The sequence below is a fragment of the Ovis canadensis genome, chromosome 12 (assembly GCF_042477335.2).
Source record: "Ovis canadensis isolate MfBH-ARS-UI-01 breed Bighorn chromosome 12, ARS-UI_OviCan_v2, whole genome shotgun sequence".
NCBI lineage: Eukaryota > Metazoa > Chordata > Mammalia > Artiodactyla > Bovidae > Ovis > Ovis canadensis.
Genome location: NC_091256.1, coordinates 54,987,301 through 55,059,027, shown reverse-complemented (window position 1 = coordinate 55,059,027; position 71,727 = coordinate 54,987,301). Strand labels below are relative to the sequence as shown.

General features: G+C 47.7%; 1 protein-coding gene across 2 annotated transcripts; it reads right to left on the bottom strand.

The window, feature by feature from the left end:
* Nucleotides 1-35,353: 35,353 nt before the first annotated feature.
* LOC138416074 (solute carrier family 2, facilitated glucose transporter member 5) lies at nucleotides 35,354-62,029 on the bottom strand. Of its 2 annotated transcripts, XM_069544776.1 has the most exons (12): nucleotides 61,777-62,029; nucleotides 53,976-54,074; nucleotides 53,184-53,344; nucleotides 46,078-46,202; nucleotides 41,611-41,763; nucleotides 38,451-38,576; nucleotides 38,147-38,334; nucleotides 37,920-38,030; nucleotides 37,176-37,277; nucleotides 36,804-36,879; nucleotides 36,211-36,338; nucleotides 35,354-36,119 (listed from the first exon to the last, which is right to left on the bottom strand). In XM_069544776.1, exons 1-12 carry the CDS (start codon nucleotides 61,807-61,809, stop codon nucleotides 35,880-35,882), a joined length of 1,542 nt encoding a protein of 513 aa, XP_069400877.1. In that variant the 5' UTR covers nucleotides 61,810-62,029; the 3' UTR covers nucleotides 35,354-35,879. The 2 variants fall into 2 exon arrangements, with proteins under 2 accessions (XP_069400877.1, XP_069400878.1); XM_069544777.1 differs by lacking the exon at nucleotides 36,804-36,879 and having other exon boundaries at nucleotides 61,777-62,017.
* Nucleotides 62,030-71,727: the final 9,698 nt, after the last annotated feature.

Here is a 71,727-nt window from a genome sequence, read left to right as displayed (position 1 = left end):
CATCTTGAACCTCCTGAACATTCCATCACTGCCACAGGGCGTTGAACACATCCTTGTAAAGAGAATGAGGCCTGGGGAGGTAGTGGGGAGGGGTTCTGTGATGAGCATGCTGGGGGACTCCGCTAGCAGATAGACTATAATAGTAATGATAAATATAACCTCTGGGCTTCCCTGGTGGCCCAGTGGTTGAGAGCCTGCCTTCCAGTTCAGGGCACACTGGTTCGATCCCTGGTCCAGGAAGATCCCACATGCCTCAGAACAGCTAGGCCCTTGTGCCATGGCTGCTGACCTTGCTCACCTAGAGCTCTGCAGCAAGAGAAGCCACCACAATGAGAAGCCTGCACACCTCAACTGGAGAGTAGCCCCCGCTCTTAGCAACTAGAGAAAGCCCTTGAGCAGCCACGAAGACCCAGCACAGCCAATAAATAAATAAAGTTTTAAAAATTACTTATGCTTAAAAAAAAAAAAAATGGCCCCTGACATTGGTAAAATGCTTCTTAACTTACCTAGCATTTCCACCTGGTTTATATGAGGCAAGAATGATCAGCCTTAACTCAGAGATGCACAGACTGTAGCCAAACAAGATTAACTTACCTGATTAAGGACCAGAATGGGTAAAAATGTTGCCCCCCCCTCCGCCCCCCACAAAGGTCCTAAGGTGGTTTTAAATAATTTCAGCACATTTTTTGTCATGCCTCTGTTCAAAAGTTGCAGTCTGAGTCCACCCACCCTCAGGGTGGCCTGGAATTAGTGATGAGTTTCTAAAGAACAGAATGTGGCAGAACTGATGCTATCTACATCAGAAGCCAAGGGTGTGAGTGTGCCTGCAATTTTGTTTCTCCCCTTCTCCCACCCACAGGAATCCAGTTACCAAATATGAGGAAGCCAAGATTATGCATCAGTTTCAGCCAGCATCAACCACCAGAAATGCAAGTGCGCGAATCCTGCAGTATGTAATGCTGACCCGGGTTAGCTGCATGACCCACAGCCACCCAGAGAGAGGAAGCCACCCAAGAAAGGCAATGGAATCCAGGGCCTTGCACCTGGTTCCTCGATTCTCCCACTGACTGAATTTGGAGGAATTCCCTAAATTCTGACTGAATTCTCTAAATTTTTAAAATTTTGATCAGGATTTAGACATCCATATCAAACACTGAAGTTGAAAACTTCAAAACTTAAAAAAGTGCGTCTAGGACTTCCCTTGTTGGCTCAGTGGATGGGAATCTGCCTGCCAGTGAGGACATGAGTTCTATCCCTGGTCCAGCAGGATTCCACATGTTGCAGGAACAACTGAAACCATGCACCACAACTACAGAGCCCGAGCTCTAGAGCCTGTGCTCTGAAACAGGAGAGGCCACCACTCACAGTAACAAGGAGCAGCCCCCACTCACCACCACCACCACCACAAAAAAACCACACAAAGTGATGAAGACCCAGCGCAGCCAAAAAGAAAAAAAAAAACATCCATCTATCACTTAAAAAAATTTATTTGTTAATATATATTTATTTGGCTGCACTGGATCTTAGGTTCAACATTCGGGGTCTTTAGGTGAGGCATGTGAACTCTTAGCTGCAGTATGTGGAGTCCAGTCCCCTGTCCAGGGCTTGAACCCGGGCCTCCATCATTTGAGATGTGATGCTGATGTAGAATCAGTGAGTCTGTTCTTGCTGATTAGTACTTACATACCTGCCTGTCCTTCCAGGTCATTCCTCCCCAGGTGAGCATTGGAAGCTAAGTGCTTCTCAACTAAATCAGGGACCAAACTTTCCAAAATCTTCTAGCCACCACTAGGGGCTCAGAAATTCCTCAGTGGTTCCCCTCTCTTGAGGCCTGGGGCAGGGAGTCCCTTCCTCAAAGAAGGAAGTCTTGAATTTAGCCCCTGGGGATGTGCACAGCCACAAAAGGAAGTCTCCGTGGCCGACAGAGGTGGTACATGAGGCTCAGCATCTGCGATTTCTTCTTCCTCCTCTGGAACCTCCGCTCTGTTTCTCTTGGCAAAAATTCTGTTTATCTCCACAAATATTCGGCCCTTGGTCTCAGGAATGACCACATAGATGTAAACAGCAGTGAGGAGGCAGATTTCTGCAGAGATAATGAGACAGTAGGCACCAGCGACTTCCTGGGCCAAAGACAAGAAAACAGGCGGGGCTGGAGGAAGAAAGACATTCCAGGGCCAGCGCCAGGTGAGGCCTATGTGAGTCGCACAGAGGTCTCTCGGTGGCCCGTTTTACTTTACTCCCCGGGAGTGAAATAGCTAGAAAATTAGATCCTGCCTCATGTCAGAAAGGACTCAGCCTTGTGACAACGGGGACAGCATGAACAGTATGACCTCTAGATTGGACTGCACACTCTCAGAATTGGGGGTGGGGGTGGGGAGGTGGGGGATGCCCCCTGGCTCTAGCTTGCTTGAACTTGGCAGACCAGAGCCCCTACATCCTTAACCCTTCATGGTCTGCGTGCCTAAGCTCCTTCAGTAGGTGGGAAACGAGTAGGTTTGACTGAGATGGCACCACCTTTGTTTTATGGACCTTGGAGAGCTGCCCCCTCTCTTGTCAAATTAACAGATGTTCTTAGTAGAAGGGGGACCCCCTGCCTATTTCCTGGAGTCCCATCTGCCTAGAGGCAGGGGCCAGGTGGAGCAGGGAGTCGGGGCAAGGGGCTGTGCCCCCCACCCCCGTGCTCCCCGCAAGATGCTTCCACTCACCTGGACGGACTGGAACACAAAGCCCACAATGAAGGTGGTGAGCCCCTGCAGCCCCCCATCCACTATGAAGGTAGGAGGCCGGCGAGGGCTACAGGAAGAGCTCGGAGGGGGCGGCACCTCAGGGAGCTGGACCAGTGGAGCAGAGGGGTGCGGAGGGCCCTCGAGGGATGCACAGTGTTCTGGATGGCCGAGGGAGGGAGCTCCCGTCTCTCAGCCCCCTGCTTCTATTCGCCAGCACCTCCCCACTCCCTGCCACCGCCCCCCACCCCGCCCTGCCCGACTTCTGGGTACACTCACCACTGAGCTCCAAACTGAGCCTCTGAGGGCATCAAGGTCACACCAATGCCATTCTCTCCCGTGTTGGAATCATTTTGAAATTCGCCAACAGAGGAGGGGGAATGTGAAAGTCAAAGTCGCACAGTCGTGTCCGACTCTTTGCGAACCCATGGACTATACAGTCCATGAAACTCTCCAGGCCAGAACACTGTAGTGGGTTGCCATTCCCTTCTTCAGGGGATCTTCCCAACCCAGAGACTGAACCCAGATCTCCTGCATTGCAGGCAGATTCTTTACCTTCTGAACCACTAGGGAAACTCAAAATCCCAATTGGATATCCTTGGACTCGACTCTGTCGGTCTGGGTCACAGCTGCCTGGCGCAGTGCAGACTAAGCAGGCGTTCCATCTGAGCGTTCTGTGGATCAGTACCTTGATTTTGGTTTATGGACAGCTCTTTCAGAACTAAGATTCTGCAGGGAATATTTTAATCTTAGGAATCAGAGGGGACGAGAACTGTATCTGATTCTCAGGAGGACACACAGAGAGGAGGGGGTTTCTAGAGTCTGCCCACAAGGTAGGTGGAGGTGAAGGCCCAAGGCTGCCAGCTTATGGACCCAGGGCTGAATCAACGAGGAACTGTAACTGGAGGCCACAAAGACAACTGAGCCTTGTGTGGGCAGAGGCGAATATGAACGTGTAGACTGTTTGGATGTGAACCGAGGGTCCCCCAGTGGCATCTGGCTGGCAAAAGCTCCCTCTTTGCAGAGGTTCACCTCCTTGTTGGGCACTGGACCTGAAGCTCGGCACCATGGGAGTCACAGGAGATGGGGCGGCTCCAGTCTGGTCATGGTACTGGCTGACACTTGGGAAACATTTGTTGAATGAGTGAATGTGAGCTGGAATGTCCTTTCAAGAAAAAGGTAAACAGAACTGAGAATTCCAGTGAGGGTGGGGCTCGTATAGGAACAGGGGAGAAGGTGGAGAGGATATAATAGTATCACCAGTCATGAGCATTCATTCACTCAGCAAATACCAGACACCTCCTCTGTGCTGGGCCCTGGAGGGCTGCGGGGCCCTGGAGGGCTGCAGGGCAGCAGGTCCTCACTGGGCCTGATGCCCCCATGCAATGCCCAGATGTAGGTGAAGATGCAGATGACACCGAGATAAGACAGCTTTGCGGGGAGAGGAAGGGCTGTCTGTGCCTGAGAGGCCCAGGCCTGGGACCTCTGAGAGCTTGAGGCTAAGAGCCCCATGTTCAGAAGACACTTGTGCACTTGCAGGCCCCACCTTCCTGCTGCAGGAAGGAGCCACACGTGGATTTCTGAGCACCTGCGTGGGCCTCCAGGGCTCTGAGAGCAACAGTGTGAGTGATACCTAGCATTCTAGTCAACAGGGACCTCCAGGAGCCATACCTGTTTGAGAGAACAGGAGGAATGACGACCATTTTATTCTCGGCCCTTCACAAACATCGGGGCTGCCTAGGTGGCACTCGTAGTAAAGAATCTGCCTGCACATGAAGGAGATGCAAGAGACACGGGTTCGATGCCTGGGTGGGGAAGATGCCCTGGAGCAGGAAGTAGCACCTGCTCCAGTATTCTTGCCTGGGGAATCCCATGGACAGAAGACCTGAAGGGCTACAGTCAGGTCTACCTCCTTACAGGGTCGCAAAGAGTCAGACGTGACTGAGCGACTAAGCACACAGACATCAACGTGTTCTCGGTCCCCCCTGAGTGAGGGTATTATTGTGAGGTATTATTGCAGTCGTGAAATCAGAGCACAGAGAGCCTGAACACAGACCAAGAGGACACTGGATCCCTCAGGGGGTCAAGCAATGGCTCAAGTCAGACGATCAGCAGGCACGGAGCTGGGACCGGGACTCTGCCCTATCTGACAGGATCCTTCTAGAAGCCATTGGACCAGGAGAGAGACCCCCATCTCTTCCAGCTCCCCACTACTAGGGCAACAGATGGCACTAACTCAGGGTGAATAGACTGCAACCCAACTAACCAAGCAGGTAACTCTTTTACTACAAGTATGAAAAAGGCTGCAAGGGTGGGGTTGGCACAGAGCTGGCAATGGAGGTGGACTGGGAACAGCTCCTTTCATGAAGCTGTCTCTGAGCTGCAATGTGGCGGTGAGCTGAGGAGGGGCAGCTTCCTGGAATGGATGACCTGGGGATGAAGAGCCAGCAGGGCTGCTGAGCAGAGGCTCTGATTCAACAGACACAAATCTTGGGCGGAAGCAGGAGAAAGCAGGTGGGCAGGATGGCATCCATTTCAAGACTTGAAGCAAAAGAGGAGTTGGCTGAGACTGGAGGGCCATACTGGGTCTGGTGCCATTTGGACAGCTGCTGGGTATGTTTTCAGGCAGAACCAACAGAACTGGATGATGAGTTGGAGAGAGTGAGAGAAAAGAAGACTCAGGGGACGCCACCGAGGGTTCCAAAAGCAGCTGGCAATTATCTCTGTAGATAATGTCCCATTTTATTTACTTCTTTTCACTTGTCTAAAGTCCCTAAATGTTTTACTAGGAACTTAGACTCGTTTTAAAATGAGAAAAAAAAGTCTTTAAAAAGGATGCTTTGGGACTTCCCTGCTGGTCCAGTGGTGAGGACTCCAAACTTCCAGGGCAGGGGACACAGCTTCAATCCCTGGCGGGGGAATATCCCACAGGCCATAAGATGTGCCCCACCCCCCACCAAGAGGGAAACACTGATTAAACCGAAGCAGGACTGTAACTAGTATATTCCTTGCCAGCTTCATCTTCACCTTCCACCTCACCTGTTCCTCCACAGGCCCTGCTGTTCAGTGAACACAAACAGGCTTCGTCTACCTGAAGGTCTTTGCATACACCCAGGAATCAAGGAGGAAGTCATGATGGAGAGGACGGCTTGGAAAAAAGGCAAAGCATGTAGCATTGTCTCTGAATTACGGGAATAATCCCTTGACACATTCTCACCCTACACGTTGATAGTTTATGGTGAACGGAGTCAGATTCATGATCTCTGAAGAGAAAGATTTAGCTTTGGGACCAGGGACCAGGCTTGATCGCTCAAGAGCTTTTGCATAGCAGAGCTTTATTAAAGTACAAAAAGGGTCCGACACATGTGGTCGCTGGTACAGCCGCTATGGAGAGCAGTGCGGAGATGCCTAAAAACTGGAAATAGAACTGCCATATGACCCAGCAATCCCACTTCTGGGCGCACACACCGAGGAAACCAGAATTGAAGGAGACACGTGTACCCCAGTGTTCATGGCAGCACTGTTTACAATAGCCAGGACATGGAAGCAACCTAGATGTCCATCAGCAGACGAATGGATAAGAAAGCTGCGGTACATAGACACAATGGAGTATTGCTGCTAAGTCGCTTCAGCCGTGTCTGACTCTGAGCGACCCCATGAATCGCAGCATGCCAGGCCTCCCTGTCCATCACCATCTCCCGGAATTCACTCAGACTCATGTCCATTGAGTCCGTGATGCCATCCAGCCATCTCATCCTCTGGCGTTCCCTTCTCCTCCTGCCCTCAATCCCTCCCAGCATCAGAGTCTTTTCTAATGAGTCAACTCTTCGCATGAGGTGGCCAAAGTACTGGAGTTTCAGCTTTAGCATCATTCCTTCCAAAGAAATCCCAGGGCTGATCTCCTTTAGAATGGACTGGTTGGATCTCCTTGCAGTCCAAGGGACTCTCAAGAGTCTTCTCCAACACCACAGTTCAAAAGCATCAATTCTTCGGCACTCAGCCTTCTTCACAGTCCAACTCACATCCATACATGACCACTGGAAAAGCCATAGCCTTGACTAGAGGGACGTTCGTTGGCAAAGTAATGTCTCTGCTTTTCAATATGCTATCTAGGTTGGTCATAACTTCCAAGGAGTAAGCGTCTTTTAATTTCATGGCTGCAGTCACCATCTGCAGTGATTTTGGAGCTCCAAAAAATAAAGTCTGACACTGTTTCCACTGTTTCCCCATCTATTTTCCATGAAGTGATGGGACCAGATGCCATGATCTTCGTTTTCTGAATGTTGACTGGTCCACTGGAGAAGGGAATGGCAAGCCACTTCAGTATTCTTGCCTTGAGAACCCCATGAACAGTATGAAAAGGCAAAATGATAGGATACTGAAAGAGGGACTCCCCAGGTCAGTAGGTGCCCAATATGCTACTGGAGATCAGTGGAGAAATAACTCCAGAAAGAATGAAGGGATGGAGCCAAAGCAAAAACAATACCCAGTTGTGGATGTGACTGGTGATAGAAGCAAGATCCGATGCTGTAAAGAGCAAATTTGCATAGGAACCTGGAATGTCAGGTCCATGAATCAAGGCAAATTGGAAGTGGTCAAACAAGAGATGGCAAGGGTGAACGTCGATATTCTAGGAATCAGCGAACTAAAATGAACTGGAATGGGTGAATTTAACTCAGATGACCATTATATCTACTACTGCGGGCAGGAATCCCTCAGAAGAAATGGAGTAGCCATCATGGTCAACAAGAGTCCGAAATTCAGTACTTGGATGCAATCTCAAATATGACAGAATGATCTCTCTTCGTCTCCAAGGCAAACCATTCAATATCACAGTTATCCAAGTCTATGCCCCAACCAGTAACGCTGAAGAAACTGAAATTGAATGGTTTTATGAAGACCTACAAGACCTTTTAGAACTAACACCCAAAAAAGATGTCCTTTTCATTATAGGGGACTGGAATGCAAAAGTAGGAAGTCAAGAAACACCTGGAGTAACAGGCAAATTTGGCCTTGGAATGTGGAATGAAGCAGGGCAAAGGGTAATAGAGCTTTGCTAAGAAAATGCACTGGTCATAGAACTGCCATATGACCCAGCAATCCCACTGCTGGGCACACACACCAAGGAAACCAGAATTGAAAGAGACATGTCTACCCCAGTGTTCATGGCAGCACTGTTTACAATAGCCAGGACATGGAAGCAACCTAGATGTCCATCAGCAGATGAATGGATAAGAAAGCTGTAGTACATATACACAATGGAGTGTTGCTGCTAAGTCGCTTAGTCGTGTCCAACTCTGTGTGACCCCATAGGCGGCAGCCTACCAGGCTCCCCCGTCCCTGGGATTCTCAAGGCAGGAACACTGGAGTGGGTTGCCATTTCCTTCTCCAATGCATGAAAGTGAAAAGTGAAAGTGAAGTCGCTCAGTCGTGTCCGGCTCTTAGCGACCCCATGGACTGTAGCCCACCAGCCTCCTCCATCCATGAGATTTTCCAGGCAAGAGTACTGGAGTGGGGTGCCATTGCCTTCTCCGAATGGAATATTACTCAGCCATTAAAAAGGATACATTTGAATCAGTTCTAATGAGGTGGATGATACTGGAGACTATTATACAACGTGAAGTAAGTCAGAAAGAAAAACACCAATACAGTATACTAATGCATATATATGGAATTTGGAAAGATGGTAACGACCCTATATGCAAGACAGCAAAAGAGACACAGATGTATAGAAGAGACTTTTGGACTCTGTGGGAGAAGGCGAGTGTGGGATGATTTGAGAGAATAGCATTGAAACATGTATATTATCACATGTGAAACAGATCACCAGTCCAGGTTCGATGCATGAGACAGGGTGCTCAGAGCTTGTGCACTGGGATGACCCAGGGGGATGGGATGAGGAGGGAGGGTCAGGATGGGGAACATGTGTACACCCATGGCTGATTCATGTTAATGTATGGCAAAACCCACTACAATATTGTAAAGTAATTAGCCTCCAATTAAAATTTTTTTTAAAGAGAATAAAATATGATGAAAAGACAAAAAAAAATAAAGTATAAAAAGGGACAGAGAAAGCTTCTGACATAGACATCAGAAGGGGGACAGAGAGTGCTCCCACTCACTAGTCTTAGCAAGGGAATTATGTACTTTTTCAATTGATTATTACAGTCAATCAAAAGAAAGTCTCAAGGTTGTAAAAGTCTTACCAAACCCACTCCCTTGACACATACTTTAAGATGACCAGATTAGTCAGAAGATTCTTAAGGAGAAACATGTCTTCAGGCAGGATACGTTTTTGTTATATAGTCATTGGTACAGAGCTTAAGGAAAAACATATCCCTGAGCAAGAGGAGTTGTTTAGCTCTGGGCTTAAAGAAGAGAAACATTTTATGTGACTAAAATGAAGGAATGTAGAAAAAGAGTTTGTCCTTTTCTCCTCCTGAAGATCTCCATACCCATTTCTCCTCCTGGGGGACCCCAGACTTCTTATCAACCTACCTAAGAATTGACTCTCTCAATAAGATTGTGTTTTCAAATAGAGTTCCCTGACTTGAGCAGGTTCGACTTGCAATTTTTCGACTTTACAATGGTGTGAAATGATACACATTCACTAGAAACTGTACTTTGAATTTTGATCTTTTCCCCGGTCTATCGACAAGCAGTACGATCCTCTCTTGTGATACTAGGCAGCTCCTGGCAGCCACGTGCTCACCAGGGTCAGTGACAATCACTCTATTTTTCACTTCACAGACAATATTCAACACCTTACATGGGATAATCAACACTTCATTATAAAATAGGCTTTACGTTAAGTGATTTTGCCCTACTGTAGATGAATGTGTTTTCTGACCACATTAAAAGTAGGTTGGGCTAAGCGATGATGTTTAGTAAGTCGGGATGTTAAATGTATTTTTGATTTCCAATATTATCAACTTATGATGGGTTTCTCCAATACTTTGGCCACCTGATGTGAAGAGCCAACTCACGGGAAAAGACCCTGATGCTGGGAAAGATTGAAGGCAGGAGGAGAAGGGGGTGGCAGAGGATGAGATGGTTGGATGGCATCACTGAGTCAATGGACATGAATTTGAGCAAACTCTAGGAGATAGTGAAGGACAGGGGAGCCTGGTGAGCTGCAGTCCATGGGATCCCAAAGAGTCAGATATGACTTAGCAACTGAACAACAACAAATGATGGGTTTATTGGGATGTAACCCTATTGTAAGTCAAGGAGGAACTGTATATAGTTTTTAAAAACAAAAAACAAACTCACTCCATCTGTGCACAGTTTTCAAGAGGGTTTTTAGGTTTTTATTTATCTATTTTTTTTTATTTTTGGCAGTGCTGGGTCTTCATTGCTTTGCTTGGGCTTGTCTCTAGTTGTGGTGAGCAGGGGCTACTCTCTGTTTGCCATGGGTGGGTTTCTTCTTGCAACGGCTTCTCTTGTTGTGGGGCATGGGCTCTAGGGTGGAAGCTTCGGTGGTTGTGGCATGTGGGCTCAACAGTTGTGGCTCCCAGGCTCTAGGGCACAGGTTCAATAGTTGCGCTGCACAGGCTTCATTGTTCCACGGCATGTGGGATCTTCCCAGACCAGGCATCAAACCCATGTCTCCTCCATTGGCAGTGGACCTCCACTTACCCCTGGACCACGAGGGAAGCCCTGTGTGTAGTTTTCCTTGTAAAGGCTCAATTACTGCAAAAGCAATGACAGGGAGAAGCAGCCAAGGATCTATAAAATGCCGTTTTCAGAATATTTCATGCAATGGCCATCCTGTGTATCTTCAAAACTTTTGTAGAACACGGGTAATAAACATATGCTAAGAAAATGATAAAGTGATATATTTCTTGCTTGGAAGCCCTTCTCCAGGGGAACTTCCTGACCCAGGGATTGAACCGGCATCTCTTACATTTCCCGAGTTGGCAGGTGGGTTCTTTACCACTAGTGTCACCTGAGAAGCTCCATTTTATTCTGACTCTGATACTATTCCCAGTTACTCCATAGTTTCTCACTGTTTCTTTCCCCACTTCTTTCTGATCTGGGCTCCAAGATATTTATATATTAGAGACTGACATACATCTTGACACGTGGTAGAATTTCACATAAGAGCTCTGCCCCGTTTATAACTGGGGTTTATTTGTTTATTATATTTATTGACTGCACTGCTTGCAGGATCTTAGTTCCCTGACCAGGGATCAAACCCAGGCTCTGGTGGTGAGAGTGCCGAGCTGTAATCACTGGACCGCCCGGGAATTTCCCCTTAATTTTTTTTTTAATTTTAATTTCTTTTTTAACCTGGGGGGTTATGTTATCTTTTAATCTTTGGCTGTGTCGAGTCTTAGTTGTGGAGTGTGGGCTATAGGTTGTGCCACGCTGCACATGCCGTGGCCGACCAGCAGGAGGCGCCGCCGCTCTGGTCGCTCGCCAGTGCCGGTTTGCAAGGGAAGAGAGGGCGGTGATGGCACCGGGTGGGGGCGGAGGGCGCCCCGAATTATTGGGCCCTCCATTCCCTCCTCAGCCCTTCCTTAAGTGCCCTCTCTCCCCTGCTGCTTGCTCGGTGGGACAGAGGTCCACGTGAACTTGACGTCGGTGGCATAGACTCGGCACCTTCCCTGTCTCTGGCATCCACAGACCCCGGATCTCAGCTCCGTGCCCCGCCCCACCGTAATTACTAAGTTTTCTAGTTTCCGCGTCTGAAGCTTTGGCGTCTGAGGGCCTTGCTGACGCTGGAGGGACTGCCCTCCTACCGTTAGCCAGTTTCTAGAGACAGCAAACAACTCAACCTGTGTGTGCACCTTTCACGTGACACCAACCCAGAGCACCCCCCTCCGCTCCATCAGGCTCTCGCCGCCACTCCCAGCCCCAGCCCGTGCCCTCTGCCTGATCACCCAGGGCAGGTACCAGACAACCAGGAACAGCCCAGCACTGATGCCTTGGAAATCTCTGAAGTAGTAGCCAGTCCTAAACCTGCTTATCCTACCTTGCCTGTTCCTTCCCACGGAAACCACCATAAAGGCTCTTGCCCAGGTGCCAACCCACTACCTCCTGACCCCCGACCCCAGGTGCTTCTCCATGGGGCCCTGTGTGCCCCTCTCTCCCTCAGAAGCAGTGAGCAACAAACTGTCTTTTCAGTGGCAACCATCTCACAACCCCCCCAAATAATAAGACCTACATTTTAAACTAGCCCCCTCCTATAATCTGCAGCTTCAGTTCACACCAAAACGACCCAGAACCTGGCCGTCCAGCATAAGGGTCTTATTCACTCCATACGCTTCCTTTTGCACCGACACGTACCTCCTGCTCAGCCTATTCCTTCTCGAATATTCTGAGCTTGCACCAAGCTCCAGCCTGGCAGCCTGCCTCACTTCCTTCTTGTTCTAATGCTGTTATCATCCCACTCCATCCCCACCAGCAGCAGCCACGTCAGCGCCGTCATCCAGGCATCACCATCTCCATCACCATCATCATGCCAGGCACTGTACTGTCACTTTGCACGTGTCCCTTCCATCCTCCCCAGAACCCTGCATGCAGGGATTATCACTGCCATTCACCGATGGCCCAACAAGAGCGAAACAGCAATCCTGGAGGAAAACTGCATAAGCGAGTTACAGGTAAGACCAACCTCACCTATGCCTAGTACCCAGTACCTACTCCTAGTACCTAGTACCCAGTACTACTTCTCAGGGAGAGAGAGGGAGGTGCCCTTTCTTTCTTTCTAATTGCTTTTATTTTGTTAACGTACTTACTTTGGCCTTGCCTGAGGCACGTGGGATCCTAGTTCACCTGACAGGGATTGAATCGGCACCCCTTGCACTGGAAGCTGGGAGTCTGAAACACTGGACCACCAGGTAAGTACCATGCACCCTGTCTTTCTGGCTTGGGTCTCTCCAGGTAGGATGATGGGGAAGAGGGTCCTAGTCATGATGTACCCTGGAGGAAGGGGGCTGTGAGGGCAGAGGGTGGACCCTGCCCTAAAGGCAGGAGGAGGAAGGGGTGGACAGACTCCAAGAAGGGTGGAGAACTGGGCCTGGAGGTCTCCCACCTCCTCCAGTAATCCTCCCATTTCCTGCTCTTTTCCTTCACTTGGTCCTCCCCATCATGCTAAATACTCTGAAAGTTGATTGGGGCTTAAAAACTGCCTCTGGGGAAACCATAGATAAGTATCGAATAATTTGCTAAAACACCTCCAAGGTAACTCAAGAAACAGGAACCAAAATCATAGTGAGATAACACAGAAAAGTTCTAGAGAAAGGGCCGTCATGGTCACTTGACCTTGTAAATGAGCACACCTCTGTCAATTCACTTTGTTAGTACAAGCAAAAGTAGTTCAGATTTTAAATATACAACTCTGAAATAGTAGTTTTATACCAACAATAAATAACGGCTACATCAGTATGCTAGGTATTATAATCACCATAACCATTGCACAAAGGAAGAAACATGAATTTCAAGGTATTTAAGTGGGCTTGTTGGGCTTCCCCTGTGGCTCAGATGGTAAAGAATCTGCCTGCAATGTGGGAGACCCAGGCTCAATCCCTGGATCAGGAAGATCCCCTGGAGAAGAGAATGGCAACCCACTCCAGTATTCTTGCCTGGAGAATTCCATGGACAGAGAAGCCTGGCAGGCTATAGTCCATGGGGTTGCAGAGAGTCGGACACAACTGAGCGACTGTCACTTCACTTCAAGTGGCCTGGTCAAGGTCAGACAAGCGCTAAGTATGTGCACATCTGAAAGTCTATGGCCCCCCAATAACCCCAGGACGAGCAGCTCTCAATGGACTCCGGGGGGCTCTTGTCTGCCTGGGGGTGACTGGCTCAGAGATGCCCGTTGGGAAGGACACTTTGGGGTTTCTCACCGAGATGCTGGTAATCACTATGACGGCCACACCAGCACCCACTGTTACACACTGGGAGTGAGTGGCCTCGACACCAGTGGATGCACAGAACACGTCCATATAGTAGTTGACCTAAAACAAAAGCACGAGGGCTGTAAAGAGGCTCAAAGGCCCAGGCCATTTCCTGACTGAAATACACAGTCCTAAAAGCCCAGGGGGCCCCTTGAGCAGGAAGGAGGCAGCAGTTGGGAGCACAGAGCTGGGACCTGAGGTCAGGAGACCAGGGTGGAGCCTGGCTCTGCTGGAGCGCAGGTTACAGCCCCTCCCCTCCTGGACATCGGGTTCTGCATCTGTGAAATGGAGCTGGACTAGCCGACCCTGAGAGGTTTCCCTCTGTTGCTCTGTTAGTCTACCATCTCAGGCCCCATCCTTGATTCTGGGCCTCGCCAACCCCAACTTCAGCTTCTTTTCTGGCCCAGCACTGAGGATGTGGCAGGGCAGCACTTCCGAAAGCAACACAAGCCGTGGTTCCTGCCTGTGCTGGGCGTCACTCAGTGTCTCCTGCTTTGCGTCCCTGAGTCCCTGAGGGCTGGATGCCACCTCTTTCTGACACCTTCCTTGAGCACCATCTGGGTTACCTATACAGCCTTGGATGTTTCTGGAAGCTGCCCCTTATCTCTGTTTCGGGAGATCTCCACTCATCCTCCCACACCATTGACAGATGCAGTCATAGCAAAAGAACCACATTCACTGAGAGTGATGCCATCAATGGTCAAGCCTGAGTGAGCCTGGCAGGCTCCTGACCTGAGCTGTGTCCATCGGCTGCCTTCCCTGGGAACTGGAAATTTGTCCAGAGATCTTCAGCTCATCTCAGAGGAGAAAGGACTAGTGGTACCTTCTTCCATGGATGACCCTGAGAATGGGCCTAGGGCTTTAGCCATCACTGGAGGTACCTGCACAGACTCTCAGCACTGCTCGAGAAAGATGATCAGCTTGAAATCTCTGGTCACTTTGCTGACTCCCATCAGGATGGCAGGGATGATGGTGAAGACACTGTTGATCTGCAGGGTCCCTGTCTGCAAGGACAGCAGAACCCAGAGGGCAGGGGGCTGGGGTGGCAGAAGCTCTTCTGACACCAACTCCTGTTCTCCAGGGCAGCTATTACACAATAGATGTGTCGAGAATGTGCCGGAGAAGGGCTGACATCTGGGAAGGACAGAAAGCAAAGACGTTGGGCAGAGGTCCTAGAGAGAGAGGTTTGGGGTCAGCAGGAGTTGGGTGAGGAGTGGGAGCATGCTAACAGTTGGAGCTGACGGAAAATTGTAGGGAAGGAAAGAGAATGGGCTGTCTGTACAGGCAGGGAGTTTCCTGTCACTGGTGGTAATCAAGCAGAGATAAGACTAGACAAGGAAGATTGCCAAGAATGTTGAACAGGGGAGCCCCACGACAGGTAGGAGACAGAGTTGGATTAGATGATGTCTATGATTCCTCCCAAGCCTGAAGACTCGTGGGTCTATGAAGGAAAGGAGGGAGTGTCTGAAAAATAGAACGATGCTGGATGTCCCCTGCTGGCCCCCCAGGATCCACCCCAATCTTCCCCACTGTGTTCTGTGCCCTCTGCTGACTTGGGTCAGTGGCTCCCTTGCCCCCTCACACCCACATTTGGCTTTGGTTTTGCCAAGGGAGAAAACAGCAGTGGATCAAGAAGGAAGATGGTGCCCCCCTATTGGGGTGGCCTACGGGCTGCACCGCCCTTGGCGATGTCTGCACACACTGCCCACCTCTGAGGACCATCAGGACCCTGACACAGGTGCATCAGCCAGGGGGGTGGGGCTCTGATGCCAGGAGTAAGGGAGCAGAAATCTCTAAACAGAGCCCCAGACACCCCTTCTGGGGTGGTGGTGGGGTTAGCCTTAAGAGTTCCACCAAAGTCCCCTGCCAGGCAACACTGATGACTCATCAGATACACAGGCTGGTTTTCTCAGGCCCCTTTTCTCCTCTTGGGGCGGCTGTACCCCTGAGACAGCTGCCACTAGAGCTCTAATTCAGAGCAGAGGATCAGCTGGCCCAGAGACCTGAGGCCCAGAGAGACAAAAAGAGCCCACACGAGCCCCTTCCTGATGACAGGAGGCTTAGCTTAGCTTGGGGCTTGTCCACACCCCACTAGGACGAGGCCAGCTCCATCACACCAGCTGGTCTCAGGGTTGTCATCTGCAGAACAAGGGCAATGGTAAAGACATCTCTGAAGTCCCAAGTTCTGGGACACTGGGTTCAGACAAGCAGGAGGGGGCCAAGCTTCTAGAACAATCCGGTCACTCCTGGTATAGCTGAGAACAGCACATTCTGAATTCCAAAAAGTCTGGATTATGGCATAACTGCAATATAGTGAATGTTTCCTGCATTCAAGTATACAACAAATGGCAAATTAGTCAGGTCTTGTTTTGTTTTATTGCTGTTTTGTTTGTTGTTTTGGCTGTATCACGTGGCATGTGGGATCTTCATTCCCCCACCATGGATTGAACCCATATCCCCTGTAATGGAGTCTTAACCACTGGACTGTTAGGGAAGTCCCAAAAATTAATTGTTAATCAAGTAACTCTAAGAAGAGGTGATATGAATCCTCTTTCAATAAATGACTTTCAATTGCTAATATTTTCTCTTTTTTGTTTTTGGCCACGCCTTGTCGCTTGTGGGATCTTAGGTCCCCAACCAGGGATTGAACCCTGGTCACCCGGCAGTGAGAGGAAGGAGTCCAAACCACTGGACTGCGAGGGAATTCCCCAATATTTTCTTTCATGCGTGAATACTGAATTGGTATGGTTCTTTAAAATCTAGTTTCCTTTAGAGGACTTCCCACCCTTCCCTTCAAAATGCCAACATGTCAACTCCAAGTATAACTGTGAATTCCAAAGAGTGAGACCTGGTCAAATGGAATCCATGGGACCTAACCCTTAGACCTTGGCTCACTTCCTTCCTAGGAACCTTGACCCAGGCATCCGTCCTTATCTGCAGAGTCATGTCTTTGCAGCAACTGGGCTTAGGTGTAAAGATCAGTGAGTCCCTGTAAACCAAGCCAAGTATAAGAACTATGCTTCATCCTCAAACAAGACATGAGTCAGGGGCATGCAGAGTGACCCAATCTGAACCCCACACCTCAGAGAACATGATTGAGGCTGCACAGGAAGAGCTGTAGCTATTACAACTGGAAGCCATGGGTCACCTGACCTCAAATTAAACCCCATCAACAAGCATTTATTGAACACCTGCTAGCAGCGCTAATGAGGCCCCTCTGCTGAGTACCGTCCAGACTTTGCTCTCAAAGGCTGAACCACCTCCACGAAGTGGATGACAGAGGGGCTGCTGTTCCTGTGCGGCTGACAAGGGGGAGAAATCCCAAGAAATTCAAGGACTTCCTTTAAGGTTATGATATCTATGGCAAAGTGGGGGCTGGACTTCAGGCCTCCTGATTTTTAAGATCACACAGCTCCCCACCACAAGCATGATCACCAGAACATTATGGTTTACTGATGTGAGTTTTGAGTGAGAGCAGCCCCTCCCCGCCAAACTACCACATGTGTCAACCAGCAGTGCTGACCCCACCAAGCCTCCCACAGGAAACATAGACACAGTGCAGGCTGTGACTTTCCTGTCCAGGAAGGCTCCATGCTGCTTGAACTAGGTTTCATTATAAAAGGACTTGAAGACCTGGAAGACACTGCCCCATCCACAGCCCAGAATACTGGGCAACTCATGAGAGACCAAGAGGTAATATTCTCAATTGCCTCCAGTTTCTGTACTACAGAATGTTTCGGCCAGTATTTTTGGGACACAGTTGATTCTCTGTTGTTTGCTGGAGATTAAAAAACCCTACTGTCCAATGGGGTGAGACGAGGAACCAGACTGCACAAAACGCTGTGAAAAATGCACTATGGCAACTCCCCTGGTGGTCCCGTGGTTAGGACTCCACTCTTCCCCTGCAGGGGACCTGGATTCAACCCCTGCTTGGGGAGCTAAGATCCTGCAAGCTGTACAGTATGGTCAAAAAAAAAAAAAAGATATGTCTTGGTGTAGAGTTTTTTTTTAAACAAATTTACTGTTAAACTTCACTTCATAGAGCCTTACTGTACAAGAGGCAACATAAGAAATATTGATACTAATAGTATGACTGTGTGAGCTCTATCTTCATAAGCCTTAGTTTCCTCATCAGTTATAGAAATAATATGTATTTAATAGAGAATATGTGAGCTTTCACTCTGATATATATAGCGGTGGTACATTGCTTGACTGAGAAAAAGTGTTCCTTCAATGGTAATAATTATATTAATATAATATATATAATCCATGAGCAACTACTGCAGTAGCTCCTAGAAAGCAGAATAAAGTGTAGCTAAAAATGAATAACAGTGATTTTTTTTTTTGCCATAGTGAGTGGCTTATGAGATCCTAGTTCCCCAACAAGGGATAGAACTCATGCCCCCTGCAGTGGAAGGACAGGGTCCTAACCACTGGACCACCAAGGAATTCCTGAAATGACAGTGATGTTTATTTTTTTTATTTTTATTTTTATTTGACAGTGATATTTAAAGTGCTGCAGGACTCAGATACCCACATGAATGGGGACAGACACTGGTTCCTGTTCTTGCCCTTTCAGGGACACGTTCCCTATCTGTCCTGCATCTCTGGGCCATCTTTACTGCATCCTCATCACAATAAGGGCGTCCCAGGTGGCTCAGTGGTAAAGAATCTGCCTGCCAGTGCAAGACACTCAGGAAATGTGGATTTGATCCCTGGATTGGGAAGCTCCCCTGGAAGAGGAAATGGCAACCCAATCCAGGATTCTGGCTTGGAAAATTCCAAGGACAGAGGAGCCTGGCGGTCTACAGTCCAAAGAGTTGGCCATGACTTAGCAACTGAGCATGTGCACGAGCAAACACACACACACACACACACACACATCACAATACATACATGGCTCTTGCCCTATAAAAAGCCAACATAACCCACTCCTCTCTTCACTAAGCTCCATTTTTTGCTCCCTTGTACAGCAAAACACTTTCAAAAAGCTATCCTTCACCCTGCTCATTCTTCCTGAATCCACTCCAGTCAAGCTTGTCTCCAGGTCTCCCCTTAGCTGCTCTTGTCAAAGTCAGCCAAGCCCTCCATGAGGTCAAAGCCAGTGGTCAACTCTCGGCCCTTATCTTGACTCCTCATCAGGCCCTGTCCCTCTCTCCTGACTCACATGCTTTACCAGGCCGTGGAGACACTTTTCTTTGCTTCTTCTCACCACAGTCCCAAGCCCTAAGGGTTTAGTCTTTCACTCCATTCTCTTTGCCATCTGCAAGTGGCCTTCGCAGGAGGAAGAGCAGTGGGACTAAGGTCCAAAGCAACTGGGCAGGGAATCCATGCCCGTCCCCTCCCGCCCCCTTCCTAATGTGTCTATAAAGGATGACATTCCTGTGGTGGGGGGCGGAGGGCAGAGTGGAGGTGGGACAACTCTAGTCATCCCCTGGTCTTCAGAGGCCAGCCTCCAGGGAGTATCAGAGGAAGACAGCAGCTTCTGGAAAGAAGAGGGTGACTTCTGGAAGGAAGATGGCAGCTTCCACGGAGCAAGATGGCAGTTTTCTCCTGCCCACCTTGTGTGGCCTGTTGACCACTCAACGTTGTAGCTGTACTGCAAGGCGGAACCAAAGCCTGCACCCAGTGTGTCCAGCACCAGCATGGGTTGCAGCGCTGCCAGAGAGGTTTATGGTCAGGGCCTCTGGGGTTAGTCCTGGGAACTTCTGGAAGGGGAGAGGGGGAAGCTTCAGGAAAAAGGTCCACCGTGCTCTGCCTGTGGGGAGCTTACATTCTAGAGGGGGCTCAGGGAGGGGGGAGCAAAAACAAACAAAAGACTAACCTTCACACCAACCCCTGCTCCCCCCGGCCCTCAAACCACAAACAAATAGGAGACTTCCAAATAACCATAATGCTGTGAAGACATTAAAACAGAGGACAGGGCTGAAGGCAGGGGGACAGCTCTCTGAGGAGGTGCCGTTGAACTGAGACCTGGATGAATGATGTGGGCCTGTGAGCATCTGGGGAAAGGTTATTCAGCAAACAGAGCCCCTGAAGGAGGCACATGGCTTGTCGGGAAAGCCAAGGCAGTCACATTTCCATGGCTTCCCCAACACCCAGGGCAGCTCCGGGGACCTGGCCCCAGGGCCAAAGTCCCAGCAGGTGGTGGCAGAACTGGGGCGGGGGTCTGTGGCTCCCTGAATCCATGCAGCCCAGGGCTCCGAGCAGCCAGCTGGCGCAAGTCACCTCCCCAGACCATCCCCCCATGCCGCTGCGCCTCTGCTTGCCTGTTGCCTCTGACCCCCCACCCCTACCATCAGCTGCCTGACTGCGACAGTCCTCAACCCTGGCAGCCCGCAAACAGAATTCGGGCAACTTCAGAGGCTGGGGGGACAGGATCGGGACACACTTCCCAACAGCTGGACTCACCCTCCACCCCACGTCATCTTGTTTCTGAGTCAGGAAGCTGCATCTCCCCACCTCTCCCCCAGGGCTGATGGCTCCCCAGGAAAGGCACAGCCAGTGCTGTCCTCATCCTCCCTCCACAGTCCCCTCACCTGGTGGCAAAGGGACAGTGAGTGACAGTTTCCTAGACTTGGCACTAACCCCTTCCCTGGGTGGGGTGGGCAGAGGAGTCCCTGCCTCTTTTTTTCTCCATGCTTGTTCAGCAGAAAAACAGGTGCACTCTGCCTCCTTAGCGACACCTGGGTCCTGCTCTGTGCTGACCGCCTGGGGCCTGTGAGGTTTTATTACTCCTTTGGTCTCTGAACTCTGCTGACTTCCCCCAGGAGAACATTTTCCTGGGACTTGTTGATAAGATAAAGGGTCACAGTGTGAATTCTGTCTTTGCCTCCACCAAGCCTCAAATTAGAAACTCTCCCTTGCACCAAGGAGAAGAAAAACACCACCTGCCCTGGGTCCCTGGAAATGAGGCATCTTGGAAACCAAGTCAGGCCTGATTGTCTGGGTCTTTTATGTGTCCCTTGTGTTCTCTCTCCATATGTGCTTTCTCTTAGGAATTTGGACTACTTGTTCCTTTTGGGGAAAGAGGACGCTAAATACCTTTAAATTATTTCTACTTAAACTTATTAGGGCTTCCCAGATGGGGCTTCCCAGGTGGCACTAGTGGTAAAGAACCCGCCTGCCAGTGCAGGAGATGTAAGAGACTCAAGTTCAATCCCTGGGTCAGGAAGATCCCCTGGAGGAGGCCATGGCAACCCACTCTAGTATTCTTGCCTGGAGAATCCCATGGACAGAGGAACCTGGAGGACTATAGTCCCTACGGTCGCAAAGAGTTGGACAGGACAGAAGCGACTTAGCATGCATACTTATCAGTACTAAATAAGTCACTAAAATATTGAACAAAGTTGCTCAATTCAGAAATATCTCTATTAGCAAAATAATTAGGGAATAACTGAATAACTTATGACAGACTGGAATGTCAGGCTGCCATTTCAAGGGATAATTATGAAAATTACCTAGGGACATGGAGACATGTTATGAAAGTCATATTAGGTGACTAAAGCAAAATACACTCGTATGCCTGGGTAAAAACATGTTGGCACGTGGACAGTAGCGTGATGGCCACAGGGAGAGGAGAAAAGGGGTCCTTATTTCTCCTAAAGGTCTGCTCATGACAGTTTAGGTATTCCCCCAAGGGCTATTAAATCTAAATGTATTGTCTGCTGTGCCCTTCATCCATTCTCAGGCCTCCCTAGCAGAGTGTTAACTCTTGGGACAGGCCTAGGCCTGGGCCTGGGACACTTCCTGCCAAGACGTGAAGGGCCTGCACAGTCTGTGCTGGGCTTTTCAGCTTAAGCTCAGAGTGTGCTCCTGGGTTCTGCTTCAAGCACATGCGGCAGTGACCCACAGGCAGGCCCGCAGCTTCTGTATTTGAGACCCCACGGGGGAGGAGGTGGGACCCTCCCACACGGCATAGAGTGGGGTCTGTGCAGCCACACTGCCCTCCAGCGGGGTGGACACTTTGCCAGGGGCTGCATCTGGCATACCCCCCTCTCCTTTCTTGCAGTAAGTCGATGCTGTACCATTTGTGTTTGGTGTGAGAGGTTTGTCCTCAGAGACCTTGAATCTTACATTCATCTCCACACTGGGGGAGGGCACTTCCCTGCCTAAAAAAAAAAGAAATTATTTATATATTTGTCTGTACCGGTCTTCACTGCTGCATGCACACAGGCTTTCTCTAGTTGTGGTGAGTGGGAGCTGCTCTAGTGTGGTGGGTGGGCTTCTTATTGCGGTGGCTTCTCTTGTTGCAGCTCATGGCTCAATAGTTGTGGCACTCAGACTTAGTTGCCCCGTGGCACATGGAATCTTTCTAGACCAGGGATCGAACCCAAGTCTCCTGCATCGGCAGGTGGATTCTTAACCACTGAGCCACCAGGGGAGCCCTTACCTGCCTTTTAACATTGGTGGCACAGCCTGGTCACTCAATGAGCAGTGAAATCTTAACATTTCTATTTCTACAAGGTCTGTCCAAGGCAAACTAGGTTTTTCTGTCACGGTCCTGAGAGCACTTCCAGCTTCTTTCCATTGCCCAAGGCCAAAGCCATTTCCATGTTTTTAGGTATTTGTTATAGTTTCCCCCACTTCTCAGTACTGTATCAAGATCTACTGAAGGCAAGAGAGGGGGATGACAGAGGATGAGATGGTTGGGTGGCATCACTGACTCGATGGACATGAGTTTGAGCAAGCTCCGGGAGTTGGTGATGGACAGGGAAGCCTGGCGTGCTGGAGTCCATGGGGGTCACAAAGAGTTGGACACGACTGAACTGAACTGAATAATTTCTTGTGGCTGCTGTAAAAAATTACCACAAATTTATTGGATTAAAGTCACACAAATGTATTAACTTACAATTCTGGAGGTCATGAGTCTGACAAGGGTCTCAGTGGGCTAAAATCAGGTGTCAGCAGAGCTGTGTTCCTCTCTGGAGCCTGTAAGGGAAAATCCATTTCTCTGCCTTTTCCAGCTTCTAGAAACCTTCCTCCATCCTCAAGGCCAACAGCATCAGACTGAGTGTTTCTCATGCTGCTGTCAACTAAAAAAGATGTTCAACTTGAGAGTTGCTTGAAGTTTTATCTGGGGCAAAATGAGGACTGCAGCCCAGGAGATAGCATCTCAAATATCTGAGAGACTGCTCCAAAGCGGCAGTGGGGGAAGGTCAACACATAAGGGTTTGGTGAAGGGGGCGTTCAATGCCATAAAGCACTCATTTTACAAAAAGTTTTTTGTTAGTCGTGAGGGTCTGATGGCACTGTGAAGGGATTTAGTGCTTCTCTATCTATACATGATTATCCAGGTCCTGAAGATATTTTTTGTAGAGTTCTTCTGTGTATTCTTTCCACCTCTGCTTAATATCTTCTGCTTCTGTTAGGTCCATACCATTCTGTCCTTTATTGAGCCCATCTTTGCATGAAATGTTCCCTTGGTATCTGTAATTTTCTTGAAGAGATCTCTAGTATTTCCCATTCTGTTCTTTCCCTCTATTTCTTTGCATTGATTGCTGAAGAAGGCTTTCTTATCTCTTCTTGCTATTCTTTGGAACTCTGCATTCAGATGCTTATATCTTTCCTTTTCTCCTTTGTTTTTCACCTCTCTTCTTTTCACAGCTATTTGTAAGGCCTCCCCAGACAGCCATTTTGCTTTTTTGCATTTCTTTTCCATGGGGATGGTCTTGATCCCTGTCTCCTGTACAATGTCATGAACCTCATTCCATAGTTCATCAGGCACTCTATCTATCAGATCTAGACCCTTAAATCTATTTCTCACTTCCACTATATAATCATAAGGGATTTGATTTAGGTCATACCTGAATGGTCTAGCGGTTTTCCCTACTTTCTTCAATTTAAGTCTGAATTTGGTAATAAGGAGTTCATGATCTGAGCCACAGTCAGCTCCTGGTCTTGTTTTTGTTGACTGTATATAGCTTCTCCATCTTTGGCTGCAAAGAATATAATCAATCTGATTTCGGTGTTGACCATCTGGTGATGTCTATGTGTAGAGTCTTCTCTTGTGTTGTTGGAAGAGGGTGTTTGCTATGACCAGTGCATTTTCTTGGCAAAACTCTATTAGTCTTTGCCCTGCTTCATTCCGCATTCCAAGGCCAAATCTCCCTGTTACTCCAGGTGTTTCTTGACTTCCTACTTTTGCATTCCAGTCCCCTATAATGAAAAGTACATCGTTTTTGGGTGTTAGTTCTAAAAGGTCTTGTAGGTCTTCATAGAACTGTTCAACTTCAGCTTCTTCAGCATTACTGGTTGGGGCATAGACTTGGATTACCATGATATTGAAAGGTTTGCCTTGGAAACGAATAGAGATCATTCTGTCGTTTTTTGAGATTGCATTCAAGTACTGCATTTCAGATTCTTTTGTTGACCATGATGGCTACTCCATTTCTTCTGAGGGATTCCTGCCCGCAGTAGTAGATATAATGGTTCTGAGTTAAATTCACCCATTCCAGTCCATTTTAGTTCGCTAATTCCTAGAATGTCGACGTTCACTCTTCCCATCTCCTGTGTGACCACTTCCAATTTGCCTTGATTCATGGACCTGACATTCCAGGTTCCTATGCAATATTGCTCTTTACAGCATCGGATCTTGCTTCTATCACCAGTCACATCCACAACTGGGTATTGTTTTTGCTTTGGCTCCATCCCTTTATTCTTTCTGGAGTTATTTCTCCACTGATCTCCAGTAGCATATTGGGCACCTACTGACCTGGGAGTTTCTTTTTCAGTATTCTATCATTTTGCCTTTTTATACTGTTCATGGGGTTCTCAAGGCAAGAATACTGAAGTGGCTTGCCATTCCCTTCTCCAGTGAAGTCAAGTGGGCCTTAGAAAGCATCACTATGAACAAAGGTAGTGGAGGTGATAGAATTCCAGTGGAGCTGTTTCAAATCCTGAAAAATGATTCTGTGAAAGTGCTGCAGGCAATATGCCAACAAATTTGGAAAACTCAGCAGTGGCCACAGGACTGGAAAAGGTCAGTTTTCATTCCAATCCCAAAGAAAGGCAATGCCAAAGAATGCTCAAACTACCGCACAATTGCACTCATCTCACATGCTAGTAAAGTAATGCTCAAAATTCTCCAAGCCAGGCTTCAGCAATACGTGAACCATGAACTTCCTGATGTTCAAGCTGGTTTTAGAACAGGCAGAGGAACCAGAGGTCAAATTGCCAACATCCACTGGATCATGGAAAAAGCGAGAGAGTTCCAGAAAAACATCTACTTCTGCTTTATTGACTATGCCAAAGCCTTTGACTGTGTGGATCACAATAAACTGTGGGAAATTCTTCAAGAGATCGAATACCAGACCACCTAACCTGCCTCTTGAGAAATCTGTATGCAGGCCAGGAAGCAACTGTTAGAACTGGACATGGAACAACAGACTGGTTCCAAATAGGAAAAGGAGTCCGTCAAGGTTGTATATTGTCACCGTGCTTATTTAACATCTATGCAGAGTGCATCATGAGAAACGCTGGACTGGAAGAAACACAAGCTGGCATCAAGATTGCCAGGAGAAATATCAATAACCTAAGATATGCAGATGACACCACCCTTATGGCAGAAAGTGAAGAGGAACTAAAAGGCCTCTTGATGAAAGTGAAAGAGGAAAGTGAAAAAGCTGGCTTAAAGCTCAAAATTCAGAAAACGAAGATCATGGCATCCAGTCCCATGGGAAGTAGATGGGGGAACAGTGGAAACAGTGTCAGACTTTATTTTTTGGCTCCAAAATCACTGCAGATGGTGACTGCAGCCAAGAAATTAAAAGACACTTACTGCTTGGAAGAAAAGTTATGAACAACCTAGATAGCAAATTCAAAAGCAGAGACATTTCTTTGCCAACTAAGGTCCATCTAGTCAAGGCTATGGTTTTTCTAGTGGTCATGTATGGATGTGAGAGTTGGACTGTGAAGGCTGAGTGCCGAAGAATTGATGCTTTTGAACTGTGGTGTTGGAGAAGCCTCTTGAGAGTCCCTTGGACTGCAAGAAGATCCAACCAGTCCATTATGAAGGAGATCAACCCTGGGATTTCTTTGGAAGGAATGATGCTGAAGCTGAAACTCCAGTACTTTGGCCACCTCATGCGAAGAGTTGACTCATTGGAAAAGACTTTGATGCTGGGAGGGATTGGGGGCAGGAGGAGAAGGGAACGACAGAGGATGAGATGGCTGGATGGCATCAATGACTCGATGGACGTGAATCTGAGTGAAGTCTGGGAATTGGTGATGGACAGGGAGGCCTGGTGTGCTGCTATTCATGGGGTCGCAAAGAGTCGGACACGACTGAGCAACTGAACTGAACTGAACTGATGTATACATGAGGAGATGCAAGCATTGAGATCATTGACTATTTTCCTAAAAGCATCCAACTATCTAAAGACCTGTCCCACTAAATTCCCTGGAGCACAGAGTGCCTCGCTCCACCCTGAACTCCCTCTGGGGTTGTTGAAGGTCAGCAGCTATGGCAGCGTGGGGTTCAATCTCCGTAGAGGCAGATGGCAAAGGCCTTCGTTGTTCACTCGTTGGCGATGCCCTTGGTAAGGGCCAATTTGTAGTTGACACTGCCATCTTTCTGGTTCTTCCTGTCCCTTGTGTTACATTAACTGCACTTGAATAATCCACAACAATCTCCCATCTCAGGGTTAGTTGACCACAGTTCTCTCTCCATTTGTTCCTCAAAATGCTAGTTTTGTTTTGTTTTCTTTGCTTTGCTTTATCACCTGAATTCTGGATTCTTTTGGCAGAAATCACAATGTCTAGTCACAATGCCCCTAGTCTACTAACACTGATTAAACACCTTATGGTTCTCCTTTTCTCTGAGTCAACTGCGACAACAAGGTCAAGCTGATGGCAAAACCAAGCTTCTTCATGCTATTCCTTCTGCTTGAATCATACCTCTCGCAGGTCTCAAGTCAAATGTCACCTCCTTGGAGACGTCCTCACTAGGCACACCCTTTCGAAAGTAACTGCTACCCCTTGCCCTGCACTCTCCACCACTTTATCCTGAACACTATATAAAATGACCCTAAGTGTTTTCTGTTACTTTTTACCATTATATCCATTACATCCACTGCTCATAGTAGGTGCTCAACAAATATCTGTTGAATGAATGAATGTCCTTGATGTATGATGTTCTCTCCTCCATGACCCTCCAAACATCTTATGCTCCTTTCCTGTACAAATCTTACCCATTCTTTTTTTTTTTTTAATTGGAGGATAACTGCTTTACAATAGGGTGTTGGTTTCTGCCATATATCAACATGAATCAATCATAGGTATACATATGTCCCCTGCTTCTTGAACCTCCCTCCCACTTCGCACCCTATTACCACCCCTCTAGGTTGTCACAGAGCACTGGACTGCGTCATACAGCAAATTTCCATTGGCTACCTAATTTTACATATGGTACTGTATACATTTCAATGCTACTCTCTCGATTCATCCCTCCCCTTCCTCGTGTCCACAAGTCTGTGCTCTACATCTGTGCCTCTGTTGTTGCCCTGTAGATGGATTCATCAGTACCATCTTTCTAGAGTCCGTGCATGTGTGCTAAGTTGCTTCAGTCATATCTGGCTTTGTGTGATCCCATATACTGTGTGTAGCGTGCCAGGCTTCTCTGTCCATGGGATTCTCCAGGCAAGAACACTGGAGGGGTTGCCATGCCCTCCTCCAGGGGATCGTCCCAACTTAGGGACTGAACCTGCATCTCTTACATCTCCTGCATTGGCAGGCATGTTCTTTTCTACTAGCACCACCTGGGGAGCCCTCCAGATTCCATATACATGTGTTCAGTTCAGTTCAGTTCAGTTCAGTCACTCAGTCGTGTCCAACTCTTTGCAACCCCATGAATCAGAGCATGCCAGGTCTCCCTGTTCATCACCATCTCCTGGAGTTCGCTCAGACTCCTGTCCATCAAGTCCGTGATGCCATCCAGCCATCTCATCTTCGGTCGTCCCTTTCTCCTCCTGCCCCTAATCCCTCTCAGCATCAGTCTTTTTTTTTTTTTTTTTTTTACAGTTATTCAAAAGTTAAAATTTTTTTTTCCTTTTATTTATTTATTTAAATTTTAAAATCTTTAATTCTTACATGCATTCTCAAACATGAACCCCCCTCCCACCTCCCTCCCCATAACATCTTTCTGGGTCATCCCCATGCACCAGCCCCAAGCATCAGCATCAGTCTTTTCCAATGAGTCAACTCTTCACATGAGGTGGCCAGAGTATGCAGTTTCAGCTTTAGCATCATTCCTTCCAAAGAAATCCCAGGGCTGATCTCCTTCAGAATGGACTGGTTTGACCTCCTTGCAGTCCAAGGGACTCTCAAGAGTCTTCTCCAACACCACAGTTCCAAAGCATCAATTCTTCGGCACTCAGCCTTCTTCATAGTCCAACTCTCACATCCATACATGACCACAGGAAAAACCATAGCCTTGACTAGACAGACCTTAGTCGGCAAAGTAATGTCTCTGCTTTTGAATATGCTATCTAGGTTGGTCATAACTTTTCTTCCAAGGAGTAAGTGTCTTTTAATTTCATGGCTGCAGTCACCATCTGCAGTGATTTTGGAGTCCAAAAAATAAAGTCTGACACTGTTGACACTGTTTCCCTATCTATTTCCCATGAAGTGATGGGACCGGATGCCATGATCTTCGTTTTCTGAATGTTGAGCTTTAAGCCAACTTTTTCACTCTCCTCTTTCACCTTCATCAAGAGGCTTTTTAGCTCCTCTTCACTTTCTGCCATAAGGGTGGTGTCATCTGCATATCTGAGGTTATTGATATTTCTCCCGGCAATCTTGATGCCAGCTTGTGTTTCTTCCAGTCCAGCGTTTCTCATGATGTACTCTGCATAGAAGTTAAATAAGCAGGGTGACAATATACAGCCTTAACGTACTCCTTTTCCTATTTGGAACCAGTCTGTTGTTCCATGTCCAGTTCTAACTGTTGCTTCCTGACCTGCATACAGATTTCTCAAGAGGCAGGTCAGGTGGTCTGGTATTCCCATCGCTTTCAGAATTTTCCACAGTTTATTGTGATCCACACGGTCAAAGGCTTTGGCATAGTCATTAAAGCAGAAATAGATGTTTTTCTGGAACTCTCTTGCTTTTTCCATGATCCAACGGATGTTGGCAATTTGATCTCTGGTTCCTCTGCCTTTTCTAAAACCAGCTTGAACATCAGGGAGTTCACGGTTCACATATTGCTGAAGCCTGGCTTGGAGAATTTTGAGCATTACTTTACTAGCATGTGAGATGAGTGCAATTGTGCAGTAGTTTGGGCATTCTTTAGCATTGCCTTTCTTTGGGATTGGAATGAACACTGACCTTTTCCAGTCCTATGGCCACTGCTGAGTTTTCCAAATTTGCTGGCATATTGAGTGCAGCACTTTCACAGCATCATCTTTCAGGATTTGAAATAGCTCAACTGGAATTCCATCACCTCCACTAGCTTTGTTCGTAGTGATGCTTTCTAAGGCCCACCTGACTTCACTTTACAAGATGTCTGGCTCTAGATTGGTGATCACATCATCATGATTATCTGGGTCATGAAGATCTTTTTTGTACAGTTCTTCTGTGTATTCTTGCTACCTCTTCTTAGTATCTTCTGCTTCTGTTAGGTCCATACCATTTCTGTCCTTCATCGAGCCCATCTTTGCATGAAATGTTCCCTTGATATCTCTAATTTTCTTGAAGAGATCTCTAGTATTTCCCATTCTGTTCTTTTCCTCTATTTCTTTGCATTGATTGCTGAAGAAGGCTTTCTTATCTCTTCTTGCTATTCTTTGGAACTCTGCATTCAGATGCTTATATCTTTGCTTTTCTCCTTTGCTTTTTGCCTCTCGTCTTTTCACAGCTATTTGTAAGGCTTCCCCAGACAGCCATTTTGCTTTTTTGCATTTCTTTTCCACGGGGATGGTCTTGATCCCTGTCTCCTGTACAATGTCACGAACCTCATTCCATAGCTCATCAGGCACTCTATCTATCAGATCTAGACCCTTAAATCTATTTCTCACTTCCACTGTATAATCATAAGGGATTTGATTTAGGTCATACCTGAATGGTCTAGCGGTTTTCCCTACTTTCTTCAATTTAAGTCTGAATTTGGTAATAAGGAGTTCATGATCTGAGCCACAGTCAGCTCCTGGTCTTGTTTTTGTTGACTGTATATAGCTTCTCCATCTTTGGCTGCAAAGAATATAATCAATCTGATTTCGGTGGTGACCATCTGGTGAGGTCCATGTGTAGAGTCTTCTCTTGTGTTGTTGGAAGAGGCTGTTTGCTATGACCAGTGCATTTTCTTGGCAAAACTCTATTAGTGTTTGCCCTGCTTCATTCCGCATTCCAAGGCCAAATTTGCCTGTTACTCCAGGTGTTTCTTGACTTCCTACTTTTGCATTCCAGTCCCCTATAATGAAAAGGACATCTTTTTTGGGTGTTAGTTCTAAAAGGTCTTGTAGGTCTTCATAAAACCATTCAACTTCAGTTTCTTCAGCGTTACTGCTTGGGGCATAGACTTGGATTACCGTGATATTGAATGGTTTGCCTTGGAAACGAACAGAGATCATTCTGTCATTTTTGAGATTGCATCCAAGTACTGCATTTTGGACTCTTTTGTTGACCATGATGGCTACTCCATTTCTTCTGAGGGATTCCTTCCCACAGTAGTAGATAATAATGGTCATCTGAGGTAAATTCACCCATTCCAGTCCATTTTAGTTTGCTGATTCCTAGAATGGTGACATTCACACTTGCCATCTCTTGTTTGACCACTTCCAGTTGGCCTTGATTCATGGACCTGACATTCCAGGTTCCTATGCAATATTGCTCTTTACAGCATCGGATCTTGCTTCTATTACCAGTTCCATCCACAACTGGGTATTGTTTTTGCTTTAGCTCCATTCCTTCATTCTTTCTGGAGTTACTTCTCCACTGATCTCCAGTAGCATATTGGGCACCTAATGACCTGGGGAGTTCCTCTTTTGGTATCCTATCATTTTGCCTTTTCATACTGTTCATGGGGTTCTCAAGGCAAGAATACTGAAGTGGCTTTCCATTCCCTTCTCTGGTGGACCACGTTCTGTCAGACCTCTCCACAATGACCCGCCTGTCTTGGGTTACCCCGCAGGCATGGCTTGGTTTTATTGAGTTAGACAAGGCTGTGGTCCTACTATGATAAGATTGACTATTTTTCTGTGAGTATGGTTTCAGTGTGTCTGCCCTCTGATGCCCTCTTGCAACACCTGCCATCTTACTTGGGTTTCTCTTACCTTGGGCGTGGGGTATCTCTTCACGGCTGCTCCAGCAAAGCAATAGCCGCTGCTCCTTACCTTGGACGAGGGGTATCTCCTTACCGCCGCCATTCCTGACCTTCAACATGGGATAACTCCTCTAGGCCCTCCTGCGCCTGCGCAGCCATCGCTCCTGGGTTGGTATACGATATTTGTCTTTCTTTTTCTGACTTACTTCACTCTGTCTAATAGACTCTAGATTTATCCACCTCATTAGAACTGAGTCAAATGTGCTCCTTTTTATAGCCGAGTAATATTCCAATGTGTGTATGTACTACAACTTCTTTATCCATTCGTCTGTTGATGGACATCTAGGTTGCCTCCATGTCCTGGCTATTCTAAATAGTGCTGTGATGAACATTGGGGTACACATGTCTTTTTCCATTTTGATTTCTTCAAGGTATATACCCAGTAGTGGGATTGTTGGGACATATGGTAGCTTTATTCCTAGTTTTTAAAAGAATCTCCATACCATTCTCAATGATGGCTGTATCAATCATGCATTTTTTTAAAAATTATTTTTAATTGGAGGATAGTTGCTTTATAGTGTTGTGTTGGTTTCTGCCATACAGCAATGTGAATCAGCCATAACTATATGTATATCCCTTCCCTCTTGAGCCTCTCTCCCACCCCCACCCCTCATTCCACCCCTCTAGATCATCACAGAGAACCAGGCTGAGCTCCCTGTGTTATGCAGCAGCTTCCCACTAGCTAGCTATTTCACACATGGTGGTGTATATAAGTCAATGCTGCTTTCTCAATTTGCCCCACCCTTTCTCCCCCCATGGTACATTTATACAATGCAATATTCCTCAGCCATAAAAAGGAATGAATTTGAGTCAGGTTGAACTGAGGTGAGTGAAACCAGAACCTGTTATACAGAGAAAAAGAAGTCAGAAAGAGTATATATATATATATATATATATATATATATATATATATATATATATATATAGAGAGAGAGAGAGAGAGAGAGAGAGAGAGAATATTAACATATATATGTGGAATCTAGGAAAAATCTCACCCATTCTTGGAGGCTCAGCTTAAGGCAGGAGATAGATGGGTTCCAGATTAGGCATTTACCTCTGGCCTCCGGTTGCATTTCATGGTGCAGGAAGAAGTGGGCTTCAGGGTGGATACTTAACAATTAGCCTCCTGTTTGCATTTCCTGAGACAGGAGATAGGTGGGCTCCAGGTAAGGCATTTACAATCAGCCTCCTCTTTGCCCTCTGAAATAGAAGTAACAACAGAAACGGGGTAAGCAGCCAGGCTTTAGCTCTTGTAAACACCTTACGATAACAGCCATGGCAGGAACAGAGAGGGGAAAAATCCTGTTTCGGTAAAGGACTAAGCAATCTTCACTCCCTCCCTCCCACTTCCCCACCCCCTACCCCTGCTTTCTGGGGACACTACACATGTGCAGAAAGGCTCCTTAGGGGTCAAAAAGTCACCTGATAATGCCAGGCCATGATAAGTCTTGCTCCTCCCGGAAGCCTTCACTTGAAGATACATCTTGGCTGAGGAGTGCCTGCACACCTCACATCTTGGGTGGGGATGACCGTGCACATCCGGGGAGGTAGAAGGCCTCCTTGGGTGATGGAGGTGGCCAGCCATGAGAGAGCCTGTACAAGCACCAGCCTGATGCAAACATCCTGAAGCGAGAGAGGGCTGACCATGGTTTGGGGAGTGACGAGAGGTCGGTGGAGTTGGAGCAGAAAGGGAGAGGAAGGAGGTAGCAGGCACATAGATACTGAGCAGGCTGAGAGGACTGGGGGTTTTATTCTGAACATAATGGGAAGTCATTGGCTGACTTGAGTCAGACTGTCCTGGACTAATTTGCAATTTAAAGAGTCATTTTACATTAGAAAATATCAGGAGAAGGGAGGTCTTCCTTCTAGGTATCTTTCGTGTGAGGTGAGATCCCCATCTCAACAGGTCCAAGAATGTTAACTGTCTTCTTGCCAAAGCTGCCACTCAGTTCCCCAAGCCACTTCCTATCGGCCCCAGTTAGAAACCTGGCAGGGACCCCAGACCTGTGGGGGCTCCGGAATCCCACCGAGTCTCGCTGAGTTCTTGCTCTCATCTGCCCCACCACCAACCCCCTGCACTGCTGGCTTTGCAGAGCCCTCATTATTCTTCTCCAGTAGGCCTCCCTCCCCAAGTCCCACCCAGTCTTGTTACTGCCATGGATGTCCCTGAAACTCAACAACCATCTAAAGCCAGACTCATCTTGAGGACAAGGTTCAGGCTCAGCGTGGCTCACTGGGACCCACAGAATCTCGTTCAGGCTTTCTGCCTTCACTTTCACAGCAAGCGATCCGGCCTTCCCCTCAACCCCTCCGCATGTCTCTGTGCCCTTCCTCACCTGGCACAACCAGCCTCTCCCCTGTGGCATCTTCTCCACCTGGAGAAATCCTTTTTGTCTTTCCTAAGTCCCCATCTTCCTTCTGTGCAGCCATAGCATCAGGCCCATACCTTTCTTCTGTTGTATTTGACTAACCCATAGAAATCCACGGATCTGTAAATATTCCTATGTGTAGCCATCTGTGTCTATATTCGGCTAAACCACATCGCCAACTCTAGTCTATTACCATGTGGACCATCCTAAACCCTCTCTCTTGGCTTATCTGTAATTTCCACTGCAACAGTGAGCTAGTTCCCAGCACCTGCCATCCACTTACTTGTTAAATCCATTTACGTGTGTAGTGATCTCTCACTGTATTTTATCTGTGGGTTTATTTGGCTTCCAGATCTATGCTTATTCCCAAGCACTGAAAAATAACTAAGTGTTTAACACAAGTCAGGCACTGGCTTCCCTAGTGGCTCAGCAGTAAAGAATATGTCTGCAAGGTAGGAGACATGTATTCAATCCCTGGGTTGAGAAGATCCCCTGGAAAAGGAAAGGGCAACCCACTCCAGTACTCTTGCCTGCAAAATCCCATGGAAGAGGAACCTGGTGGGCTGTGATCCATGAGGTTGCAAAAGAGTTGGACATGATTTAGTGACTAAACTACAATTGATTTAAACACTACAAGCATATTATTTACTTTCTCACAACCAACCATTTATGATTAGCTCATCAGAAGAAAGTGTTAGTTGCTCAATCGTGTCTCACTCTTTGAGACCCCATGGATTGTAGCTCACCAGGCTCCTCTGTCCATGGGATTCTCCAGAAAGAATCCTGGAATAGGTAACCATTTCCTTTTCCAGTGGATCTTCCAGACCCAGGGATCAAACCCAGGTCTCCTGCATTAGACAGATTCCTTACCATCTGAGCCACCAGGATTTCGCAGGTGGCACTATTGGTAATGAACCCATCTGCCAATGCAGGAGACACAAGAGGCTCCAGTTCAATCCCTGGGTTGGGAAACTCCCTGGAGAAGGAAATGGCAACTCACTCCAGTATTCTTGCCTAGAACATCCCATGGACAGAGGAGACTGGCAGTTTACAGTCCACAGGGTCACAGATTGTTGGACACAACTGAAGTGACCTAGTATGCAACAGAAGAGAAAAATCGAGGTACAGAAAAACCAAGGTGGTCGCCCAAGCTGCACAATTACTAAATGACAGAACCAAGGTTGACTCCAGAGAATAGATCCACAGAATCATGAACTCCAGGGCCTCTCCTGGGTCAGGCGTCCTCCAGGTAGCATGAGCTGAGTTAATAATGGCATAGCTCCTTTGCTTCTGACAGTCCAGCCTTGTTGCTCCTCAGTGTTGAGAGCCGCTATCTACAGTTATTTTCTCTGCCCCCTCACACTGTAGGTCCCTGCAGCAGAAGGTAAGGATGGTTCAATCACAGCATTGTGCTTTTTAATTCATTTGGGCCCTCACTACTTTTGTAAGTCATGGAACACACCACCTGGGGAATCCCCATTTCACCCCCAAGAAAGTTGCTCCCAACTCCACCTCTGTCCCACCCTGCCCCTGGTCTCTACCTCCCAACTCCTGGGAGATTTCACATCCTGCCAGAGGCCTTTCAGTAGGTGGTCCCTACACTTTCCTTTCCCATGCCTTGGTTTCATCCACCATTTTGTATATGCCCTCTTCACACACGCACACCTCTAAGAAAAGCCTCCAGCTCTGCCATGCGTTTGGGGGCACTCCCTCCTTCTCCCTACTCTCTTCTCATCTCATCTTCAGGACCCCTCAGTGCTCACTACGCACCTGAAGACATGCAGAGTTTTCCTCAATCTTAAATTTTAAAAATCACAACGTTGTAACCACCTCATCTCTCACTTCTCCCCTTCTTTCAGCAAGTATTGTTCGAGGGCCTCTTCCATACCAGGCTCTTCAAGGCAGTGGGGATTCCAGGATAAACAAAACTGGTCAAACCCCTGCCCTCAAGGGGCTGAAACTTCAGTGCAACCAAGCTCCGTGGAGGAGCAGGGAATGCCCCCACCTTCTACCTGCTCACAGAAACACAGAACATCTTGGTGAAAAGTGATTATATTTGTTTTATTGAGTATACAGAGGCAATGCCATGGTCCTGTAATAATATAATTTGGGATCAGTAATCTCTGACTTGGTTAAATTCTCCATGGGGATCTGCTTCCCAGATTCCTAGACATTATTTGTGACATCACACTTTACAAGACTAGTGTTTCTGGAAATGGATCTGATGAGAGGAGGGATTCCACTCTGAACACATGCCTGTGGCTCCTGGAAGACAATGGGATTGGAGGAGAGATAGCTTCTTTAACCACATTTGATTCCTTCTGTCTTGACATCATGGAAATGATTTTTGTGATAGGAGCTGGTCTTACCAGGAGCCACACAATGGCTGAACCAGCATGGTTGAGGGACAGCTGCCCACCATGCGTCAGGGTTGGTGGTAGATCAATCTGGAAAGAGACAGCCTGGCTGTAAGAACTGCACAGAAGCCCTTTGGACAGTCCCAGCAGTGCCTGCATTCCTCGCTGAACTTGTCCTTATTCTGGATTCATAGAGTAGGAGAGAAGGTCTACACAGATCCTATTGATGGGCTCCTCCTCTCAAGTGTCTGCCTTGTAGTCGAGGGTGGAAACTCCTTTAGCTCCTCCTTTTCTGGGTGCACCCCTGGCACTTTGTTCATCTTGATGAAGATCTGATTGATTTCTACGAAGGTCTTGGACTTGGTTTCCGGGATGATCAGGAAGATGTAGACGGTGGTGAGAAAACATATCACAGCGAAAATGACGAAACTGTAAGCTCCAAGGCCCACCTGTGGGAGGGGAGAGGGTCCACATGTTTGAAAAGGTTATCAATTTACTGCTTGAGTATCTTGTGCCTCTGGGGCCCTGGGTCACACTTACTTGGATGAATGGGAAGACCAAGCCCACAGTGAAGTTGGAGAGCCAGTGAACAGTACCCGCCACCATGTAGGCAGCTGGCCGGGAGGACTGCAGGAAGATCTCAGTGACGAGCAGTGCGGGGATGGGACCTGAGGAGGAACAGGGATAGCTGACTTCTCTGTTGGCCAAGCAAGCCCACCACGGGTCCTGGAGCCCTACCCATGTAAGGTTCCAGAGGCCTCCGGCTCAAGGCAGAGCAAGTGTGTCTCCAGGACTCCTGATCTTGCGGAGAAGCAGTGTGAGAAGGAATCTACCAAGAGTCGGGCACAATAGGTGACATCCTGTGATGTCCCCAAAAGGGGTCCATGACCATCCATAAAGATCTCTGCCCACCACATGGGCACTGTGTTCCAGCCTACACAGGCTGCTCTACTGTCCTCCCTCTTGTCATGCTCTGCCCAAACCCCTCAGCCGCAAGAATGTAGCACAGAAGCCATTCAGGGCCGAATCTAGCCCTCCCTGGAGCCTCTCTAAGGAGCTCAGACCAGAAGTTTCTAAGCTGGTGGTACAGAAGAGGGACAGTGAAACCATTGAATCAGCTCTGGGGTACATACTGGGCCCAAGGGCATGCCCTATGACGTAGGAGATGACACAGGCGATGCTGACGTAGGGCATCCAGGATATCACGTCCTGTGGAAAGGAAAAAGAGCTGAATCACACCCAAAGCAGAGACAGCCTGGGTTGGGACCATTAGGACTCTTGTCTCCCAGAGGGCCAGTCGCTCTGCCTGAGTTGGGAAGGAGGCCCCCTGGCACCTTCTTCAACAGGCAGCGCCACCTGCATGCCTCTGGAATATCCACTGTAAATGAACAGTGGGTCGCTGGGGCAGGTGGAGGGCTGACCCCAAGCAGCTGACTCATCGTGATGATAAGCATGCACAGAAGGGCCCAGGTGGATGGCTGCACCCCAGGCCCCGCCTTCCTCACCTGCATAGCCAAGGCACCCGTCAGCACGCAGCAGGCAGTGAAACAGACAGAGAAGCCCAGGAGGAGTAGGAATCTCCTCCCCATAAGTTCCACCACGAAAATCTGGAGGGAAAGGGTGAGGAAAAGTGGGAGGCTCAGCAGGCTGTGGCGCCACCCCAAGCCCCGCCACTTCCCTGCCCCGACGGGCCTTTCTGGGCAGCCCCACTTCCATGTTCCACACAACACCTTTCTAAAGGGGCAGCTACACTCCAGTATTCTTGCCTGGAGAATCCCACGGACAGAGGAGCCTGGTGGGCTACAGTCCATGGGGTCGCAAAGAGCCAGACATGACTGAGTGAGTGAGCACGGCACAATGAGAGCTGGGTGGGCTGTGCACCCACCTTCTCGTGTGTGTGTGTGTGTGTGTGTGTGTGTGTGTCCTTGAATGGCCAGTCCAGGGGCCCTGTTTATCACACGGCGGCCCTGGCACAGGTAGTGACCCCCAATGTATAAGACTGGAGAAGAGCCACCTCTCACAGGGTAGCTTCCAGCATAGTGGGTGGGGTCTCCATCTTTGGGAGTCATAGGCTGCCCATCAGGAGAGACAGGCTGTCATCTGAGGACAGCCCAGAAGTTAGAGATGAAGGGACCAAGGGGCACATTGCCACCCAGATCTCGGCTCCTTCCTGGGCTGAGACCACCTGCCCCCTCAAGGTGCCCTCCATCCCTGGTGGCAGACGGGGACTTGGCTTCTGGGATACTCACGGCGCAGACGGTTATCAGCACGTTGACAGCACCAGTGCCTGCCGTCACATACTGGACATCGTCCTCTTTCACCCCGGCGCTCAGGTAAATCTGGTCTGCGTAGTAGTAGATCTAGAAGGAAACCGAGGTGAGGCCTGCCAGGCCACCACCTGGACCTCTCAGGGTGTCCCCCGCACCCGCCATTGTCCAGGCCGAGCTCCACCCCCACCCCAACACCTGCTCCCTACCGCATTCACTCCGGAGAGCTGCTGGCCCGCCATCAGGACAATGATGGAGATGACTTGCCACCGCAGGGACCTCATCTTGAACAGCTTCAGCACGGAGATGAAGCCCGCAGCCTTCTCAGCCCTGTCCTCCTCCAGGATCTCCTCTATCTCCGCGTCCACATCGTGCCAGCCACGCAGCCTCCTCAGAGCTGGGGGGAGCGAGCAGAGGGCGAGTCATGGCCTGGACCACGGTGCCCACCCCCATCCCTCCTGAAAAGATGCTGGAACCTCAGTCCCTTGTCCTCGACTCAAGGGAAAGCCTCACCGCGTTTGGCAGCTTCTTCATCTTTCTTCTGAATCAGCAGGTACCTGGGGCTCTCAGGGAAGAAGGGCAGGAAGAGGAGCTGCAGCACGGCGGGGATCCCAGTCAATCCAAGGAGGATGGGCCAGCCTGCAAAGAAACCAGTGTGACCAGAGAGCTGATCCCAGCGCCCCAGACCCGGCCTCGCTCCAGCTTGCCTCTGCCTCCAGCCAGGTGGAGCCCTGTTGGCTGCTCTGGCCTTTTATCCTGATTGGTTATCTTTGGGTCTGGAACACAGGGGATGGGGACAAGATCTTGTCTTTTTCATCCCTGTGTCTGCCAACCCCTAGGATGGTACCTAATGAAGAGTGGCCACTCTAAACAGTTAGAGAATGGATAATGATGAATAACTACTGCCCACCTACCCTGGGGTTGCAATGAGTCAGACACGACCTGAGCAAACGAGCACAGAGCACACCTACCAGCTGAACAAAGTGAAAAATTCAGATGATACCAAGTGCTGGTGAGAATGTGGGCAGGTGGGAAGTCTCCACATGCTGTGTGGACATGTGGCATCTTTAGGAGATGGTCTAGCAGGAGCTAGTGATGCTGGACACCACACAGGCTCTAACCGAGCAGTCGTGCTCAGCAGTGTGCCTGGGCCACCAGGATACCAGAAGGAGAATGGGCCAAGCAGCACTGATTATAGAAGGGAAACTCAGAAACAAGGCAAACCATCATCCATAAACAATGGTTCACTCATCAGGTGGAATTTTATACTGTGCTGAAAATGAAGCAAGTCAGGACAGGAGCCTGTCACACCAATGTGGTGTTTGGTGCAGCGTGGTTCCACACCATGTGGTCCCACTGTATTAAATCCAGCGACAGACATTAGCTCTATCTTCTAGAAAAGTGGTGACACTACAGGGAAGAACAGAGGCACAATGATAAGTGTGGGCACAATGATAAGTGTGGGCACAATGATAAGTGTTGGCACAACGGCTCCCTTTGGGGGTGAGAAGGCCGTGATTGAGGGGCACACAGGGAGCCAGTCAGTTCTAGTTCTGAATCCACATATGAACCATCGTTTATGGATGACGGTTTACCTTGTTTCTGGGTTTCCCTTGGACATCTGTGTGCCAGGCACTTTTCTGAGGGCTTTTCACCTGTAGCCCACCTCCTGTCACAGCAATGTCAGGAGGCAGGTACCAGAGTCAACCCCATTTTACACCTGCAAACACTGAGGCATGGAGGGTGCAGCTCCCTCACCCTGAGATCAGTTATTTTGGAGAAGATCTGAGATAGGAACTCAGGCACGTTGAAACCTGAATCACCACCCTCCCAAGCTCCTCCCACCTCTTGGCTCCAAATCCAGGGCCTAGCTGATCTGAGTTCCACTTCCATCACCCTTGCATAGATTACAGCAAGCGTGGAACTGCCTGCCATTCGGGCTGCTGTCTGCCCTCTGGGGCCCCTCCCACCCACTACGTGAAATTCTTCTCACCAGGTCTCAGTGTCCCTGCCACATCCAGACACCTGGTTCTGATCTTGACCTACCCTGGACTTCTTTGCAGCCTTTGTGCTATGGCTGCTCACCTCCTATGCCCCTCACTTCCATAAACTCTGACACTCTTCTCTTCTGGCCTTCCTGCCTGCCTTCCTTCTTCAGTGAGCACCTATTATGTGCCATGAATTGTGCTGGAGATTCTAAGATGAGTCAGGCCAAGCCTTGCCCTCCATGCTCTGCCTAGAGGAGGTTGCAATGGCTGAAGAGACACAGTGAGGGATGGAGGGACAAAGTGAGAGGTCACCAGGATATCTGCAGCTCCCTGGTCGCACAAAGAACTTCACGCTCCTGGCCTCTCTGCTCACACTGGAATGCTGGTCCTACTTCTCCCAGGGAAGAAGGGAGAAGTAGGGAAGCCCTGAAAGTGAAGTCACTCAATCATGTCTGGCTGTTTGTGACCCCATGGACTGTAGCCTACCAGGCTCCTCAGTCCATGGAATTTTCCAGGCAAGAATACTGGAGTGGGGTGCCATTTCCTTCTCCAGGGGATCTTCCTAACCCAGGGATCGAACCCGTGTCTCCCGCATTGCAGGCAGACGCTTTACCATCTTGAGCCACCAGGGATGCTCTATTTAACCATTTTTATTGTGAGATATAACATATATGTGGATCCAGGGAGCCCAGGCCCTCTCTGAGCCCTCTCCCTGGGTGGACCTATGGCTCTTTCCCCACATATCACAGAGTACTTGAAAGGTGCCAGGGTTTTCTGGGCCCTGCTGGCTGGTTATGTGCCATCACTGGGAGACAGGAACCTAGCTGCTTCACTCCTGGTCCCAGATCCTTACAAGGGTGATTGTAAGGTGGAAGAGAGGATAGTTAAAACTCCGACCCAGGCCTGCACTGTCTGCATTTGTGTCCTAACAACACCTTGGACATGTGATACAATCTTTCCCGGCCTCAGGGTCTACAGCTGTAAAATGGGTACAGTAACAGTACATGCTCATAGGTTGTTTGGAAGATTAAATGAATTAATATAAAAGGCTTTGTGTCTGGCCCATGACAAGTACTTTATATGTTTTGATTGGTGCTTTATTAATGGTGATTTCCCTTCAGAGTTTTGAGACCTAAGACAAAGAAAGGGGAAGTCATGCAAACACAGTGACAGTTATGAGTTACTGTGCACCTACTATGTGCCAGGCGCCAGGATCGTGGGGCAAGGGGTGTGGCTCTGGAGTCCAGGTCTGGGGTGGATGCTGGCCCTGAGACTCACCACCACCTCCACGGGGGCTGGGTCTTGTGACCCTCTTTCCTGGTCTGCAGTGGGATGACCACAAGTCCCTGGGCAGCTGAGTTGCCGGGAGGCCCCAGTGCAGGGGTGCTGGAAGCCTTAGACATAGAGTCTGGCACCCTGGCTGCCTTCATTACTGTGCCCCGGGTCTAGCAGCCACTCAGACAGCAGCTCAGCCTGCTCCCTCGAAGCCCTCTCCTACGTGTCCCAAGAGGGGCCAGAGAACATCGTTCTATGTGTCCCCACCAACCTGTTCAGGCCTGCTCAGCACAACCACCACCTCCGCCCTGTGGGCTCAGGGCTCTGCAGTGCTGAGCCCTGCCTCATGGTTTACAGAAAAGACCAGCTCATAGGAGCGGCCTAATGGTCTGGAGGCATCCCGAACTCACCTTCTTCGTTTGCCAGGAGACTCCGAAGACCAAAGATCTGGGCCACAAGGATTCCGATGGTGATAAAGAGCTGGGGCACCACCCCCAGGGCACCCCTCCAGTTCTTAGGGGCCAGCTCCCCTAAGTACATGGGGACAACATTGGAAGACAGACCTGGGAGAGGGGGTGGAAGTAAAGACACGATCTGGAAACAGTGGTCTGGCAGAGACAAGCTGTGTCTTCAAATACATTTATTTTCCTTGGCAATCACATCGTCGTCGTGCTCAGTCGCTAAGTCACGTCCGACTCTTTGCAACCCCAAGGACTGTAGCCGGCCAAGCATCTCTGTCCATGGGATTTTCAAGAATACTGGAGTGGGTTGTCATTTCTTCCTCCAGGGGACCTTCCCCACTCAGGGATCAAACCCATGTCTCCTACATTGCAGGTGGATTCTTTACCACTGTGCCACCTGGGAAGCCCTTAGCAATCATAATAGTTGGGCTGAAACTTTCTCAAAATTACAAGAGTAAGCAAACATCACCTTTTGCAATTCTTAGTCCTTTAGACATTAAGAGAAAATGGCCTGATAGAAGAAGTTCAGTGTTGTAGCTTCCAGACTGGTGTCACCTGGGGACACAGCCCAGCAGGACCTCAGGAATTCCCTCCCTACTGGTGTGGTTTCGGAGAGGAAAAGCCCAGGTGTGTTCTGGACAATCTCTCCTCTCTTGCTCCTTGTGAGGGAAAACCTGTTAAAGGCCTGCCCGCCAGCTTGACTTTCTTATTTATACAATAAGCTGATGCACAGACATTGAAGCACAAGCTTTATTTTTCAATAAGGGCTAATAGTGGTAAAGAATCTCCTGTAAATGCAGGAGACCTCAGTTTGATCCCTGGGTTGGGAAGATCCCCTGGAGAAGGGAATAGCAAACCACTCCATGGGGTCGCAAAGAGTCAGACACAACTGAGCATAATACGCCATTAAGCATTACCAAAAAAAAAAACCCTTCAATATTTATTGCGGACCAGTATTTATTGCGGCTTTCTTGGTGGTTCAACGTAAAGAATCCTGAGCCTGGTGGGCTACAGTCCATGGGGTTGCAAAAAGTTGGACCTGAGAGTGACTAATACTCAATACCAACTGTATTCTGGGATTTGTGTAAGGTCTGAACTGTTTCTGAATCCTCAGTATTTGAACTTGTCAGTTTTCCTGTCTTACTACAGTCTGATCCCCTTATGAATAGCTGGAATTTAATTTTATAGACTCCAAAGTATTTTCACATGTATTATCTCATTTAATTCTCAGAGAAGCCCGATGAGAGGTTGAGGATCTGGGAAGGTCAGATGGGTTGTTGTTCAGTCACTAAGTCATGTCTGACTCCTGCAGCACTCCAGGCTTCCTTGTCCTTCACTATCTCCCAGAGTCTACTCAAGCTCATGTCCATTGAGTCGGTGATGCCATCCAACCATCTCATCCTCTGCTGCCCTCTTCTCCTCCTGCCCTCAATCTTTCCCAGCACCTGGGTCTTTTCCAAAGAATCAGCTCTTCACATCAGGAGGCCAAAGTATTGGAGCCTCAGCTTGAGCATCAGTCCTTCCAATGATTATTCAAGGTTGATTTCCTTTAGGATTGACTGGTTTGAGCTCCTTGATGGGTTGTCACTGTTCCAAACACCGTACACAGAGCCAGAGGCAAGATGATGCTCAGCAAGACGTGGGGTCTGAGAGGGAGGCTCTGACCACAGGGAGACCAAGGGAAAACGTGTGGGGTGAGGGGAGGCTGGAGCTGCTGGTGACAGGAGGGTGTCTGACAGCCCTGAGATAGGACACTGATGGCCAAGTTTTCAAGCTCTGCATTCTGCCCAAGGACATCTCTGCTCAGTATTTTAAAAAGGACATCATCTTTCATTAATTAATATCAATTCTTTCTGATTTTCAGAGCAAAGAGGGACAGTCTTTAGAGCAGCTCTTAGATGTCTTGTGGGTGGGTGGGGAGGGACTCTGCAGGCCCAGTGCCCAAAGGGCTGTGGAGGAACTGAGGCCCTGAAGTGCCCACTCATCATTCAGGCCCTAGTGACCGCATCTCAAGGCCAAGTGCTTCGCAGCTTAATAAGAGCAACACTGGAGAGACAAACACTGGAGGCTGTGAAGAGATCGGGTTCCCCAAATGCTGGTAGAGAAGTGACTTTCAAAGTTTAAATTCCATTAGTGAAAGTGTTTTTATCAAAGACCTTGACTAACAGCAAACCAGCTAACTGAGCATCTGGGGGTCTGAGCTGCACTCACCCTGTACCCCTTGGTCAGAGTGGCCACTTACTTCATTTATAGGGGTGTCAAAGTACCACAGAGTTTGATGATACCCTTTCTGGACTTTTCAGGAAAAACATGAAGAAATGAACGGGAAATGGATTAGGCTTCCACTAGAGTTCTTCAAGTATGACCTAAGGACACAGGGGTTCCTGACACCTGGGGTTCTGTGAGATCAAAACTATCCTCAGAACCATCCTAAGATATTAGTTGTCCTTTTCATTCTCCTTCTCTGATGAGTTTTTCAGCAATCACACACCCGCTGACATCACACCAAGAGAACACAGAAGTAGATTTGAGACTGGCTATCTTCTATTTAGCCAGACATTTAAGAGATTTGCAAAAGTGTAAAGCAATACCACTAAATTTTTTTGGTCTTAGAAAATAGAATTATTTTCATAGAAACATGTAATGGGCTTATTATTGCTATTTTAAAATGAATTAATTTAAATTCTTAGTTGCAATTTCTAATGTGGTAAATATTGATCAAAATAACACATGTGAGCAAAAACTCCTTAGAACCTTCAATAATTTTATGAGTGTAGAGAGATGCTGAGGCCAAAACATTTCAGAACTGCCAATTTGAAGTCACACTCATTTAAAAGCAAAGGTTGGTTGGGAACTCCCTGGTGGTCCAGTGGCTAGGACTCTGGGCTTTCACCACCAAGGGCCAGGGTTCAATCGCTGGTTTGGGAAACTAGCTCTCATATGTCATGCAGTGGCAGCCAAAAAAAAAAAAAGCAAAGGTTGAAATATCAAACTGTGATTTGTAGAGCCTAATTTTTTTTTTTTGGAATCAACTCTGAATTGTTGGCTGTAAATAGTAATGTTAACAGCACTTACCCATTGCCAACGACTTCTAGGAATCGTCTGTGTTTCATAAAGCTGAGCCCGGCTGCAGGAAAAACCCAAAGGAGCAGGGCTGAGTGCCTTGCGGCTCCCGCCCAGACGGCAGATAAATGTCCAGGCACTCTCAGGCATAGCCAGAATGAGGGCAGTTTGCCAGGGGACCCATTACCCCTTCTTTGAAGTGACTTCTTCTCTTTTGGGGAACCTTGTTTTCCTCTTTATTCCCCCAGGTCTGCAATCCCTTTCCACTTCCTTCAATACTAGGCTCCTCCTCATCTTCTCTATTGTCAGTAACTCCAGGGAAGGGGTTTGCTAATGCCCAGGCAATTTATCCCTTCATCCCAATCCCCGTGTTTGGAAGGAGAATGAGTCACTTGATGATGCCAGAACCTGGGGTCGGGGGGAAAGGGCAGTGAGTGAGTGCCCAGAGGGTAGCATTTCCAGGGGTACCCACCTGTTGAGAGTCCTTTGGACAGCACGGAGATCAGAAAAGGAAATCAACCCTGAATATTCATTGGAAGGACTGACACTGAAGCTCCAATACTCAAAGTATTGGCCAAGTCACCTGATGTGAAGTGCCAACTCATTGGAAAAGACCATGATGCTGGGAAAGATTGAGGGCAGGAGAAGGTGGGGCATACAGGATGAGATGATTGGATGGTATCACTGACTCAACGGACACGAGTTTGAGCAAGCTCCCGGACTTGGTGATGGACAAGGAAGCCTGGAGTGCTGCAGTTCATGGGGTCGCAAAAAGTTGCACATGACTTAACAACTGAACAACCACCACCACCCTTGGGTCCCCATCCTGCAATGTATGGCTCTGAGAGTGGGCAGCTCTCTCCTTTTCACAACCCTGGCCCTTCTGCTTACAGAAGACGACAATGTGAAGGGAGGCCATGGCACGGCCAAAACCATGTGTCTTCAGTCTGAGGCATCATGGATGAGGGACTTTCCTATAACCAGGGCAGCCTGGCCTGGGCAGAATGACTCTGAAGCACTTACAGTCATCAACTCTTTTCTGATAGAGGGATTCTACATTAGATTGTTTCTCAAGTTTTTTGACCAGAACCCATAGGGCACAATATAGAAATACATGTTATGTCCAACTTGGTTCTCACATATGTGTAAAGAATTGAAACAAAGTTTCAAAAGACAGTCCTTACCTTTCCTGCATGTAACACACATCCCCATAACACAGGGGCTTATGAGTCTATCCACAGCAGAGGTGCAGGAATAGCTTGAACCTACATGCTTTGGAGACCCCAGGTAGGTTCAGGTCCCAGAGGTCTGTTCTCCCTCCCCTTGACTATCCCAAGTCACAGAATGGTTTACCTGCACATATTCCCACCAAGACCCTGGCCACAATGATCATCTCAAATGACTTGGCGAGGTCACTGAATCCCATTAAGAGCGCAGGCACGATGGAGAAGATGTTGTTGAACAGCAAGGTTCCTTTTCTGCAGAGGACAAAATACCAATTAGTTTGGTTTTAGGTTTCACTCACTCCTTTGACAAGTGTTTGCTGGGCCTCTACTCCATTACAGCAGTTGCTGTTGTGTTACACGCTTTGTTGTTGACCTAAGACAGATACAGGTCAAGTGGATGGCCTGATTCTCAGTGGGAGGAAATGTAAATGACTCCCAGGGGAGGACATCAGTGGCGCACACAGGGAAAGACTTAAATATTACAATACAGTAAAGGGGGAAAGGTGGAAGTACCGACATATTTCCTCTTCTTGGGCTCTAAAATCGTTGCAGATGCCGACTGCAGCTGTGAAATCAGAAGACTATTGCTTCTCGGCAGGAAAGCTATGACAAACCTAGACAATGTGTTGAAAAACAGACGTTACTCTGCTGACAAAGGTCTATATAGCCAAGGCTATTCTCAGCAGTCATGTTTGGTTGTGACAGCTGGACCATAAAGAAGGCAGAACACCAAAGAATTGATGCCTTCAAACTGGTGCTGGAGAAGATTCCTGAAAGCCCCTTGGACAGCAAGGAGAGTAAACCAGTCAATCTTAAGAGAAATCAACCCCAAATACTTGTTGGAAGGACTGATGCTGAAGCTGAAGTCCGGTATCTGTCATCTGATGAGAATAGCTGACTCATTGGAAAAGTCGCTGATGCTGCTAAAGATTGAGGGCAGAAGGAAAAGAGGGCATCAGAGGATGAGATGGCTGGACGGCATCACTGATGCAATGAACATGAACTTGTATAAACTCTGGGAGATGGTAGGGGACAGGGAGGCCTGGTGTGCTGCAGTCCATGGGGTCACAAAGATTTGGACACGACTGGGTGACTGAACAACAACAACAAAGGGGTTTGAAACCATAAACTACTGAGCTTTTAGCGTAATCTTGAAATCCAAACTGGATAAGGACCTTAGGGGAAAAGTTTAGGCCAACCTCACTTATCAACATAGATGTGACAATCCTAAGTGAATTATTAGCTGATTGAATTCAACAGTACAGATAAGAATATTTCAGGACTTCGTTGTTGGCGCAGTGGATAAGAGCCTGCCTGCCAATGCGGGGGACTTGATCCTTGGTCCAGACACACTCCAATGCTGAGGCGCAGCTAAGCCCATGTGCCACAACAACTGAGCCTGCATGCTGCAGCTACTGAAGCCCAAGTGCCTAGAGCCCATGCTCTGCAACAAGAGAAACCACCACAATGAGACACTCTCACACCACAGTGAAGAACAGTGCCTGCTCACCGCAACTAGAGAAAGCCTAGGCAAAAACAACAAAGACAACCAATACAAGGAATATTTTCCCTGGTGGCTCAGCTGGTAAAGAATCTGCCTGCAATGCAGGAGGCCTTGGTTCAATCCCTGGGTTGGGAAGATCCCCTGGAGAAGGGAATGGCTACCCACTCCAGTATTCTGGCCTGGAGAATTCCACGGACTGTATAGTCCATGGGGTTGCAAAGAGTCAGAAACGACAGAGCGACTATCATTTTCCCTTTTCAAGGTTAAAAACACCATATTAAACATTATACTGGGGAAAATATAGGATTATCAAGTGAAGTAGTAAAAGAAGTTAACAAAATTTGATACCCATTATGATTTTTAAAACCTTGCATAAAAAATAAGGGCTGGGGTTCCCTGGTGGTTCAGATGGTAAAGAATCTGCCTGTAATGCAGGAGACCTGGGTTTAATCCCTGGGTGGGGAAGATCCCCTGGAGAAGGCAATGGCACCCGATTCCAGTATTCTTGCCTGGAGAATTCCATGGACAGAAGAGCCTGGTGGGCTACAGTCCATGGGGTCTTAAAGAGTTGGACAGGACTGAGTGATTAACACTTTCACTTACATAAAAATGAGGGAACTTATGTGTGCTGATAAAGGGTATCCCCTAAAAGAGTGAGTGAGTGAGTGAAAGTTGCTCTCTCGTGTCCGACTCTTTTCGACCCCATGGACTTTACAGTCCATGGAATCTCCAGGCCAGAATATTGGAGTGGGTAGCCTATCTCTTATCCAACAGATCTTCCCGACCCAGGAATCGAACCAGGGTCTCCTGCATTGCAGGCGTTTTCTTTACCAACTGAGCTATGAGGGAAGCCCATCCCTTAAAAACCTAAAAGAAAAATACAAACCCAACTTAGTGAAACTTACAAAGCATTCCCATTTAAGTCAAGATTGGACATGGACTTGGGCCCTGGAGAGCCAACAGCAAAGTGAAAGCTTCTCTTGGGCGTCCCCTTGCATCAGGCTCCCAGGAGTCCCACAGCCACCACTCCCATTACCCCCCAGGAAGGAGCAGTACTGTTACCGGACACACAAAACGATCCACCACATCCCACACAGACAGTACAGCTTCAGACAACAGGATTAGATAGAAATTACAAAATATGTATTAAGTGAGTTGTGTCACAGGGCATACATGTACACCTATGGCTGATTCTTGTTGAGGTTTGACAGAAAATGACAAGATTCTGTAAAGCAATTATCCTTCAATTAAACATAAATTAATTGAAAAAATAAGGAGTCAAAGCATAGTATACAAAGAACAAGAAAGTATATAAAACAAACTATCCAAAATAATAGCAAAAAAAGATAGATTTTAAAAACAAATGAATAAAAATTACAGAAATGAAAAGTATAGTCATTGAAACAAAAATGCAGAAGATGAACTGCAGCAGAGGAGAGAATTAATGAATAGAAAGGCAAATCTGGGGAATTACATAGAAAGCAAGAGAGAGAGAGAGAGGAAGAGGAGGAAGAGGAGGGAAGTATGACAGATTAAGGTAGGGAGGATTATAATATCATTGGGCTTCCCTGGTGGCTCAAACAGTAAAGAATTCACCTGCCATGCAGGAGACCTAGGTTCGATCCATGGTTCGGGAAGATACCCTGCAGAAGGGAATGGCTATCCACTCCGGTCTTCTTGCCTGGAGATTTCCACAGACAGAGGAGTCTGGCAGGCTACAGTCCATGGGGTCACAAAGAGTTGGACATGACTGAGCAACTAACACTTTCACTTTCATAATATCATTAGTCACAGTAGCCAGAGAGTGGAAGCAACCCAGACATCCATCAATGAATGAAAGAATAAACTAAATGTGGTATGTTCATACAACAGAGTATTATTCAGCCTTAAAATGAAAGAAATCCCAACATGTGCTACAGTAATATTGTACTCTGAGGGCATTAGGCTAAAGTGAGATGACCCAGTCACACAAGGACAAATCTTACATGATTCCATTCATATGAGGTCCCTAGAGTAGTCAAATGCACAAAGATAGAAAGTCCATTGGTGCCTTAGGGGAAGAGGAGAAAGGGGAGTTATTATTTAATGGGTACATGGTGTCCATTTTTGCAAGATGAGAAGTTATAGCGATGGATGGTAGTCATGGTTACACAACGATGTGAATGCACTTAATGCTGATAACCTACACAATTAAAATTTGATTAAAATGTTATACATGCATTTTACCACTTTTTTTCCCCCTGCAGGATCTTAGTTTCCTGACCAATGATCAAGCCCAGACCCCAGCAGTGAAAACGCCCAGTGCTAACCACTGAACCACTGAGAATTCCCACCATAACTTTTTAAAAATAATTTTCTAAAGAAGTCAAAAAGGCAACAACAACAACAAAGACACTGAGGAGTTTCCTGAAGAAAGAATATAGAAAATGGAGGAGAAAAAATATTCACAGAAATGATGGCTGAAAACTTTCCAGAGCAGAAGACATGAAACCTCAGACAAGCAACTAGAGTAACTTCTGAGATAAATAAATTAGCCATCAATTGCTTGTGAAAGAGAAGATTCAATAGTGTAAGGATGTCAGTTTTTCTCCAATTAAATGATAAATCAAAAGTAATTCCAAGTAGAATCCTTTTTCAGGGATTTCGATCAACTGATGTTAAAATTAACACAGAATAGTAAAGGAATATGAATAACATATTTTTGAAAGCAATTGATTTTTTTACATGAAAAAAATAAAACGGGCTTTCCCTCACCACTCACCCAGTAAATACAAAACAAAATTCCAGATCTATATGGGAAAGACAAAGTTGTAAAATTATTTTTTAAATTATTGAAGACTATCCGTATGACATCTGGTGTGTGCATGTGTGCTAAGTTGCTTCAGTGTGTCCAACTCTTTCCAACCCTATGGACAGTAGCCCACCAGGCTCCTCAGTCCATGGGTATTGCCATGCCCTCCTAGATATCTAGTAGGAAAGATTATTTAAGACACAAAAAGCAAAAGTTATGAATAACTTAAATGTAACCACTTGAACATTTAAAGATTTTGAATTTTTACTATATGGGGACTTCCCTGGTGGTCCAGTGGCTAAGGCTCCAAGCTAGCAATGAAGGGGCCCAGGTTCGATCCCTGGTCAGGGAACTAGATCCCATATGCTGCAACTAAAGATCCTGCATGCCACAACGGAGACCGAAGATCCCCCAAGCTGCAACTAAGACCCAGAACAGGCAAACAAATAAGTTAATTCATTAAACACATAACAAAAGTAAGCTTAAAAAATACTATATGCACAATTAAAAATAGAGCAACAGATTGAGAAGATATCTGTGCCTGAAATAACAGAGTCCAGTGTGGGCATTACTTACACATGCTTAGAGGTGCAATTTCCTCCCAGCTGTGTAATTCTGGGTAAGTTACAGCACCCCTCTTTGCCTGTTTTTCCCAAGTGTGAAAAGAGGAAGGGGCTTTTGTAAGAATCGGTGGATTTAATATCTCCTAAGCCAAAGAACTGATACTCTTGAGAGTATTTGGAGAAGACTCTTTGAGAGTCCCTTGGACTGCAAGGAGATCAAACCAGTCAATCCTAAAGGAAATCAGTCCTGAATATTCATTGGAAGGACTAATGCTGAAGCTGAAGCTCCAATACTTTGACCAACTGATGTGAAGTGCTGACTCATTGGAAAAGATCCTGTTGCTGGGAAGGCAGGAGAAGGGGCAGACAGAGGATGAAATGGTTGGATGGCATCACCGACTCTATGGACTTGAGTTTGGGTAAAGTCTTGGAGTTGGTTATGGACAGGGAAGCCTGGCATGCAGCAGCCCATGGGATTGCAGAGTTGGATACGACTGAGCGACTGAACTGAAGTGAATTGAATATCCCCTAAAAGCACTTAGGATAGAGCCTTGCACAGACGAACAAATCAATAAATTGTTAGCTTGCTACTGATATTTAAGGAATGCTGACAAATCTTTAAGAAAACCGCAAACAACTGAACAGTATTTATCACCTCTTCAGTTGGACTTGTAACTGTCAGCTCCATCTGCACACCAGACCGCTAGTCCTTCACTCAGGAGAAGCACCCTGCAGACCTGTGACCTGATTGATGTCCTGCCCCCTGGTGGTCCACAGGGAGAACTGTGCATCCAACACCAGACTGAGAAAGACTTCAGATCTTAGATCCCAATTCACAGCTTGTATGAGTCTACTCTCAGATTCTACTATTCCTGTGCATGTTTTTAATATATATATTTATATATAACTTGACTTATTTGTTTATTTTTGGCTGTGCTGAGTCTTCCTTGCTGCGAGCATTTTTCTCTAGTTGCAGTGAGGGGACTACTCTCTAGTTGTGGCTTCTCATTGCAGAGGCTCCTCTTGTTGGGAGCACAGGCTCTAGGGCGCGCGGGTTCAGTAGTTGTGGCTCCCAAGCTATAGGGCACAGGCTCAATAGTTGTGTCACATGGGCTTAGCTGTTCCTCAGCCTATGGGATCTTCTCAGATCAGGGATTGAACCTGTGTCTCCTGAGTTGGCAGGCAGATTCTTTACCTCTGAGCCACCAGGGAAGTCCTTTGATTCTTTTTGAAAAAGGCTGGGGAAGGAATCAAGTTGTAAAGTTGGGCCTTGACTCTTGAGCTCACTAGATCTGTGGCTGAGAATGGAGCCCTGACCTCAACCTGCCTCTGTGTGCCCATCCTCAGAGGGAGGAGGTTGGAGGGGAGGAACTCTTAAAAATATTATTCATAACAAGGCTGCTATCTCATGCCTGTGGATTTTTACCCAGGGAGTGGGGGGATCAAATACAGAATCTCTCATGTGTCTAGAGTTAGAGGCAAGATTTAAGCTCTGCTCTTAGCATTCATGACCCTCACAATGAGGGTCACCCTGGGACCACATGGTTTCACCCGGAAGGGCTCAACATTGATCTCAGCCATTGCAGAGTTTTGCAGGAATTTAACTTGGGCTACATTTTGCATATTACTGGACCCCCATGTAAAAGAACAGAGCAGGTTAGCTTATGTTCACTTAGGAGGCCGAGTTTAGGAGCATTAGGCCCCATGTCTTGGCCATGCTGTCCTACACTTGACTCTTCCAAAGGCCAGAAAGAAGTTGTGGTAAGATTTCAAGACAAGAGAAGGCAAGAGAGGGAGTGAGTCCTGATCTCTGAAGCACTCTCTGTTTTGTCCAAGCCCATCCCAGAGCCCAGAGAACCGTCACCCTCACCCACCTTCACCCTTGAGACCTTTATCGCCTAAGTCCCCAGAACACTTGGTCAAGGTCTTCTTCTTAACTCCATTAAGAAACAAAAATCATCACAGTGGTCATTACTTAATTTTACAATAATGATTTCTGCTTTAAGCTTAGCTTAAAAATTTTTTTTCCTTTTTTGAAACTTTCTTTTATATTGGAGTATAGCCGATCAACAATGTTGTGACAGTTTCAGGTGGACAGCAAAGAGACTGAGCCGTACATATCCATGTGTCCATTCTCTCCCAAACTCCCCTCCTATTCAGGCTGCCATGCTATGTGGCAGAGCAAAGCTCGCTGTGCCCAACAGTGTGCCCAGTTTAAATACCGCAGTGTGTACATATCCATCCCAGACTCCCTAACTATCCCTTGCCTGGATCCTTCCCCCATGGGAGCCATAAGTTTATTAGTCTGTGAGACTTTTTTTTTTTGGCCTGGGTTTTAAACTCTGATGGAGTCTGTGAGTCTCACTGCCTCTTACCTGCCTAGGTTATTCACCAAGCGGCCGACCATGAGAGAGCCGAGGAAGCCTCCGAAGGGAAACATGGACACAGTAACCGACCACAGCAAGGTCAAGTAGAACTCATTCATGTATTCACCGACTCTGTCATAGTAGGTATAGTTGTAGAAGTCTTTCATGAACTGGAGAGCAGAGCAAAGCAGAACACCAGAATCATTCGAGCTGGTTTGCAGAAAGAACCATGGAAGCTGTCGGGCCACCCGATGGGATGAGCTGGGCATGCGGACATCAACACGATGAAGTGGAGGAGAGGGAGTGAGGATTAAAAGCAATTAGCAGGGGGCACCCACGGGCCGGGGGCAGGAGGCTGCGAGGCCTCTGATAGGCAAAGCACTCAGGATGTTTCTAACCCCAGAAAGGAATGACTCCAGCGTTCCAATCACAGAATCAATGTTGGATGATCCCTTCCCCATCCAGCCCGTGCAGTGGATTACCTGTCTGCAGAAGATCAGAGCCCTCTCAAACCTCCCCCGACCCACCCCTGAGGCCGGCCTGCCTTGTGTCCAGCCAGGCCTGGCTCTCCACAAGAATCTGAGGCTCGGGGACCTGGTGCAGCCCCACGGCCCCCTGCCTGCAGGTTCCTTGAGTCTGTGCTGCTGTCTCCTGGGTGTGACCCCTCCCTTCACTCGAGGCCCCACCGTGTGCCCTCAGCATGTGTGCAGCCCTACCCAAGCAGCCACCCAGACACCAGCTGCTCCAAACCCGCCTCTCTGCTCCCTGGGGGGCTGCACCTTGCCCACCACAGCGACCTACCTCAGAAGGAGAGTTAATAGTAGCCACGTTGTACCCATACTGGACGGACGACCCAAAGGCAGCTATCAGTGTCGCCAGAACAATCACGGGTGTCAGCCTCTGCGGGAGACAAGATCACAGCTTCAGGTCAGGAAGCAGCCCCGGGATTCCACGGAACTCAGGACTTACTCAGAGTCTTGTAGAAAGATGGACGTAATGGGACTTGAAGACCCATGGTCTTTCAACCACTCCATGTCTGGAACCCTACCCTCCACTCACCTGGGTAGAGCAGGTTTCCTTAACAGTAGCGCTTAGGCTTGGACAATCCTGTGTTGTCCTGGGTTGTCCTATGTGCACGGTAGGGACAGCCCTCCCCCATCTGTGACAACCTAAATGTCTCCAGAGCAGGTGGGGACTCATCGCTGGTTGAGAATCACTGGGTCAGAACAAAACTGAAGGGTCACCTGTTCCAGTACTCCATCCAATGTCTGAGTTGCTTCTGTGACATTTCTGCTGTGGAGCTGCCTTGGCCTCCTACAGCAAATGCACTCAAGTACTGCCTCCAATAGTGCTTGTGTGTTTAGTAGCTCAGGCGTGTATTTGTGTTTAGTCGCTTGGTCGTGTCTGACTCTTTGCCATCCCAAGGACTGCAGCCTGCCAGTCTCCTCTGTCCATGAGATTCTCCAAGCAAGAATACTGAAAGGGGTTGCCATTTCCTCTTCTAGGAGATCCTCCTGACTCCGGGACTGAGCCCACATCTCTTATGTCTCCTGCACTGGCAGGTGGTTTCTTTACCACTACGCCACCTGGGCTTCCCTGATGGCTCAGGGAGTTAAGAATTCACTTAACTCAGGAGATGCAAGAGATGTGGGTTTGATCCTTGGCTCAGGAAGATCCCCTGGAGGAGGAAATGACAACCCGCTCCAGTATTCTTGTCTGAAAAATCCCAAGGACAGAGGAGCCTGGTGGGCTGTAGTCTAAAGGGTTGCCTCCGACACAAACTCCCTTAAAAATCAGAGAGAAAAAAATGTGACAATTTTTAATTATTTAGGGTCACTGATTCATTTCCTTTAACCTTTAGACTTTGCTATAAGAAGCAGAAAGCACAGTGAAAAAAATTTAAATATAGATTTCGGGGGACTCTTTAAACACACACATTCCGTGATATCCCCTTTAACCCTTGGGAAACTGAACACTCATTAAGTGGAAGGACCTTTGCTGTTAGAATCTATGGATCTCGGTTTGAATTTGCTCACTGATACTTTCTGGCTTAATTTCTTTGATCTTCAATTTCCTCATCTTTAGCATTAGGATAATGACAACCCTTGGAGTTATTGCGAGGATTAATTTTATGGAAGCGTCTAGTCCTGAAGGTAAATCCACTGACTGGGGGTGAGTCTGGGCGTGGCTCTCAGAACCCACTGTTGATGCACTTCATCCTGCGTTCCTACTGAGGTCCCTGGCACATGGGACTCAGTACCTCCTGTGCTGAGCTGAGGTCCTCACATCTTGAACAACATCCCTGCTGATCTAAGGAGGACCTCTTGAGAGAGGCAAGTAGGAACAGGACAGGCTGAGAAAAAGTGGTCACCCGGGCCTTGCCTAGTGCCCGGAAAGGGACATGCAAGCTAGTGACACCCCTCCCCCACCCCACAGAGCAAGTGGGGCCCGCAAGGGCCCTGGTTAAGAGCCGAACCCTCCCTCCATCAAATGAACTAACAAACACTGTGTTCACAGGAAGTTTCTGCTGACGATGAGGAGAGCCACCGACAAGGAGCAGTGGGCTCAGGCCCCACCACTCCCTGGGGCCAGTAGAGCCAGTGGGTGATGGAAGTCAGGGAGCAGGCAATGGGGCCCAGGAGGGAAGAAGGGTTCCAGGGCCGTTAGTACATGGTGTTTTCTAAAGACAGGGGTACACAGGTAGGCACACCCACCACCACCCCCAAAACCCCACTCAGTAGGTAGCATAGGGCCAACTGAGCTCATCTCCCGAAGTGCTCTGGGTAATCATTCACTCATTCATTTGACAGATTGAGCACCCGCTGTGAGTCAGGCATGGTTCTGGTCCTATGTACTAGAGAAGTAGTAGAGAACAAAGCAAAGATCCCTCCCCTGTAGCTGAAGAAGGGATAGGCTACCCACTCCAGTATTCTTGAGCTTCCCTGGTGGTTCAGCTGGTAAAGAATCCGCCTGCAATGTGGGAGACCTGGGTTCGATCCCTGGGTTGGGAAGATCCCCTGGAGAAGGGAAAGGCTACCCACTCCAGTATTCTGGCCTGGAGAATTCCACACACTGTATAGTCCATGGGGACACAACTGAGCGAATTTCACTTCACTTCATAGCTGTCCTATTGCTTGACTTGACGGAAGGGAGGAAGGAAGGAAGAAAAAATGTTGATTAAAATGTCTCTTCTTCCAATTTTCTTCTCAGTGAGTGAAAAACTATAAATGCACTCAGTTTCATTCATTCTGCAGGGGCAACTCCGACATTCTGCTTTGATGAGTCCTAAGATTTAAAGCCCTTAGCAAAGCTCAGCCAGGGAGCTGAGTGATGCCTTTAGTTCATACCCTAAATCGGGAGGATCTTGCCAGGCACATGACTAGACAGCTCCCTGCCTGCTTTTACAGGATCCTAGCAAAACTCATCAGAAGGATCTCAGGCTGTCAATTCTCTAAGCCTGCAGCACATGATTCAATTTCTAGTCCCTGGCTTGAGTTCATACCCTAAATTGGGAGGATCTTGCCAGGCACATGACTAGACAGCTCCCTGACTGCTTTTACAAGATCTTAGTAAAACTCATCAGAAGGATCTCAGGCTGTCAATTCTCTAAGCCTGGTGCACATGATTCAACTTCTAGTCCCTGGCTTCTTCCTTGAATTCAGGCCACAGTCACATTCTAGGGACCCTTGCGAATCAGAGCTCACCCTTTGGGGAAAAAGCAAGGACATTCTGGTAAGTCCTCACTGACTTTGCTGGTCCAAATTCCTTCCTTTGGATGAAACAGAATTATTCTTAAGGCAGGAAAAGAAAAATTTAAGGTAAAATTTTCTTCGTTGCTTGGGTCACTATCTCCTCCCCTTTAGGGTGGATTGTGCATCTGTGTTACACATTAACTAGGTCCCCTTAGAAAACACAGGAATGCCTACTCCTAAATAGATAAATTTTAAAAAAAAGAAAAAAAGCAATTTCCTCCTGGCCCCAGCAAGATAAAACCTTAGGCGATAACATTCCTTCTTCAATCCTATAAGATGTCACAATAGCTCTCTACTTGCCTTGCTAGGCTATGTAAACCATCAATATGTGACTTTGATGTATATAACTCTCTGTCTCAGAAATTACATAATTGTGCTTTGACTTCTAACAGGAGGAAAAGTCCCCAGAGTTCTCTGAAAGGCTGTTTGTTTCCCAGGTTATAATCCTCAAGCTGGTGTGAATAAAAATTTCCATGTCTTTCTTAGATTGACTGTTGATTAATTTTTCATGGACAATGCATTAAACAAATATTTATCAACAGCCAACTATGAGCCAGGCACCACCCTACAGAATGCTGAGCAAAATGCCTGCCCCCAAGAGGACTGTGGTCCAATGGGGAGACATTTTTTTTTAAGTACTTAATAATTAAACTAGAACTGTAGCAAGGTTTATGTAGAAAATCCATGGAAGTGGTTAAAAAGGGAAGTCAGGAAAGTGATTGAGAGAGGGTGGGGCTTTGGGTAGGGGAGTGACTGAGGCAGGGGCAAGAGGTGCCAGCTTTGAGGATTATTTTAGGAAGCAAAATCAAAGGATTTGGTACTCTGTGAGAAAAATGAAAATCAAACCCACAATGTGATACTGCTGCTCACTCATTAGGATGATTAAAGCCAACAAAACAGATAATACATGTTGACAAGGACGTTGAGAACATTAGAACCCTCTCCCACATTGCTGGGGGAATGTAAAATGGTGCAGCCACTTTGGAAAACAGTCCAACAGTTCTTCAAACAGTTAAATGTAGAGTTAAGTATATGGCCCAGCAAATCCACTCCTAGGTTTATACCCAAGAGAATGAAAACATATGTTCTCACAAACTTGATCACAAATGGTCATAGCAGCATTTTTACCATACTCAAAAAGTAGAAACAACCCAAATGTTCATGAACTGATGAACTGATAAGCAAAACGTGAAACTGAATTGAATGACTATTCAATGAAGTATTACATGGCCTTGAAAAGGAATGAAGCACTGTTACTGCCTACAAAGTGAACAGACCTATAAAATGGGCTACGTGAAAGAAGCCAGTCACAGATCACCTGGTTCAATCCGTGTGAAATGTCCAGAATAGACAGACCCACGGAGACAGAGATCAATCAGTGACTGCCCAGGGTTGAGGAGAAGAGGAGGAGATGGGGGAAATGCAGAGTGACTGTCAATAGGTACGGAGTTTCTTTTGAAGGTGATGAAAATCATGTACAATTGATTGTGGTGGACTTCCCTGGTTGTCCAGTGGTTAAGAATCTGCCTGTCAATGCAGGGGACACAGGTTTGGTCCCTGTCCTGGGAAGATTTCACATGCTTCAGGGCAACTGAACCCACGTGCCACAGCTACTGAAGCCCGTGTGCCCTAGAGACTGTGCTCCGCCACGAGAAGCCCCTACAAAGAGAAGCCTGTGCATTGCAGCAAAGAGTAGCCTCACTTGCTGCAACTAGAGAAAAGCTCCAAGACCCAGCACAGCCAAAAAAAATTAAAAGTGGCTCAACACCCTCAAGACATGAGACGGGGCTGTTGTCCGAGCCCAGGGAGAGCTGTGATTTGTGCTTTGGAGAAAAGCTAGGGGTCACTTCCCTCATGCCCACAGTAAGCTGGCTTCCTGTTTTTCATGACGGTGAGAACATTTTGAGACTCTAGTAGGACAGCCACTCTCAGGGCAAGCCTTCTGAGAGGGTGTGATTCCAGGTCTCTGGGAAGAAGGCCCCACCCAAACCATCCCTCTTAGGAATTTGGCCCCGATTTCTTTTCTACCATCAGAGAGACACTCTTAGCCTAAGACTTTTGCTTGTCAGGCATCTCCAGTCAGAACAAAAATAGCCCAGGAAAATAAGAGTTCCTATGAATTATTAACACAGTAAGTCACTTTATCACACTATGGAATGAATCCAAAATTTCACAAACATTCCTTGGGGTCTGAGTGCTGAGGGGAGGAGAGACAGACAAACTGGAGGTGCCCTGTCTCTGTGGGAGTTCACAGCTGCCTTTCTTGCTGCTGGCTGTGTGGCCTTGGGCCAGCTCCTACACTTCTCTGTTCCTTCATCTGTAAAATGGGGATGATGATACTGCCATCCTCACAGGATGGATGTGGGGAATAAATGAGTTCATACATGTGAAACGCTCAGACCCACAGCTGACTTGTGGTACACACTACAAGCGTTACACATTACATCAGAGGTTTGCTATCAATATTAATTATTAACGATGCAAATCAGAGGGAAGTTACTTGCTCAATGACACTCAACTAGTTGGTGGTGGCGGCATGCCACAAAAACACTCTGCTTTCATCTTCCAAAGCATTCTGGCATTTTATTTTTATAATCCATTTTATTTTGTCTTTCAAGCCCAAGAATCTCTTTTTCCCCGTGGGAAGTCTTGAGGCACACCAAATTTGTGTCTTTTCTCTTTACAGGTGAGGAACCCAAAGGCCAGTCAGGTTGTGGTCACATGCACAGCCACCAGGGAGAAAGAGAGCTGGGCCCTTCCACCAGCCCAGCAGCGCCCGCACCCCCACCCCGGTGGCAGCCCAGACTCTGTGGCCTCACTCACTGCCGCCCCCCCACTTCTCCTCAGCTCCTAAATGCCCCCTCAGCTTTGCTTTGTGACTTGCAGGTTCTTTTTCACAGCCACCACCGGCATAGTTCTGTTTTGATGTCCCCCAGCACCTATTTACCAAAGGAGTATGTCTGCCCTCAGGAGCCTGGAAGGGGAGCAGCATGCATCCCCTGGGATGGACCTGGAGAAGGCCTCCTTCCTGGGGGGGATCGCAGGAGCAGGTGACTATGATCTGCCCTTATGTTTTTGTATGTAACCGTTTAATCACCTCCTTTCAAAATGCATCGTTCATGTTCAGGGACCACCACGTGGGGCATTTCTATTATTTTGCAGCCGCACCTGGGGACACAGTTGGGTGGCGCAGTACTCTCTGAAGAGTTGGCACAGAAAGGACCAGGGCTTCCCCTGATCCCCTAATCCCCAAGTTCTTGTTATCTCACAGTCTCTTCTGTGTAAAATAGAGGAGATAACATTTGACCTAACATGGTCTTGTTACCGTGAGGTCCACAAGACAATCCCTGTGGAGTGACACACTGATTTCTAAAGCAGGAAATCTCATGGGCGAGGGTGAGACTGGCATCCGGTGAGTAGACACCAGAGATGATGCTAAGCAACCTACAACACCCAGGTCAGCCACCACAAACCCCCTCCCCGGCCCCACAGCAAAGAACCACCTAGCTCCGAATGTCAGTAGCGCCCTGCTTTAAAGGATGATCAAAAAATAATAACATGGGGACTTCCCTGGTGCGACAGTGGGTGGGAAACTGCCTATCAATGCAGAGGACACGGATTTGATCCCTAATCCGGGAAGATTCCCCATGCCGAGGAGCAACTAAGCCTATGTGATGCAACTACTGAGCCCACGCACCACAATTCCTGAAGCCTGTGTGCCTAGAACCCGTGCTTCACAAGAGAAGCCACTTCAAGGAGAAGCCTGTGCACCTCAACGAAGAGTAGCCCCTGCTCACTGCAACTAGAGAGGGCCTGTGTGCAGCAACGAAGACCCAGTACAGCCAAAAATAAATTAATTTAAAGAATAATATGTATGGGGGATCTACTCGGTGCCCAGTAATTTACATGCATTATCTCATTGAGTTGTTTCAGCAGCCCTCTGTAGTGGCAAGGCTATCATTCCCATTTTATAGATGAGAAAACAGAGGCACAAAGTAGTTAAATAACTTGCCCAAGTTCCCACAGCTAGAATAGGCTGGAGCAGAAATGAATCTCAGGCATTTCTACCTTCCAAACCCGCTTTAATCTATTAACTTGAGAACATGTGTCCAACTTGCCCATGGCAAGGGTCTCATATTTATGAATAAATAGTAATTTGCACAGATATGTATCTACTCCCATCAATATAAGCAGATGCTGTTGCAATGAATAAAACGCAAACTTCTTAAAAGTGTCAGTAATTTTATGTTACCTTTCTGTCCCTATGCATTTTCTTCAATCAAAAGTACAGAAAGAGACAATCAAAAATAACAACAGCAATTATACAGCAGCACACTTCGAGAGAAGTCCAGAAAAATCTTTTGTCTCTAAAGAAAAGGTAGGAAATCTCTGCTACCAAGCTGAGTTACATTCAAATCCTTCAACATCCTATCTTCTTTGCATACTGGCTTAGCTGATTTACCTGCTGAAAAGGTTAATGAAAATGTCCAGAAGACAAAATCAAATCAAAAAACTCTCTCAGGGGCCATGGGTAAGGATATTGTTGCTGATTTCAGAAGCCCTTCACCTAAACTTCTTAAGGAAGTTGTGCTAAATTAATCCTTTTGAGTCCCATCAATTCTGCTCTAACTACTTTGAAAAGCTGTTCCAGAAGAATGCTTCCCAAAGAACCTTTAAACCTAAAAGTCTCTAAATCTCTCCTCTCTCTAGTCCCTGTAAAGTCCAGCTGTTGGGTGAACTCTGAGGGGGAGGTCCCCCAGTGCACAGGGCTTTGAAAAGCATCCCCCAGCAATGCTGAACAGATCCTGTGATGGGGCTGCTCCTCACTGCCTCCCTGACAGCACACTTACCCCTTCCCTCTTGACTGGATCTTGCGGCTCCATCTTTGCCCTGGAAGTGCAGAGTTCTGCTTGTTTCCTTTCAGCCAAAATACCAAATGCACTGAATGGCGAGAGAAGACATTCTGGATGTACTTTGGCCGAGCCAGGTAACAGCCAATAGCATTTTTATGGGCAGTCTAAGGCAGAATAACCCTTTCGGGAACCCAGACGTTTGCCTTGTTTTCACTTCTTCTTTTGAAAGGAGCTGTCTGGGGTCTAGCTCAGCAAGTGGGCACCCCCCAGGGACTGTAGGCACCGTGCCTTCCTCATTGGGACAGTCTGCGGTATTTTCTTACAGTGAAAGTCAGACTCATGATGAGTGACTGGAAGGGTTATTTCTGTCACAAACACATGGGAAGCAACAGGTGCCACTGACCCTACAATACTCCAGGTAACACAGGGGCAAGAGATGGGGTCATTAGTGGCTTCTCAGAAGAGATCCCTGCCAGAAATCCTGCAGCCAAGTCTCTCTGCTGGAGACTCGGCTTTTGCCCAAATTACCATGCAACACTGTTCTCGGAAAGTTTCTTATTTTTCTTTTTAAGGAACTCAGGGTGGCCAAGGGATGCGATTTTCTGTGTAATCGTCACTATTGCAAAAGCAGTAAATATTTCAAATCCCTTTATCTGCAGGGCAGGGAAAGTGAGTCACAGCTGCTCGTCTGGGTCCTCACTCATGGCCAGGTCATTGTTGGCCTCCTGCGCTCAGCATGTGTTCAGCCATCATGGGGGCACACCAAGTTAAGCAGCCAAAATCCACAGCAAAGCCTCATAACGTTTTCACCCTTACAGGGCATATTCCCTGTTTTATTTGCTGTGGCACAAACCCCACAGTTAATATAGGCACATGACCTGGTTTACCTTCAAGTAACAGTTAACTGGGGGCCCACTGTGTGTCAGGCACTGTTCTTGGCATCAGTGGCAAGCTGGGGAATTGTGCTCACATCCCTCTGTGTGGGAGGCTGCAGAGGAAAGTGACCATGTGTGTGTATGTGGTCCCTGCTTCCCCATTAGCATCTGCGTGGGGTGTACTGGGGGGAAATGGGGAGGTGGGCATTGACCATTTTCTCTCTCTAAGCTCACTTTTTGTGTTTTCCCTTCTGGGTCACAGCCCTAATACAATGATTTCCAACTCAGGTTTGGCAAGACCAGAGGTTTCCAATTATTTCAAAAGAGTTTTGAAAAGTTCTCCCAAGAAAATGCACTTTAGTTGGGGGCAGATGGGGAGGGGAGAGTGAAGAAAGGGGACAGGTTGGGGAAAACAAAAGCAATGTCAGAAGTTTGCCCTCATGGGTCATTGCCAGCCCCAGAAGAAATCAACAGAACCACTTCTTGGCCCAAAGCTTCCACTCGGCCCCCTGCGGGCCGGCGGGGAGCTGACAACTGAGAGAGGGGACACAGACCTCTCCTCTTCCTGCGTCCCTGACCTCCCACCTGGAGTTGGGGTGGCGGGGGAGACGGCGGTACAGGCCTCGGATGGGGTGGGGTTGGGGGGCCTGCTCCGTAGGCCTCAGGCAGGCACCGCCGCGGCGGCGTCAGCAACGCCTCAGCGGCGGGAGCCCAGCTCACCAAGGCCTCAACGCCTCTCACCAATGCCTCAACGCTTCTCACCAACGTCTCAACGCCTCAACGGCGGCGTCACCAACGCCTCAACGCCTCTCACCAACGCCTCAACGCCTCTCACCAAGGTCTCAACGCCTCAACGGCGGCGTCACCAACGCCTCAACGCCTCTCACCAAGGTCTCAACGCCTCAACGGCGGCGTCACCAACGCCTCAACGCTTCTCACCAACGTCTCAACGCCTCAACGGCGGCGTCACCAACGTCTCAACGCCTCAACGCCTCTCACCAACGTATCAACGCCTCAACGCCTCTCACCAACATATCAACGCCTCAACGCCTCTCACCAAGGGCTCAACGCCTCAACGGCGGCGTCACCAACGCCTCAACGCCTCTCACCAAGGTCTCAACGCCTCAACAATGGCGTCACCAACGCCTCAGCGGCGGGAGCCCAGTGCACCAACGCCTCAACTAGCGGGGAGAACGCGCTGGGAGACCGTGGCGGGGTGGGGGGGTGGGGGGAGGGCCGCGGGTGTGCTGGGCACAGAACGCGGTCCCCTCCTTACCCTTGCCCGGGGATTCCCCCACCCCTGTCTGGAGCCTCTTCAGCCCAGGACCCTCAAGGGCATCTGGGATTGTCCCCGCTCAGGTCGTCTGTGTCTGTCCCCTGGCAGGTCCTTCCCGCCCCCTGCCCCGCCCCGGGCCCAGCAGCCTGGGATCCTCAGGACCCTTCAGGCCCGTGGGAGGAGGGCGGTCCTTTGGGCGTCCACGGATAATGGGGAATCAGAATGCGGACTGGCCCCCTGGTCCAAGGCGGGGACTGTCTCTGCTGTGTGGCCTGGGATGGCCCTGTGCAAGTGTCTGTGGTTTACTGAACTTTCCATGTTTATTTATTACCAGCGAGAGCTGAAAACCGGGATTGGGAGAAGGAGACGGAGGTGTGGGGTGGGGGTTGGGGGGGGATGGAGGGGTGGTGTCCGGGAGCTGGGAGGAGGGGAGTGTCTCTACATCACTGGCCCTTGCTCTCCCACCCTGCTCTCCTCTCCTTCTGATCTAGGAAGGGAAACTACCGATTGAAATCCGATTTTGTCTTGGGGTTTAAAATGACAATAATAAACAACACTGACTAACCCAAGGACATTTTGCCTAATAGCACATAGCAGACCAAGGCGTGTCCTGGGAACATGTACTAATGTTTCCGAGAAACTGACCTGTGCTTGAAACTACCTTTGATGAAGAAGCCAAAGAATCATTTTTAAAGCAAAAAGGAGATAAATAAAAGAACCTATCGTATAGCACAGGAAGCTTGCAGCACTCTGTAACGACCTATATGGGAAAAGAATCTAAAAAAGATGGATATATGTATAAGTGATTCACTTTGCTTTTCAGCAGAAACTAAGACAACATTGTAAATCAACCACACTCCAATAAACATTAATTTTTAAAAATAAATAAAGTAAAAGGGAAAAGTGGCCAGACTCAAGCCCTGCCAGGTCTTTCCCGATTTTCTCTTCTCCACCTTCCATACAGTTTGATTCATTACAGGGAAATTATATTAGGATTTTATCCAGAAAAGGACCTCAAAACTAATTTTGGGGTCCTTTTCTCTAGATTAGGTACTCTCTAATCTCTCACAATGGAGAAAGTGTTTGCTAAGAATACTTGTTTGCCAAGAATTCTGACAAGAGAATTTGGGTCCCAGATCTCATTCCCACATCATTATTATTAACACATATTATTATTAAGCACCATTAATATAAAGTGTAAATATATCATGTGGCTAAAAATCTAGTGGGGAAGGCAGAATTTAGTCTGGTAAAACACTTGATGAATTTGTAACTATAAAAGAGCTCTAAAGAAAGGTTGGGGAGCTGGTCAGGGAAGTCTTCCCTGAAAAAGTGAGCTTGAGCTGAAGTGGGAAAGAAAGATGAATAGACCAGTGCTGAAGCTGAAGCACCGACATTTTGGCCACCTGATGTGAAGAGCCGACACGTTGGAAAAGACCCTGATGCTGGGAAAGATTGAGGGGAGGAAAAGAAGGGGTGACAGAGGATGAGATGGTTGGATGGCATCACTGACTCAATGGATGTGAATTTGAGCAGGCTCTGGGAAATAATGGAGGACAGGAAAGCCTGGTGTGCTGCAGTCCATGAGGTCCCAAAGAGTCGGACACAACTTAGCAGCTGAACAGCAGCAAACCAAAGGGGGATGAGATGGCGATGGGGTGGTGGAGAGATCCTTCCAGATAAGGAACAGTAAATGCCAAGGCCCCGTGGTAGAAGAGAAATGGCAAGGTCAGTATAGCTGAAGAGCATCAGACAGGAAGAGTGAATGAAGAAGGAGGCTGGGGAAGTGGGTAGGGCCAGACTTAGAGCCCGGCTGAGAGAGCTTGGTTTTTGTTCTAGGAGAAGAGAAAAGGCATGAGAGGATGGAGGGTGATCAGAGCTGTGTTTTTAAAAGCTCACTGTGGCTGCCTAGAAGAGAAGCGATGTGGAGACAAGAGACCAGTGGACTTGGGGAAGAGAAGAGAGATTCATTCTTTGCTGTTGAACAGGCAAAAGATGGGCTTTCCCGGGTGGCACCAGTGATCAAGAATCCACCTGCCAATGCAGGAGACACAAGAGACTCAGTTTCAATCCCTGGGTCAGGTAGATCCCCTGGAGGAGGAAATGGCAACCCACTCTGGTATTCTTGCCTGGAGAATTCCATGGACAGAGAAGTCTGGCAGGCTACAGTCCATAGGTCTGCAAAGAGTCAGACATGACTGAAGTGACTGAGCACAGACACAGGCAGAGATGCCAGTTGCTTGAATGTAGGGTGGCAGAGATTAGAGAAATACATGCATTTGAGAGAGATTTAGGATGGAAATTGACAAAACTTGATGACTGACACCAAAGGGAATTGAGAGGATCTTTGTATTACTGTTGTAATACAAACAAAAAATAAAAATGGTCTTTCTGAAAATGAAGCTTTTCAGAAATTAAAAAGAAAAAGTTTATATGCGAAAATGTAACCAAGATGTGAGATGTTGAATTAGCATCACGCAGCAGGGTGGCAAATCCCTGGGCTGTTCTTGAAACTGAACAGGACCCTGTGCAGCTCCTGGGCACAAAAGCCTTTCTGTGTACCCCATTTCTTGTTTGTAAGGAACAGACTCCAACCTCCATGACTTTCCCTGAGTCCCAAAGGGTAGAACTGAGCTGTTGCTAATCTGGGAAGGGAGGGAAAGTAGAGACAAGAGAAACAGCCAACAAATAACAATACAGCCTTGGGGTAGGGTCCTTGTTCTGCCTCAAGGGATACACATAATGATATCTTTAAACTCTTTGTAGAACCCAAACTCCACAACAAATGGAAGATGTCAGCATTCTTCATTCCAGAGAAGCTCTCTAGATTAAAGGAACCACAGAAACCCATCAGATTACCAGAGGACTAGTTTAAAGGAGTTTAGGCACACACTCTAATTTTATCAGCAATCCCCTCCTTGAACTATTGCTGTAAAGCTCATCATCCAGTGCTCTGGGGCTGGGACACAGTTTGTGAAGGGCAAGAGTCCTCTCTGTCCCTCTTTGCTTGGCAAAGCAATAAAGCTATTGTTTTCTACTTCACTCAGAACTCTGTCTCTGAGATTCAGCGCTAGTGCAGAGGCCGAGTTTTAGGCATCATTCTGAGATCAGATGATGATACCAGGGCTGCAGAACAGTGCTGATGTCGTCTCTACTAGGAATGTTCTGGAGTATTTAAAGTTTTGTTGTGGGCCTTTATTGCAGAGACTGCTGTAGGTTCCCTAGTGAAAAGTGAACACTCAGTCGTGTCCGACTCTTTGCTAGCTATGGACTGTAGCCTGCCAGGCTCCTCTGTCCATGGGATTCTTCAGGCAAGAATATTTGAGGAGGTTGCAACACCTTCCTCCAAGGGATCTTCCCGATCCAGAAACTGAGCCCGTGTCTCTTAGGTTTGCTGCATTGGCAAGTGGATTGTTTACCACTAGGGCCACCTGGGAAGCCTATATATATGTGTGTGTATATGTCAGCCACTCAGTTGTGAATGACTCTGCAACCCTGTGGACTGTAGCCCACCAGGCTCCTCTGTCCAAGGTATACTCCAGGCAAGAGTGCGGTAGTGGGTTGCCACATATATAAGCCTATATATATATATATATATCTACACCTGTGTGTATATATATATATATGCCTATGTATACATATATATAAGCGCTTATGTATATATATGTGTGTGTATAAACAAATGGGTTTTTGCTTTCAAGATGGCAAAGTAGAAGGACATGCGCTCATTTTCTCCTGTTGAGAACTCCAAAATTACAACTCGCTAATGAACAATCATCAACAGGAGAATGTCGAATCCCACCAAAAAAAGATACCCATGTCCAGGGGCAAAGAAGAGCCCCAGCAAGACAGTTCAGTTCAGTTCAGTCGCTCAGTCGTGTCTGACTCTTTGCGACCCCATGAATCGCAGCATGCCAGGCCTCCCTGTCCATCACCAACTGCCGGAGTTCACTCAGATTCACATCCATCGAGTCTGTGATGCCATCCAGCCATCTCATCCTTGGTCGTCCCTTACTCCTCCTGCCCCTAATCCCTCCCAGCATCAGAGTCTTTTCCAATGAGTCAACTCTTCACATGACTTTGCCAAAGTACTGGAGCTTCAGCTTTAGCATCATTCCTTCCAAAGAAATCCCGGCTGATCTCCTTCAGAATGGACTGGTTGGATCTGCTTGCAGTCCAAGGGACTCTCAAGAATCTTCTCCAACACCACAGTTCAAAAGCATCAATTCTTCAGTGCTCAGCCTTCTTCACAGTGCAATTCTCACATCCATACATGACCACAGGAAAAACCATAGCCTTGACTAGATGGACCTTAGTTGGCAAAGTAATGTCTCTGCTTTTGAATTTGCTCTCTAGGTTGGTCATAACTTTTCTTCCAAGGAGTAAGTGTCTTTTAATTTTGTGGCTGCAGTCACCATCTGCAATGATTTTGGAGCCCCAAAAAATAAAGTCTGACACTGTTGACACTGTTTCCCCATCTATTTCCCATGAAGTGATGGGACCAGATGCCATGATCTTCGTTTTCTGAATGTTGAGCTTTAAGCCAACATTTTCGCTCTCCTCTCACTTGCATCAAGAGGCTTTTTAGCTCCTCTTCACTTTCTGCCATAAGGATGGTGTCATCTGCATATCTGAGGTTATTGATATTTCTCCCGGCAATCTTGATGCCAGCTTGTGTTTCTTCCAGTCCAGCGTTTCTCATGATGTACTCTGCATAGAAGTTAAATAAGGAGGGTGACAATATACAGCCTTGACGTACTCCTTTTCCTATTTGGAACCAGTCTGTTGTTCCATGTCCAGTTCTAACTGTTGCTTCCTGACCTGCATACAGATTTCTCAAGAGGCAGGTTAGGTGGTCTGGTATACCCATCTCTTGAAGAATTTTCCACAGTTTATTGTGATCCACACGGTCAAAGGCTTTGGCATATTCATTAAAGCATAAATAGATGTTTTTCTGGAACTCTCTTGCTTTTTCCATGATCCAGAGGATGTTGGCAATTTGACCTCTGGTTCCTCTGCCTTTTCTAAAACCAGCTTGAACATCAGGGAGTTCACGGTTCACGTATTGCTGAAGCCTGGCTTGGAGAATTTTGAGCATTACTTTACTAGCATGTGAGATGAGTGCAGTTGGGCGGTAGTTTGAGCATTCTTTGGCATTGCCTTTCTTTGGGATTGGAATGAAAACTGACCTTTTCCAGTCCTGTGGCCACTGCTGAGTTTTCCAGATTTGCTGGCATATTGAGTACAGCACTTTCACAGCATCATCTCTCAGAATTTGAAACAGCTCAACTGGAATTCCATCACCTCCACTAGCTTTGTTGGTAGTGATGCTTTCTAAGGCCCACTTGACTTCACATTCCAAGATGTCTGGCCATAGATTAGTGATCACATCATCATGATTATCTAGGTCGTGAAGATCTTTTTTGTACAGTTCTTCTGTGTATTCTTGCCACCTCTTCTTAATATCTCCTGCTTCTGTTAGGTCCAGACCATTTCTGTCCTTTATCGAGCGCATCTTTGCATGAAATGTTCCCTTGGTATCTCTAATTTTCTTGAGGAGATCTCTAGTATTTCCCATTCTGTTCTTTTCCTCTATTTCTTTGCATTGATCACTGAAGAAGGCTTTCTTATCTCTTCTTGCTATTCTTTGGAACTCTGCATTCAGATGCTTATATCGTTCCTTTTCTCCTTTGTTTTTCACCTCTCTTCTTTTCACAGCTATTTGTAAGGCCTCCCCAGACAGCCATTTTGCTTTTTTGCATTTCTTTTCCATGGGGATGGTCTTGATCCCTGTCTCCTGTACAATGTCACAAACCTCATTCCATAGTTCATCAGGCACTCTATCTATCAGATCTAGGCTCTTAAATCTATTTCTGACTTCCACTGTATAATCATAAGGGATTTGATTTAGGTCATACCTGAATGGTCTGGCGGTTTTCCCTACATTCTTCAATTTGAGTCTGAATTTGGCAATAAGGAGTTCATGATCTGAGCCACCTCCTGGTCTTGTTTTCGTTGACTGTATAGAGCTTCTCCATCTTTGGCTGCAAAGAATATAATCAATCTGATTTCGGTGTTGACCATCTGGTGATGTCTATGTGTAGAGTCTTCTCTTGTCTTGTTGGAAGAGGGTGTTTGCTATGACCAGTGCGTTTTCTTGGCAAAACTCTATTAGTCTTTGCCCCGCTTCATTCCACATTCCAAGGCCAAATTTGCCTGTTACTCCAGGTGTTTCTTGACTTCCTACTTTTGCATTCCAGTCCCCTATAATGAGAAGGACATCTTTTTTGGGTGTTAGTTCTAAAAGGTCTTGTAGGTCTTCATAAAACTGTTCAACTTCAGTTTCTTCAGCGTTACTGCTTGGGGCATAGACTTGGATTACTGTGATATTGAAAGGTTTGCCTTGGAAATGAACAGAGATCATTCTGTCATTTTAGAGATTGCATCCAAGTACGGCATTTCGGACTGTTTTGTTGACCATGATGGCTACTCCATTTCTTCTGAGGGATTCCTGCCCTCAGTAGTAGATATAATGGTCATCTGAGTTAAATTCACCCATTCCAGTCCATTTTAGTTCGCTGATTCCTAGAATGTCAACGTTCACCCTTGCCATCTCTTGTTTGACCACTTCCAATTTGCCTTGATTCGTGGACCTGACATTCCAGGTTGCTATGCAATATTGCCCTTACAGAATCGACAGTAGGAGGGGTGAAATCACATTTAGAATCAGATTCCATACCCCCCAGAGACACTCTGAAAGTGACAGTTGCTCAGTCGTGTCTGACTCTTTGCAACCACATGGTCTATATGGTCCATGGAATTCTCAAGGCCAGAATACTGGAGTGGGTAGCCTTTCCCTTCTCCAGGGGATCTTCCCAACTCTGGGATTGAACCCAGGTCTCCCACGACTTTCCTGGTGGCTCAGACGGTAAAGCGCCTGTCTACAATGCAGGAGACCTGGGTTCGAGCCCTGGGTTGGGAAGATCCCCGGGAGAAGGAAATGGCAATCCACTCCAGTACTATTGCCTGGAAAATCCCATGGACAGAGGAGCCTGGCAGGCTGTAGTCTATGTGGTCGCAAAGAGTCGGACACGACTGAGCGACTTCACTTCACTTCACTCCCACGTTGCAGGCAGATTCATTCCCAGCTGAGCCATCAGGGAAGCCCAAGAATACTGGAGTGGGTAACCTATCCCTTCTCCAGTGGATCTTCCCAACCCAGGAATCGTAACAATGTCTCCTGCATTGCAGGTGGGTTCTTTAGCAACTGAGCTATGAGGGAAGCTCAGATGCTAGCAGGGCTCAAACAAAATCTTGTGCGCACCAGGATCCAGAGACCCCCCAAGACTGAGCCAGACCTGCCTTTGAGTGAGTGTCTCCTGTGGAGGTATGGCTCAGCAGTGGCCTGCCACAGGGGCAGGGGCTCTGGGTGCAGCAGACCTCGGTGTGGCATACGTCCTCTTGGAGGAGGCCGCCATTAACCCCACCAGAGAGCCGCTGAGCAGACGAACTTACACAGGACTAGGGAAACAGACTCCTGTGTCTCGTGCACACCAGGACCCAGGAGAAAGGAGCAGCGACCCCACCGAAGACCAACCCAGACTTGCCTGTGAGTGTCCAGGGGTCTTCGGCGAAGCCATGGGTCAGCGGTGGCCTGCTGCGGGGTCGGGCACCGAGTGCAGCAGAGTGTGGGGAGGACCTTGTGACAGAGGTCACCGTTATCTTCATCATCTCCACCATAAATGGGTCTCAGGTTAAACAACAGGGATGGAACACAGCCCCACCCAGCAACAGACA

Excerpts from the sequence above, each read along its gene's own strand:
- LOC138416074 (XM_069544776.1), bottom strand. The coding sequence starts at position 61,809 with ATGGAGCCGCAAGATCCAGTCAAGAGGGAAGGG. Across the intron at positions 38,031-38,146 it reads AGCTCTCCGGAGTGAATGCG|ATCTACTACTACGCAGACCA; the intron begins GTAGGGAGCAGG and ends GTTTCCTTCTAG. Across the intron at positions 36,120-36,210 it reads TGGTCTTCCCATTCATCCAA|GTGGGCCTTGGAGCTTACAG; the intron begins GTAAGTGTGACC and ends CCCCTCCCACAG.